A 72,089-nucleotide genomic window follows, 5' to 3' on the forward strand; every position below is an offset into this window, starting at 1 on the left:
TCCTACAAAGTTCAGGCCAGAAGGAAGACTTATTTGTTAGGTTTGTGTTCCTGTAGCTTCTTTTACTGCAACCGCGGAATCCTCTTTCTCTTTGTGGATAGAATTGCAGTTTGAACTCTTGGTGGTTGGCATTGTCTGAGCCTCTGAATCCTTGGTTTCTGACGTTCAGATGGCAAAGTGGCTTCTGTCTCTACTGGGCCCTGGCAAAAACACGTTGGGAGAATACTTTTTAAGGGATTTATGGGTCTTACCTAAAGAGGCAAAAGTAGTAACAGATTTACTTATTTCCTTGATAAAGGAATCTCCGAATATGAAACCTTCTGCCTACATAGCAGAATACATGGTTGTGAGGTTAGCAAGTTTGGGATCTAATTTCAAAAGTAGACCATATTTATGTTAATGGGTAATTACAGAGTTGGCATTCCCTAATAAACCGAAGGCTCTCTGTGTCCACATGAACAGTTCTTCAACTTCAATGGAGGCATTGTCCAGCCATGCAGTTTCGACTAAATCAAGAATGCGTGCAAGAGGACCTATTATATTCAACATCTATCCTGACATATTGATCAGGCTTTGCCCATGCTCTTTTGGGGTCTTTGCCAAATTTAGAGAAAAAAGTGAGCATATTGGGATCTATTGTGGGGGTAGTAGAAATCTGGCAAGCTAATGACGGACAAGGACATTCGGACTTTAGTTTGGTCCTGGTCTGGTTGTCTAGAGGCAAAAGGAGCCTGGAGTGTATATAAACCCCAACATGATGGAGTGGTGTGGCTCACTGGTTAGAGGCGGCAGACCCGGAAGCAGAGAACAGCCCGGGACCAGGATTCAATTCCCGACGCGGCAGGGTCGTGGACCAGGGTCAACGGACTCGATAATTCTCGCCTCGGTGCCTACTCTAACCAGAGATCACACTCGGCAACTCTGGGCATTAAGCTTGCCTATCTCTACAATGGCCCCCCACAAACGCCGGGGATGCCTGGTTTCACCTTGGAGATACCCAGAAGGGACCATCTCACAGGGAAAGCCAAGACTCCAGCGGTCTTCAGCGCCAGGACACTCCCGGGCAACAGTGCGCTTTACAAGTCCCACACATTTACATTTACATTTACATCAGCAAGGAGCCATTCCGTAGGGTATGAATGATGTATAAGCTTGGGATCAAACATAGGGAGACTTTCTGTATCCAAAACTGTGTTTGAATAATAGGGATCCATAGAAAAGGGTACTACTTTTCTCTTCGTATTTCCAGGACCAGAGAAGGTGTCTGAATCCCCTGTCATATATTTACCATCAACCGGATCAGGGTCACCCATGTCATCATCATTGTCATGCAGTCCTGAAATTATGATTTTAGAAGGTTTGTTTTCAAGATTTTTTTAATTTGTTTTTGTATTTAGAGAAGGAAGTATAATTACCCTCCTTAGAAGGAAGCCTTGGAGGAACGAACTCCTCGGTGTCGTGAGGAAACCTCACTAGTTGTTAGCACAACATTTGTTTTAAGAGTTGATGTTTGGACAGATTTAGTCGATAGAGGGTTCGCCATGGCTTTGCGCTTTCTCCGGCAGATTGGGCCAATAGAGTTTTTGACACTAAATTGATGATGGAGTTCTCAATATTTTTTGTTACTTTGTCCATAAAAGAAGCGCAGCTTGTTCAACTTAGAACTGAATAAACCTATTGAGGTTATTTCTGAAATCCTCCCCATAATCATAATTATCATCAAAATCTGAAAAATTATCCAACTCCATGACTGGAGAAAATCAGGCCAAGAATTAAAGTAGAATGTCTTGTGACTAATTTTGTTTAGTTAAATAATATTTTTTCTGCAAATAAGGGGTTAAATAATATTTCTTGTGAGGAAGGAGAAAATCTCCACCCACGGGTAGGAGATGGGCTACCAAGGAAAGCAGTTGAGGCAAATAGGGTCAGGGAGCAAGGCTACACCCCTGAGGCGTCTCTAAGAGCTTCGATGTCGGAGGACCCACCCGGATCTTAGCCATGCATGAGGATAGTAAAAGGACCCCTTGGGGGAGAAAAGCAAGACTCGGAAGGCAAGGAACGCTGGCCAGTGTGGAGAATTCAGAGATCTCTGTGCTGCGCCACACAGAAATGGCGAACGCGACGGAGGACAGGAAAGACACCTGAGCATGTGTAGCAGCCAGGAAAAGCGAATGGTCTACTAGCTCATTGCTAGGCAATAAACAGTAAGGACACAATGTGCACTATGTAATAGTTTAAGAAAGTACATAATGACAAAACACTGACACGTATGATATGAGAATGCTTATCTTGACTGCGAGCAGCAGGAAAACAGGACTTTTTCTCAGTCAAGATATAGGGGACACTGGACCCTGATTTATCATACCATACTTCTGTTGTCTTCCCATTAGCTTATTGTTGCATAGCCTCATGGGAACTGTAGTTGTTCATTGTTTCTTGACTGCTGCTGTTTAATAAATGCAATAATAGGATTCTCCCATCTTGCCATAACATTTGATAACACTTGCAGTTATCTTTCCCTTGTCATTTAACAAATATCTGTGGTTTGGTTGCCACATGACCTGATGGCAACAGCATGTAAGCCACAGACGTGACTCTTTACCTATCTCAAAACTCTTACTGAAACACAAACTGAAAATTATCCTCTCACAAGATTACAACAAGCATTGGCATAGCCAATAGGTCTCGCTTTTTAGACCTTATAAGTGTTTAGCCATGCAACAGTTGCACCAAGAATATTGTGCTGATCACTAAATACTTATAAGGTCCCAAAGGCGAGACCTATTGAAGTTTACAGTTTTTATTTGCAAATAACAGCCGCAAAGAAAGAGCAGTCTACTCGTTCTCCTCGCTGCGCAGTCTGGCGTTTGGATTTGTGAGTTTGATGGCAAGCTGGGCGACCCTCTCTACAATGGTCTTGCGGTTTTTGGATGAAACATTGTGGGCGATCTCAGCACAGAAAGACTTGTTACTCATCATTAGCACCGCCAGCTCCTTCACGTTGTGTACCAGAAACTTTCGGAAGCCTGAGGGTAACATGTGCTTGGTCCTTTTATCACTACCTTAACCAATGTTGGGCATCAGGATCTGGCCCTTAAACCTCCTGTGCACTCTGTTATCAATACCTCGTGGTTTGCGCCAGTTACGCTTAATCTTGACATAACGATCAGACTGGTGACGAATGAACTTTTTGGTCCTTTTCTTAAGAATCTTCGGTTTGACAAGAGGTCTTGGGCAGCCATGATTGCGGCTCAAAAATGTCCGCCTGCTCCGCTGAGAGGCTAAAGGAAGAGACCTATTGGCTATGCCAATGCTTGTTTCGAGAGGTGTGGGAGCTTAGTGGGCCTAGCAGCAAATGCAGAAATTTGAGCATAGTCTGCATGTGATGAGTACTTTGAGCAGTGACCCCAGCAAGACCATCTTAGCCTTTCACCCATCGGAGGCTGGCAAAAAGAGCAGCAAGTAGATAGGCAATAGGAACACCTTTTAATTAATAATCATGCATTTATCCATGCACCACATTGGTCACCCATTCAAAAAACAACTAACCTTTCATCCATCCGAGTATTCACCCATTGACTCATAAGTTCACTCATCCATCAGTTCATTAATGAATGAATTGATGGATGAGTGAACTTATGAATCAATGGCCTATTCTCAGAATTCTCGGAATCAAACTCTCACCATCACACTATGACATACAAAATAGCCAAATAATGTTTTTATTAAAAAAAGAGGCTGATTAATGCGTGCTGTACGCCTCTCTAAGCAAGCTACATGAAAAATACTGATGTAAAAGAATCGAGTAACCAATAACTAAATGCGCAAGGAGATTTTTTTTATTTTAACATACTGCCCGTGGTTTAAGAAGATACTGAGGACGGACTACATATCCTATGATGCCCAGAGTCGGGATTATAAGATACTGAGCAGCATATTGGCATCGAGGCTGCTTGGGCACATGCGCTCTCTGGTACATGAGGACCAGGCTGGATTCATTCCCAAGCGAAACACAACCATGAATATTCGCAGGCTGTTTCGTTTGTTGGGGGAACCGCACACGGAAGCCCCATGTCCGGTAGTCCTCTCAGTGGATTTGGAAAAGGCCTTTGATAGCCTGGAATGGGACTACCTGCGCAGTGTACTACTGCGGTTCGGTCTGGGAGAGGGCTTTGTCAGGTGGACTACGGTACTGTATGCCTCGGCGTCGGCCAGGGTGAGGGCAGGCCCGCTGATCTCCTCGCAATACCCGGTGGAGAGAGGCACGAGGCAAGGTTGCTCATTATCCCCGCTGCTTTTCGCGCTAGCTGTGGAACCACTGGCGCTATTGCTCCGGTCGGGGGTCCACTTTAGCGGTTTGCGGACGTCATCGGGCCCACATTATATATCGCTATACGCTGATGATCTGTTGCTCTTCTTTGAGGACCCGGTGGCTGCCTTGAATGGGGCTGCGTCGGCGCTCACGGCTTTTGGGGAAGTCTCAGGCCTTCGGGTGAATTGGGCCAAGACCTGCCTGTTCCCGGTTCGCAGGGGGACGCCCAGCTCCGACATCAGTAGGGAGATTAGATGGGAACCTGACTGCTTTAAGTACCTGGGGGTGTACATATACCATGACCCGACTGACCTCCTGGATGGGAACATAGCTCGCTGCACTCGCGCGTTGCGTGGCAGCATGGACTTCTGGGCTACCCTGCCGCTCTCGGTAGCAGGGCGGATCGCCCTGCTGAAAATGGTGGCACTCCCCCGGCTGCTATACTACTTCCGTGCGCTGCCGATTTGGATCCCGCCGGCCACCTTCCGTCTATTGCGTTCTATGGTGGTGGGATTCCTCTGGGGTTCGGGCCGCCGGAGAGTGGCCCTCAAGACCCTGATGAGGCCGAAAGCTGAGGGTGGTCTTGCGGTGCCGGATTTCGAGAAGTATTACTTGGCAGCGCAGCTACAGACCTTCACCCAGGAGGTCGCCAGGGAGTTCCGAGGCCCGGAGACCGAGAGGGGCACCGGGATGGCTAGGCATGTTATCTCCTTCATTGCGTTGCGACAACGTCTGGCCTTGCAGGACCTGACGCTCGAGGAAAAGACCATTCGTTTATGTTGGAACCGTGCCCACGCCCGGGGACCGTTGCAGTTGCCATATGCACCTGAGATACCACTGGGTATGCTGACGGCCCTGCCTCACGGAGGTGATTGGTCGCGCCTTTGGAACTGGGAGGACGCGGGACTGCAGCTGGTGGGAGACCTTTACGAGGACGGGGCGCTATTGCCCTTTCAAGAGCTCATAGACCGCTTTGACATTCCTCGTGGCGACTTCCTCTTGCATACGGCCCTGATCCGAGCGATTCAGGTGCACTGGAAAAACGGCCTGGAGGAACCGCCTATGTCCCCGGTGTGCCAGTATGTTATGATGTCCGCGGGAACGGTCAAGACGGTCACATGCCTGTATAGCAGACTGATTAATGAGGGGTTGACCCCCCTCACCACCTTAAGAACCCGCTGGGAGGCAGACATAGGGAAGGAGATTCCGGAGACGACCTGGTCACAACTCATGAGGCGGGCCTGGAAGGGCGCACGCCACGCCCGCTTCCAATTAGTCCACTTCTACGTACTCCACAGGGCCTATTTGACCCCGGCGAAGATCCAACAGTACTTTGCCACGGATTCGGCGAAATGCCCCAGGTGCCGGGCGCCTGGGGCGGACCTCCTCCACATGCTGTGGTCTTGCCCGGCGTTGTCCTCCTATTGGCTTGGAGTGGGAGACACCCTGAATAGGGTAACGGGGAGGTCCTTATCGGTTGACGCGGCGGTAGGGCTCCTACACTGGTTCCCGCACACCCCCAAAAATAAGATCTCTAGTAAATTTATCGATCTGGGGCTTCTCCTTGCTAAACGGGAGGTGACCAGGAATTGGAAGGCAAGGGTTGGTCCAACAGAGGTTCGGTGGCACGGCGAGCTTTTGAAATGGGCGGCGGGGGAGAGCACGTTGCGATACCAATTAGCTAGGAGGCAGCACAACGAGAAAGCGCAGGAGGCGGCATTAGAATGGGAGACGTTAGTGCAGGCCCTCAGGGATTATTGCGCTTCCAGCGATTCCGAAAGTGATGATGCAGCACAACCCGAATCCCGATAGCCAACTGTACTTTAAACATCTATAACATTCTCGGGGAAATCTCCCATGGGTCTTCCTACACGCATTTCCACACACTGATGGCAGGGTTGGGGGGGGGTTCTACCTAATTCACTGGGTTGTTGGGGGGGTTTCTTTTGCCCTTTTTTTGTAGGATGTTTTAGAAAAGCAGATGAAGATTTATGGATCATCCGGACCAGCTCCGACCTCCTATCGGATCCCCACTGGTATTCGCCGCCCGACCCTCGGGTTGTGGGCTGAATGGCTGTGTACACATATAGCTTGTCAAAGGGAGATGGGATGTGTTTTACTCTTCCTGATTGAGCCTATAATGCTGGTCCAATATGTAATTTTGACTAATTCCTGCAATAAAAATATATTTAACAAAAAAAAAATGATGCCCAGAGTCGGTTTCCATGCATGCACCATTCCTTACCTCAGTTTCAAACACCATACCCCTTGTAAGTGAACACTCTGAGCCTTTCCTCACCGTATGCATCTCGACCGGTATGCTCCTGCCCTCTGTTTATTGTGCAGGGGCGGGGGCTGTGGGGTGGCAGGAGTTGAAATGGCACGTGAAAGGGGGAGGGTACGGCCCTGTATAGAAATATTATACTACCCCAAATACATACACACATCACTACCACTACTTTCATGTTCACATGGTACACACTACCCACATCAGGTAACGATACAGCGCTCCTACAAAAATAGCTCATTTCTACATTTAAAAAAATAAATACAAGTCAATGACTTGTTCTTTTTTGCTTGCTTTCATTAAAGAAGAATTATTATGCAGTATTTAATAGGCATGCACGTTGCTTTATTACGTCTGGCTCTAACCAAAGCACCTCTCCGACCCGTGGGATAAGAAAGAGCCCTGCCCGCGGCTGCAGTCACGTTTATGATGCCCAATTAAGGGTAATTTACATGCAGATGATAAATTAACAGCGAAAGATTGGCACGTCTTCCCTGCCCATAGTCTCTCGGTGTCAACACAACTTACACAACCAGGAGGGCAGCTTTGCGCCCTCGAGGTCAAGTGATGTCTATAAATACCAGAAAACAAAGCGCTGTGAACGTTTGAATCACCCAAAAAGTGCCTGGTTGATGAAAAAGGGAGAGGGGGCAGAGCCTGTGCTTGTAAGTGTGTTTTAATGTGGAATTAAGGTGCCTGGAGACAGGGCCTGCCGGTGCAGCAGTGAAATACGCGGTTTAATAGGGAAAAGTAGCTGCTTATTCTGTGGGCCCCAGCTTTTTATACATGAAGCAGAGAGCTTGCATCAAGCGAGCCAGCTAGTGTATGTGACCTGTTATGGCTAGGGCTACATATATGTGGCGAGCCAAAGTGAGCAGCTGCATTTAAACAATTGAATAAAGATACGCTTGTGGATGCACATTAAAAAAAAACTGCTGGTGAACAAAGCTCCATGAGTCCAGTAAAATATTATTGCAGCACCGCAAAAAGCTCTGCACTGTCCAGTGGCACCTAAACAATACAAAAAAACATACACTCGTGTGTTCGCACCTAAAAAAAAAACGGAAATCAAAGGTCAAACGTACCGCAGAACAAAGCTCCGTAAAAAGCTCTGCATTGTCCTGTGGAAAATAAAGCTGACGAGGAGGGAGTGGGAGAAGGGAGGGAATTCACGCCCTGTAAGGCTTAATGAGCCATTACAGAAACCCAGATGGGAGCTGTGCACGTGAATGCTCTCATGAATGCAAGTTTCAGGCTGGCAAAAGCCTGCCTTTGGTAGCACGTTGAAAACCCCCTTACTAAAGTCGAGCATGCAGCGCATGAGCTGCTCTAGGCTTGACATAAAAAGGAACTTGATATACCTGGGAGAGTTAGAGCAGCTGAGCAAAGGCTTCCCTTGACCCAAGGCAGGAAGCGTTATGGAGTGAAATCAGAGATCAATGTTGTGGTAAAGATTACCGACCCTAATCCACCACTGTTCTATCTGAAGGGAGTGAGGATGCAGGAGAAGTGGTTCCACTGCAGACACTCTCACTCTAGGGGGTAATAGAGGGAGGGAGGGAAAGAGATAGAGAGAACGACTGGAAGGGGCCCCACCACACTTCAGGTTGCATAATTCATACAGTAGCTCCTCCCCAATATTCGTGCTAGTTGCAGGCAGGGTGTGTTCATCTTTGATCGTTTGTGCATCTCCCTTGCATGATTCACTTTGCTGGAGGCCGAGGACGTGAGAAGGACGGGGTGCTCAAGCAATGGCGCTCAACAAATGTGTTTCTGCCATTGCCTGATGCCTGGTGCCTGTGGCTGTTACAATTTGTGCCATAAATGTGTATATCCTTCTACTATTTTACAACCAATCTGGAACACCTCGAAATGTTGTTTGCACAATTATGTTTTATATGGTGTTTTTGTACAATTAATGTTACTAGCTGCCAAGGCGCTACATGTTATGTGGAAAACATTTGGCCAAATCCATTTAGGCAAATAGCATTTTGCATGCTGGGATTTTTGAATCAATTACTATAATAGTAACATTAAAGCTCATATCAGTGTAGAGGGGTTACAAGTGAGCAAGTTTGCAACCTCTGACCAATCTGTTAATGCATTTTAAAGAAAATAGGCTTTTAGCTTTTGCTTGTTGTTCGGGGGTGTTTTTCTGCCTCTTATAATTCTATGCATATTAGACATGTTGCATTTTAAATATGTAAATTTAAACTGGTTTCGGAATCCCATATGACTGTGACACTATTTCTGGAGATGTCCCTTCTAGAGGTATCACTGGGATCATAGGTCACCCCACCTTGGAAATTTAGAAGTTGACTCCCCTACGGTGATAATATAATTCCACTTTCTTGATTTCCTGTAATGTCACATCCCTTCGTCTCAAGCTCTTGACAGGACAAGTTCGGCAAGCCTTTCCCATTTTGCCTGACTTTGCACAAAGGAAAAATGTGGTTCCCTAGCCTAGGTAGAACCAGCAGTGATTTCCTGCTGCAGGTCGACTCTCTGTATAGTTCCACTAGCAGCCCGTCCCGACGTTGTCCGGGTTTGAATTGGTCCCGGCCAGTAGTATATTGTTTTGTAGGATTTCGTTTTGATAGCATTTCTTATCTGTGACAGGCCTGTGAAACGCTCATATTCACAGTGCACTGCTGATGCACTTAAGAGTGCGCGTTCAGTAGTGTGTGAACTCGAGTTTCCCTACTTTATTTTTCCTTGCAATATTATATAGCGCGAACTCGACAACATGGCATGAGCACAATTTACATTACAGAAGAACACATTCATTTGTGGTAGGCACGGGGAGACAAAGCGATTTGCCTGGAATCACAGTATGTTGAGCTGATGCCGAGATTTCAACGTAGCTCCCCAGCTCTAAAGTTCGTAATTCTAGAACTTGTGGCGGGAGGTGTGTCTAAAAGTGTATGTCGGTGATGGCCATCAAGGAGAGAGACCTGTGCATTTTTCAAATGGGTGGTCAAAAATATGAGTATGTTGCTGGAGATGTGGGCCGCTGTGCCACTAATGTACTTACCGGGGGAGGGTAAACACCCATTAATCTGCAACTTTCTTTCCGCATACCATCACTCCGCATACTTTCATTACAAAAGTACCATGACTCCGCAATGCCATTATAACGCATGGCATTACATTGATATGCTTTTACCACGCATACATTTACAACGAAATTCATTGTAAATGCATGAATGGTAAAAGCATGTTTTTTTTTAAATGTCTGGATAAGGTAAGTATGGGTATAGGGGTATATGTTTTGGGGTACTGAGGTATATGTTTTGGGGTGTTTGGGTATTTTAAGGGTTCAGATATAGTTTTGGGTTATGGGGTACCGGGGTAGTTTTAGGGTTTAGGGATAGGTATGGGTTTTGGGGTACAGGGGTATTTTTAGGGTTCAGGGCTAGGTTTTGGTTTTGGGGTATAGGGGTATTTTAGGGTTCAGGGGTAGGTTTTGGTTTTGGGGTACAGGGTTATTTTTAGGGTTCAGGGGTAGGTTGTGGGGTACAGGGGTGTTTTTAGGGTTCAGGGGTAGGTTTGGGTTTTGGGGTACAGGGGTATTTTTAGGGTTCAGGGCTAGGTTTGGGTTTTGGGGTACAGGGGTATTTTAGGGTTCAGGGGTAGGTTTTGGTTTTGGGGTACAGGGTTATTTTTAGGGTTCAGGGGTAGGTTGTGGGGTACAGGGGTGTTTTTAGGGTTCAGGGGTAGGTTTGGGTTTTGGGGTACAGGGGTACTTTAAGGGTTTAGGGCTAGGTTTGGGTTTTGGGGTACAGGGGTATTTTAGGGTTCAGGGGTGATTTTGGGGTACAGTGGTATTTTTAGGGTTCAGGGCTAGGTTTGGTTTTGGGGTACAGGGGTATTTTTAGGGTTCAGGGGTAGGTTTTGGTTTTGGGGTACAGGGTATATTTATAGGGTTAGGATGGGTTAGTGTTTAAGGGTGTTGGGGTATTTTAAGGAGTAAGGGTGGGTTATGATTATGGGGTGCAGGGGTATTTAAAGGGAGCAAGGTGGGATTAGCACACAATATGAGACATGACATGAAGGGTGGAACGTACCACACGCCCCCAACGTTTGTCACGCCCCCAGCACACGCCCACAGCACAACGCAGACACGCCCACAAGGGACTACTTTGCTGGCACGGTTCTTTTACCTTTTAAATGTATATGGTGGGTGTCTGCATAGCCTATGTCCTTCTGCTGCAACTGCCCTTTCCAACGCTGTACTGGGTGTTGTGATCGGTGCTGTGGTTCCTGAGATTACCCGCCTCAAAGGTTTGGGCTCTCTCTTTATTATATTAGCATAGATTAGTATAGATAACAAGCCATACCTGGAAGCCTCGGGTAAATAGCCAACCTTCACTAGTCTATGACAACCAAATCACTGGGCCATTCTTTGCAGACTACAGTAAGCAGCCTACCCTCTCTTACCTAAGCAAAACCAACAACTCATATTCTGGTGTCCTGGGACGAGTAGCCCACCCTAAAATAACATACTCCAAACCAACCATTAATATCCTGCTCCAATAGGACAAGAAATCTACCCTCAACCTTTTCCAAAGCAACCAATATTATCCAGCTCTCCTAAGGTAAGCAGTAAACCCTCAAATAATCTACTCCAAACCACCAATAATCCCCTGACATACAATTCGTGGATAAGTAATCCATCCTCAAATAATCTACTTTAAACCAACCATTAATATGCTGCTCCAATAGGACAACCCTCCCTCAAACAACCTACTCCAAATCCTGCTATCCTAGGACAAGCAGTCTACCCTCAACCTACTCCATACCAACCATTATTCTCCTGCTATCCTTTGACAAGCAATCCACCCTCAAATAACATACTTGAAACTAGCCATTAATACCCAGGTCTCCTATTATATTAAGCCCACCCTCAGAAGCTACACCAATCAAACTCCTGAACATCCTTCTGGCAGCCTATGACAGACAGTCCGTCTTTTCTAGCCTATGCCAAACCAACAATAAATATCCCGTTAACAGAGGGCGAGAGGTACATACGTATGTATATATGTAGCATTTAGGTAGCACATACCTGGCCAAAAGGCAGCAGAGCACTGTACATGGTCAAAGGCAAAGATTCAGTCAAGTGTGACAGGATGGGTATCTAGTTTGTGGACTGTTACTGCATTCTAATGTATTGTTCTTTAAAGAGGTGAATCTTCAGCTATTTAATAGATTAGAGCAGGGTTGGTGCAGTCCTGATAGATTCAGGGATATTGTTTCTTATGTTAGATGCACAGTCGGAGAAGGTCTTTTGCTTTGTTGTTTTCTTTTTTCAACTTCTCTGTCTCAAGTCTGATGGTCGCCTACCTGTGGTTGTGCTGAGAGCCACCTGAGATGGTGAACTTCTCAGGCAGGTAGACAAGTGTGCTTGTCTTTAAAGCTTTGTAGATGGTGCAGCTAGTTTTGAAGATGGTGCAGCCCACCAAGGGGAGCCGGTAGAATTCAATCAGGTTAGGGGTAATGTGGTCATATTTTATCAGACCCTTAGTGATGTATGCTGTAGCATGTAGGATGCCCTTAAGAGGGGCCAGTTTGCAGTCTAGGAAGAAGTGGAGCAGGGCATTGTCACCTTCCAGATGCAAGAGTATGAGAGTTTGAATTGTAATTCTGAATTCATGTTCTGGGAGCAGTGGTTTCCCTTTGTTAAACAGGTCACCTTGGTTTTGTTAGTGTGATGAAGAATCAGGTAGGCAATGGCATCCATGTTGGTAGCAGGTGCAGGCCGTGTTTGAGGCATTGGTATCTGGAGCAGAAAAGACTTTCACATATGGTTGAGTTTTGTGTGCTTATTGGTGATGAACTTATCTGGGGCTTGACAGTTTGGGCTGGACTGTTCTGATTTTAGCAAGGTCAAGGCTGATTTGCAAATAGCTGGATCCAAACTGAGACGGCATGGTGTGGAAAATAATGATGGATTAGGATGGGACCTGTAGTAATTACCAGTGGCTGAGATTAATTCAGGCATTCCAGCCATCACTTTTTTGTATACTTTAGTGTATCGCCCTAAGTGGGATGGGGATTTCTGACGTGGGTCCTGTGCACACTCTGTCACTGAAACCAAGGTGCACCAGGCTGATGAGGCCAGAATAACTAGGGGGAAACCTGTCATTGGTTGCTTGTGTGTAGGTTCAGGGAGGCCCTGGCTTGGCAGTTTGAGCTGTACCGATTGGGGCAGGGTCAAGACGGATTTGCATATATTTGGCTCAAACTGAGGTGACATGGTGTGCAAAAAACACTGGATTGTGATGCGTCCCCAAGTAATTACCAGTGGCTGATATTAATTCAAGCATTACATTGATCACTTTATTGTATACTTTAAGGCAAGGGTCTGCAACCTTTTCTGTACTGAGAGCTACTTATGTTCAACGAAATGCATTGAGAGCTACTAATATTATTAGTGTTGTATAACCTGCATTTTTTAATATGTACATTAATTCAACCAAGTAAAAGCTTTATAATTTAATAAGCTGGGCTGCACACAGGAGAGCTACTTAGAGGTAGCTGGAGAGCTACAGAAACTCACAAGCTACTGATTGGGGACCTCTGCTTAGAGTTATCTGTGAACAGAGCCTCAAGGGGTTCCAAGTAGACTTTGAAGACGATGTTGAGCAAGATAGAACCCTGGGGAGTGCCTCAGGTGATGAGGATCTTCTGGAATCTGGAGGTGCCCAAATGAATGAACTGGTGTTGGTCGGATAGATAGGAAGAGAACCAGTGAAGTATGCTTTTGATGAATGCCATTCAAGACTTCAGTTTGTGGATGAGGGTTCGATGATCAATGATGTAAAAGGCAGCCGAATGGTACAATTATATCAGGGTTCATCTTCATCTGTGATCAGGAGGGTGTCTTCTATGAATTCTATGGTAGCTGACTCTGTATCACGGTGATCAGAAGCTGGATTGATAAGAATGCAGGGGAGGGTTTTTGTTCATGCTTGAGTTGTCTGGGAGACTCAAGTCGCCATGGGTGGTGTTGTGGGTGTATTCAATTGATGAGATGGTGATGAGATCTGATATTTTGTTTATGAAGTCCTTGTCTAACCAGGATGTCTGTAGATAAGGTGTTGCAGAAAGTGGGAAGTAGAATGGGCAGAACTCCATGGAAATGAGTGTTGCGTCCTTTCCTATGGGGCAGAACCAGGACCTGTGTGGGTCAGGAGCTCCCTTCCCTTAGATGTGTACACATTCAAATTGAAACAAAATGTTTCTCCTCTTATTGCTAATCAAATGACTTCAATACCAATCTTCAATGCGTTTTATTGATTTTTCATCATTTTTTTATTCATAAATTTCTTTCTTTCCAGAAAACTTTTTCATGCATCTTATGTTCTCAGATGCAAAAACATTTTATTGCAGTGTCATTTACACCCAATGCATTTCGGGTGGTATTAGACCAGAGGTCTTCAAACTTTTTGATGCCGAGACCCCCTTGCAAAACCTTTTTAAGGGTAAGGACCCCCTTCGGACAAAAGTTTCTAGAAACTGGTACTCCTCATCATCATCTTTTGACAACCATAAATGCGCCTGTTAGACCTCATCACATCCATCCATCATTCATCCACCCACACTTTCACACATCCATCCATCCTTTCATCCTTCCATCCATCCATCCATCCACATGTTCATCTTTCCATCCATAAATCCATCCTTTACCCCTCCACCCTTCCATCCATCCACCATTCATCCACCCACCTTTTCACACATCCATCCATCCATCATTCATCCATGCAACCTTTTATCCATCATTCATCCATGCAACCTTTTATCCATCCATCCATCCATCCACCCTTTCATCCTCCCATCCATGCATCCATCCTTCATCCATCCACCCTTTCATCCATACATCCATCCACCCACCCTTTCATCCATCCATCCACCCATCATTCATCCCCCCCACCTTTTCACACATCCACCCATGTATCATTCATCCATCCATACAACCTCCTGGCGCTGACACTAGTTTTACCCTGGCTCTCACTGAAATACTTGCTCCTCACATCAAAGCTAGAGAACATTTCATTCTACTTGGCGACTTTAATTTCCATGTAGATACACCAGAGGATCCTGATACCAAGCTCCTACTGGAGGACCTTGCCCTACTAGGCCTACATCTACGAAATAGTGGTCCCACCCACAGAGGAGGCCATACCTTAGACCTTATTTTTTCTAATGACCCATCAATTTACTGTCAACCCCCCAAATCAGTACACTGGTCCGACCACAGCATGCTGGAATTTTCCTTCATGCAACTAACTAAACCTTCCGAACCCTCTGCTACCAGGAGCATTAAACGTAGACCATGGCACAAGATTTCCCCGGAAGCATTCGCTGAAACATGGAAAACACCAACCTTTTCCGACTCTGATAACCCTGATTCGGCCCTGGCCAAACTAAACAACACCCTCCTCGATACAATAAACCTCTTAGCTCCTCAAAAATTGGTCAAATTACCTACGACTAATAACAAAAAAGAAATCTGGTACACGGAAGCACTAAAAACTGAAAAACAAAAGTGCAGAAAGTTAGAAAAACGATGGAGGAAGAACCACTCCAGTGAGAGTAAAGAGCTCTACCAACAAGCTGCCTCCTCTTATTACAAAAATATAAAAAAGGCAAGGAAAACCAGCCTACAATCCCAAATAGATGAGGCAGACAATTCTACCAGAGAATTATATAAGATTCTAAGAAGTTTCACAAATCCTACAGCCTGCGAAAGTCCTGATATTTTTTCTCAAGATTTGTGTAACAAAATCTCATTATACTTCGAGGATAAAATTGATACCATCTACAATAAAATACTGGCCAAACACCCCAACAACACAGAGACGGTTGACGTTCTCTGCTCACAAACCAATTCTGAAACCTTCACTGACATCCCTGAAATTTCCAAGGATGATATAAAATCTCTATTGAATACTACAAAAACAGGGTCCCCCCTTGATCTCCTCCCCCCCAGAGTGATGAACATGCTTAGCACTGATCTCTGCCCCTTTATCCAAAAACTTTTGAACCTTTCTTTCACAGAACGTAAACTCCCCCAGGAATGGAAAGAGGCAGTGGTGAATCCTATTCGGAAAAATGCCATCTCCCCTTGGACAGAGCTCTCCAACCTCCGTCCCATCTCTCTGCTGCCGCTCCTGAGTAAACTGGCTGAGAAGCATGTTAATACCCATCTGTCCAGGTTCATAGAGGCGACAGGGGGCCTGGACCACTCTCAATCTGGGTTCAGGCCCAACTACAGCACCGAATCAGCTCTCCTCTCCGTGACCGATAACATCAAGATGTCACAGGATAGAGGAGGCTCAATGATTCTGGTGCTGTTAGACCTGTCGGCCGCATTTGATACTGTGTCCCATAAGATCCTCATGAGCCGTTTACAGGTAGTGGGCATAGGAGGACAAGCCCTCTCCTGGCTGGAGAGTTTTCTGTCCGGGCGCTCACAATCCGTCAGCCTGGGACCATACCGCTCCTCTTCCAGGATGCTCACGAAGGGGGTGCCACAGGGCTCATGCCTAAGCCCCACATTGTTCAATGTGTACGTGGCCCCCCTTGCTGAGATTGTGAGAAAATATGGATTCACCCCGGTGTCCTACGCTGACGACACCCAACTTCTATACCCTTTCCATTCCCTCAACTCCAATGTTAGGGATAACTTCGCGGAAGGCATGAGGGCCATCTCCAACTGGATGGCTGCCAATCGCCTCCAATGCAACGTTGGAAAAACGGAGCTAATGCTTTTTGGAAAAGCGTCCATACTATGGTCCCCCGACTGGTGGCCCTTAGACCTGGGACCAGTACCCACCCCAAAACTAACAGTAAAAAATCTGGGGGTGAAGCTGGATCAAAATCTCACCTTGAAGGAGCATGTGAACGCAGTCGCTGGGGCATGCTTTCACACAATTGGTCTGTTAAGAAGAGTCTTCCCTTACCTTTCAGACAACTATAGAAAGACCCTAGTGCAGACTATGGTGATAAGTAAAATTGACTACTGCAATGGACTCCTTATACAAGCCAACGAGAGCGCTATTAATCGCCTCCAGGTAGTCCAAAATACAGCAGCAAGACTGGTCTTGAATGCCCCCCCCAGAACCCCCTCTAAACCCCTGCTGCGAGAACTGCATTGGTTGCCAATACGACAACGCACCAAGTTCAAGATCTGTTGCATTGTTCACAAATGCCTGTTCGGGAAAGGCCCCAACTATCTGTCCCAAAAGCTACCCCTCTATAAACCTGACAGAGCCTTACGGTCAAGCAACCAATTGCTACTCAAAACTCCTCTGGTTAAAAAAAACCAGACAAGGTGGCAGAGCCTTTTCCCTGGTAGGGCCTAAACTCTGGAACAACCTTCCAATCGGCCTAAGACAAACCTCTAACCATTCCTCCTTCAGGAAGAAACTAAAAACCGTCTTATTCATGGAAGAATAAATAATCCAACATCAGTCGACAACCACAACTTCTGGTAACAACAGCCATTCCATCCTGCGAGCAAAGCGCGGAGATACCTCGTAAGGGGTCGATTCTTGCGCTATACAAGAATATAAATAAATAAATAAACCTTTTATCCATCCATACATCCATACATCCATCCATCCTTCATTCGTCCACCCTTTCATCCTTCCATCCATCCACCCTTTCATCCATCCATCCTTCATCCTTCAACCCTTTCATCCTTACATCATACTTCTAGCCTTCATCCATCTATCCTTCACCCATCCACCCTTCACCCATCCACCCTTTCATCCTTACTTCCATAAATCCATCCTTCATCCACCCACCCCTTCATCCTTCCATCCATACATCCATCCTTTACCCATCCACCCTTCCATCCATCCACCCATCATTCATCCACCCACCTTTTCACACATCCATGCATCATTCATTCATGCAACCTTTTATCCATCCATACATCCATCCACCCTTTCATCCATCCATCCACCCATCATTCATCCCCCCACCTTTTCACACATCAATCCAAGCATCATTCATCCATGCAACCTTTTATCCATCCATACATCCATCTACCCTTTCATCCTTCCATCCATCCATCCTTTATCCGTCCATCCTTGCATCCATCCATCCACCCATCAATCATCCCCCCACCTTTTCACACATCCATCATTCGTCCATGCAACCTTTTATCCATCCATATATCCATCCACCCTTCCATCCATCCATCCTTCATCATTCCACCCTTTCATCCTTCCATCCATCCACCCTTTCATCCATCCATCCACCCTTTAATCCATCCATCCATCCTTTCATCCTTCCATCCACCCTTTCATCCATCTATTCATCATTCATCCACCCACCTTTTCACACATCCATCTATCCTTCATCTTTACATCCATCCATCCACCCATCATTCATCCACCCACCTTTTCTGTGCCTCTCTCATGGGGGGGGGGGGGTCAGTATCTATCTGCCCTTCTTCCTTCTTTCCCGATCATGGGAGGGCATCTCTGTGCCTCCCTGCTGGGGGCGGGGGACGTGTCATGGGACTCACAGCTCCAGGCGCGCAATATGCATTGACCTCAAAGGGCTACACTACAGACTGCTCCCCCAGCCCCCTCCACCCCCCCCCCTCTCCTCCTCCCCCAGCTCGAAACAGCTTCAGGGACACACACACACAGCCACACCCGAGTACTTGACCGGTCTTTAGAAGACCTTTTACTTGTTAATGAGGCTTTGATGTTTTTCACACCTCGGTGAGGCCTTCGATCATCCCATCGCCAGGAACTGCGTGCTCTGGCAGAATCTGCGACCCCCTTCCAAGGACTCCACGACCCCCCTGGGGGTCGCGCCCCACAGATTGAAGACCTCTGTATTAGACCCTTCTTTGAGGGTTTCAAAGAACGCTGCAATTTTCGTGGGGAAAGCGCAAGGAACCTTTTGCGCTAACGGCTATTCTCACAGTATTCTGACGCGTAGCGTGAGTTACGTCTATGTAAATATTCAATCCAGAACCAGGACAACATATTGATAACTGCAAGGTCTTTTCCTTTCTTACGAGCACCTTCAGATTCCTTTATAATGTAGCCTATGGCAAGAAAGATGGCTAATTTGTGCAAGGTTGTGTGGGTGAGCCATGTTCCTGTGATGAAGAGTGCCTAAAGGTTTTCAATAGGTGATGAAATCTGCTATGTTTGGGGAATGAAGCACTGCAGAGTGTACATTGATGAGCATCAGAGGGAGCTTGTTTGTGGGTCTTCGGAGGTTAGTGTGCTAGGCATAATGTTGGGTCTATGTATTGTGAGGATGCCATGTACGTGTTTTGTGGTCTATGTCTGGGAGTGATTGTTGAGTTGGGCTGTACAGATAGGTAGGTGATGCACATGAATATGTTTAAATTGTAGCTTGCAGTGGAACAGAGATTCTGGCCCAATATCCTTCCTACAGGAGAAGTCTGTGTCTCTCTGCCCTTAGCAGGTCAAACAATAAAAAGCCTTGTTAGTGTCTGTCCTTTGCTGGGGATGATCTGGAAGTAGGACATCCTGGGGATTTGACTGAAGGGGAAGGAGGTAGGAAGTGATGTTACTTTGTTTACAGCTAGACGCTGGGAATTGTAAGGATATCACTTCTTGTGGAGTTGGATGAGTGGTCATGATGAGCACCCATCATCATCTCAGGAACTCTTCTAGGAGTATTTTGGCACTGTCACCCACTAGATGAAGGCAATCACCTAACGCTTACTGCAGAGGAGAAAGAGATTCCATACTACGGGGGAGGGGCCCCTCCCTTTAGTGAGTTAATTAGTGGCTTAAGCCCTCTGGGCACAGCGTCAGTTCCTGTCAACTAAATAAGAAACCTGGTCATTAATTTTGGCAGGAACCACTTTGAAGGCTTGAGCCTCAGGTCACAACATTCTCTACCTCATAACTCCTAAAACAATTTGTACTTTTCTTTCAGGAGACGTTAAGAAGACCCTCATACAGACTGTGATGTCTTCACTATGGTGATTCGATCTCCCTTGGCCTTTCTGAATATTTCGTTCACCAGGTGTAGGTCACCTGGAGCATGGCATCACCGTTCTAACCCTCACTGGCTTCCCATCAACAGTCGAATCATCCTAAGAGTCAGTGTATATGTCACGAGGCCATCCTCAACTCTGGCCCAATGTTTTTGTGAACATGACATAAAAGGCATATCCATTGCAGACTTATGTCACCATCTGCAGCCCATCTGCTGATCACTCCACAGATTCTGCATGTTAAAACCGGAGGCAGAGACCTTTCCTATGTCACAGTAAGCGCATGAAAAACTTTCCTCCCCGTTCATTTAACTTTCCTTTTAAATTATCTTCTCTTCTATAAGGCTTTGAAGACCTGGCTCTTCCCCCCATGAATCTCATACTAACACTATAGATCTGCTCAGCTTTTTACCATCTATCCTCACAAATATGTCCCATCTCCAACAGCACCAAGATAACGTTTTAGGCCCCTGATGCAGTATCCTAACTGCTTTCATTCATTTATCTATCTCAGGCAGACCCATCACAGGTGAGTACATACTGGGAGAGACCCATGTTGAAGATGAGCAGACCAATAGGAAGGGTGAGCAGTCCAATTGAATTACATTAGGATCTGTAAGACGGTCACAAAATGCTGCAGCCGAAGTGAAACAAAAGCAAGGGAGAAAAGATGGAAAAGAGGAGCATGTTACAGATGGAGAAACATTGACAAAGGAAGACATGAGGGATGAAAAAGAACCGATAAGAGGGAGGTAAAGAAAAAAGGAAGAGTAGGGTGGTGGGAGAGATAGACCAATGGTGGAATCAAGACTAGGCTGCCTTGGAATTCAACAACTCCATATTTTATACGTGGCCTGCAAGAAAACATTGGATCCTGTATTTATTTTTTTGTTAGTCAAGCACTGTCAGATAAGCTGCCATCATTCAAAGTCCAGATGTGCTACACTGCATCAGAGGGGATGTAGTTAGCAAGTCCCAGTGTGTGCTGCAATGGATGAGATTCACTGCACTTAACCTAAAGCTTGTTAAAGGACTTGCCTTGTTTGGATGCCATGGGGAGACAAAATGCACGAGAGGAACTGTACTTGTCAGAACATGTACATTTCTATCATAGAATCTGCACTCGTCAGCTAAGAGGCCATGCTAGAGTGTATCAGAGAAGCTGCACTCGTCAGTTGAGAGCGCTAGAGTGAGTCATAGAATCTGCACTCATCGGATGCCAGATGTACTACAGTGTATCAGAGGAGCTGCACTCCTTCAGATTCTACACCTTGCTACAGTGCATCAGAGAAGCTTCACTCCTACAGATTCCAGGCCATGAATAGGGTATCAGGGGAGTCACACTCCTTCAGATTCCAGGCCATGAATAGGGTACCAGGGGAGTCACACTCCTTCAGATTCCAGGCCATGAATAGGGTACCAGGGGAGTCACACTCCTTCAGATTCCAGGCCATGAATAGGGTACCAAGGGAGTGACACTCCTTCAGATTCCAGGCCATGAATAGGGTACCAGGGGAGTCACACTCCTCCAGATTCCAGGCCATGAATAGGGTACCAGGGGAGTGACACTCCTTCAGATTCCAGGCCATGAATAGGGTACCAGGGGAGTGACACTCCTTCAGATTCCAGGCCATGAATAGGGTACCAGGGGAGTCACACTCCTTCATATTCCAGGCCATGAATTGGGTACCAGGGGAGTCACACTCCTTCAGATTCCAGACCATGAATAGGGTACCAGGGGAGTCACACTCTGTCAGGGCTTTCGTGGTTGCTCCTCAGGATTGGATTGATGCTATAAAGGGGGCCCTCCTCTAGATCATCCTAAGTCTGGCTATTAAGTTCGCAGACTATTAAGGTGATCAAGCGGGGGAAAAAATAGGTCCGGAGGGGAACAGCTGGGCAACCGGAACTGGAAACCTGAAATATATAAAGCAGGGAATGAATGGAATTGTAACCCTCAACGGGAAACTTATCGACACAATAAGCTACGCTTTTCCTCACCTGAAATATCCTACAGGTATACTGAAGCAAAGGGTAATAGAAAGGGCCTCTTCTAAATCCCCTGGTTCTCCTACTTAAAGACACAACAAATGAAAACATTAATTAGCCACTGTCTTTTCCTCTTCGTGTGACAGTATTCAAATGAAAAGAGGATATGCAGGTACACCTACCCAATAGGACATGAAGAAGACCTTAAAGCCCAGGAAGTACCTATTACTCTTTCCAGTAATTACCATACAGAGTATGAAAAGGAATTCCCCTCCGAGGTAATTATATGAACAGCACAAGTCAAGGGTAAGCGCAGGAAGCGTTAGAGTCAAACCCCTACACTATTCATATATCACCTGAATGGAGTTCACCCAGTATGTTCCTGGTAATCAACCAGTAAAAGAAACAAAAAGATGCCCAGCACAAAACAAAAACGCAGAAAACACAGCGTCTATGCAGATACGTCTCTGCAAGCACAAACAGAGATGGAACTCCCAGTAGCAACAAGCGGCACCAGAGACTAGGTGTCCGGCCAGGATAGGAGGTTCACACTCCTAATCGGTAGTTTATAGCAGGAGAGAATAAGCAGTTTTTTTACTGGGAATGTACGTAATACAAGCACCCCCCAGATCAAAGGAAAACCTGAAACAACGTTCTCCACACTCGATCTGGGCGCTTCCTAAGCCCCTCCAAGATAATCCACAAGTCCGGGGAGACACCGGTGATGATGACACGATCTCTCCACTCATGATATGGGCGCTTCCTAAGCCCCTCCAAGTAAATCCACAGGTCCAGGGAACCAAAGATGTGAGCGGCTCTAGCCCACTGCGACCAACGCCGACTGGAAAACAGGAAACACAAGCAACTCTCTTGCTCGCCAGGAGGAATAATCGGCAGCGTTTCTTTCCGAACATGCCAGGATATTCCCTTCCGGGCGCATAGCGTCATTGCAGCGCGCCACGCTAAGGATCATGGGGATTGTAGTTCTTTCAAGCCCATACAGAACTCGGACTGCAGGCAGTGATCTACCAGCGGCCGGGGAATCCTGACACACTCCTTCAGATTCCAGGCCATGAATAGGGTATCAGGGGAGACACACTCATTCAGATTCCAGGCCATGAATAGGTTATCACGGGAGCTGCACTTGTCACATGTAAGGCTCTGCTATATGTGCACCAGAGGAGGTCCACTGAGCTCCTCAGATGCTAGGCCATGTTAAACTGTATAGTAGGAGCTACAGTGAGCTGATGGCAGGCAGTGCTCTAGCCAGGTCATGCTACATTGTATCAGAGACGCTGCACTAATTTAACGCAGAGTGGTGCAACATTGCATCAGAGGAGCGGCACTAATTCAGATGCCAGCCTGTGCTACAGTGTACTAGAGCTGCACTCACCAGGTTCAAGGCTGCGCTTCAGAGTATGTGCATTAATCAGATGCTAGGCCTTGCCACATTGTTTAGAGAGACACTCCTCATATGCCAGCCATGTGACAGTGTATCAGAGCCTCAGACGGTCATGGGCACCATGCTGGTCGGTTCTACTGATACCACTCTCCTGACAACTAAAAGTGACAGTGCAATGGAGGCCTGGCATGAACCCGGAATGAGGACAGAAACAGGCAGTGACCCGGGAATGGATGACTGTGTAAAGGACAGGGCTGGCTGCCAAGTCGAGGGTGAACCAGCCTCTTACTTGTTCTGATAACATATCACTGCGCGTGGAATGGAAATGCCCTTCAGAGTCGCACGCCTCACTGGAGCTGAGGGCAGGACGGGGGTTTGGACAATGGCAGCATGTGATTTGACTTTTAATGGCGCATTCAGCAGGGCTCTAGTGGCTGACAGCAAGAGCTTTAGGTGGGAGGGTCCCCCTGATCTCAGACGTGGCGGTAATGGACAAACATTGGCAATGCCAATAGGTCTCACATTTGCGAGATTTAGAGCTATTGGCGTTGTAAATGACAATATCGTTTACCCATGTGTTATGGAGTGGAGTGAAATTATGTGGGTTGGATTGGAATTGTTAATTGTGGAATTGTGATGCGAAGAATTGTATGGTGTGGAGTGGGTGTGTGTGTGTGCAGTGGAATTATGTGGATAGTAATTATGCTTTTTGAGTGTACTGGAATTATGTGGAATGGAATTGTGTGTCATGGAGTGGAATTATGTGTAATGGTATTTTGTGTTAAGTTTAATTGTGTGTTGAATTTTGTGGCAAAGGGCCAGATGTACGACCCTTACATTTTGCAATTCACAAATTGCGAGTTGCAAAATACAATTTACAACAGAGTCTCAGACACTTATAGCGATTTCTAATGGGGTCGCAAATTGCCTGCCTCATTATTTATTTTTAAACTTTATTTAGCGTTTTCTTAACAGACAAAGGCAATGCACTGAGATCATTCACATTTTGACACATACATGAGTACATAGTTAAGCTGACATGTTTTCCTCACAAGCACAGATAAGGTCGTGAAATAGAACATACATCAAAACAATAATTCTTGCTCGGTCCGACTCAAGCATCTCACCACTTTCCATGGTTATCAGCACATCATTGATAGCCCAATTAACCCTTTATGTTGCCGCAGAAGAACCCCTGAACCAGGGAGACTGCAGAACATATTGGTTCCTGAAGGGGTGTGTTTCCCACGCCCGTCTACCCTACTCCTGTCGGGACAATACCTTGCTCTTGTTGTGTGGAGGGATCTGTCTGCTGTGAGGCTAGGAAGGTTCTGAAGGGACCCCAGATATCTTTAGGTCTCGAGGAGGGAGGGATAGTATTGGCATATAGTTCACTCTTCATAGAGCATGATGCCAAGCTATGGAGCCAACTCTTAATCTTAGGTGAATGCCTGCTTTCCCAGTGTATAGCGACTTCTCTTTTAGCCATCAATAAGCAGATAGCAACAAACCTACGGATTTTCTGAGGAAATTGGGTTACATAACCTAATTAGGCAATTTCTGGTAGAGGTATTATCGACCTTTTAATCATACTGCTTAGTGTCTTGTGTATGCCTGTCCAGAAGGCATATATGTCTGGGCACGTCCATGCGAGGTGGGCAAAGTCGGCGTGTGGGGAGTTACATCACTGACAACAGTGTGATCTAGCGGGGTCCATCCTGTGTGCTTTAGTTGGGGTGATGTACATTCTGCGTAGGAACTTGAAATGGATCAGTTTGTGGAGACATTGTTCGTTACTGCACAACAGGCCGCCCATTGTTCGTCTCTTATGGAGTTGCCCAGATCTGTCTGCCAGGCGCTCCGTATCTTGTCGTCGTTTACTGGAATAATGTCAGCACACGCCTTGTAGAGCTGGGATAAGAGAAAGAAAAGAAAAATTTCTGTCAAACAAGGCATACCGCGGAACTGATTGGCCTTGGAAGTGTGTTCACCCACGACTGGCCCATCCAGCCCGGCTCGTGGTAATTACCCAATTCTTACCGGGCTCCCAATTTCACTCCCATGACCCCAGGCTCCAATCACCACGATAACCCTTCACCAAAACACTATATTCCCCGCCACTAAGCACCACTGCCACATAAATGAACGCGGTATGCCTTGTTTGACCCGGTCTTTTGCACCCCAAACACGAGCACATTGAGATCCGTGCCCTTTGGGAACACACAACTGCATGTGCACACGTTGCATTTTGCATGACAAGAACGGTTGTTGACGAGCACTTTAGCCTTTTAGCACTCACTCTGTAAAGATTTGGTACAGAAATTTTTCTTTTCTTTCTCTTCCTGTTTATACCCTACAGGCTCACTCGACAAATCAGGCAAAGTCAATTTTAGTCCTGAAGATGATCCCACTATATTATTGGAGATAGGGATCGAAACGTTCGTCGACTGTTTTGCAGTACTGCTCGTTGTATGATTTTTAACTTTCTCGGCAGTTACTGTGGGTTTGTGCTTATTCAAGAACTTCTTGCATTGTATTATAAGCCACCCTGTTCTCCCTGTTTGCCTGTGAATTCTTTGTCCTTTTCTTTTGTATTGTCTCCCCTTGACTTGGTACAGGCTTGTGCCCAGTTATCAATGTGCGAATTGTTTTCGCTTTATTCTGTTTATCTTTACTATTTTGAAAATAAATACTTCTAGGTCCGGTTGGACACTGTAGAAAAAAAACACAGTCTTTATCTTTAGCCTGTGAAAATCAATCCTCTAGATATCATAAAAAACCTAGGACCTTTGTAATATAAAAACAAGTAGCTTAACCCATGGTCCTTGGCCATTATTTTGGGTTCCCTTGTATACTAAACCTACAGTAAATAAAAATGGCACAGTAAATAATATTGCACGGTCTGATAGTACAGCGCTACAATGACTTATAATTCTGCAGTGCGAGCAAGTCTGGAAAAAAGCGCTACGCTGACTAATAGCTTCTAGGAGTGCGAGCAATGCATGGAATTCCGATCGCTACGATACCAGGTTAAAGATCAGGGAGCAGCGAGGGGAGCGACCGCTTCTGAGAAGCTCAGGACGGTCACAGCGCTATTGCCGGACGAGTAGGGCTTACACTCACTGTGGGAGGGAGGAGCAGCTGGGAGGCGGGAGCGGGGTTGCCACGCGATAAGGAAAAAGGCACGACACAGTACCGTTTAGCCGGAGCCTAGCAGTGGGTTGACTGTACAACAGGGCTGTAGTCGCGATAAACCCATTGGGCATCCCCATTCGTTGCATTATGGACAAAAAGAAGGGCCATTCTAAAGAATCAAAAGCCTCTGTGTCTAGAAGGATCGCCGCTGCCGAGGTATCTGGGTTTATTCTGTGAAGGGTATTAAATAATGTACGTAAGTTGAGGGCAGTGAAGCGGTGGGGCACAAAGCCAGATTGTGCAGGTGATATTATAGACTCCGTTAATAAGGAGAGACGGCAGGCGAGAGCCTTGGCCAAGATCTTGTAGTCGAGATTTAAAAGCGGCAAAGGTCGATATGAGCCGCACAGTAGGGGATCTTTTCTGGGTTTAGGAAGTAGCATTATGACAGCTTCACGGAGAGTGGGTGGTAAAACCTGCCTCTCCATCGCTTCAGCATAGACCTCCAATAAACGGGGAATCAATAGATCCTTGTACGCCTTGTAGAATTCAACCATAAATCCGTCAAGGCCAGGGGCAGTGGAGGGGTTAAGGGCAGAGATGGCCTCATCAATGCTGTTCTCTGACATGGAATCCGCTAGGAAGTCTTGCATGAACTTTTCAAAGTACACCAATGCAATCTCTGACAGGTAAGTTTCCTGATCTGTACGATCCTGCCCTATTCTGGAGGTGTACAATGTTTTAAAATAGGAAAGTAATTCCTTCTGAATTTCTAGTGGGTCAGTGGTTTGTTGTCCAGATGCAGTTTGTAGCTTGGTAATGTATGCCTTCGCGTACGGGGTCTAATCATTTGGGCTAAGACCCGTTCCGGGCGGTCTCCTTCTTCATAGACCTTGGCATTGTGGTACTTCCCCATAAAGAGGATTTCCCTTTTGGCGGTATCTCTATATTCCAAGAGTAAAGTTGCAGTCCAGGTTCAATGCCTGCAGCTGTCTCGAGTCTAGAGCCCCAAGTTCCTTCTCCAGGCGGGCTAGGGATCCACAAAGGTCCCGCAGCACTCCGGCGCTCTTGGAGATGCACACACCTCGCATGTAGGCCTTAAAACCCCCCCATAGCCCTGACTTGGAGTCAACTGAACCTGTGTTTATGGTAAAATAGTCTTCTATTGCTTCCCATATTTCCTACCTGAAAATCTCATCCTCTAACGCGCGATTGGGGAAGCGTCACTGTCTCTCGAACCCCTCCGGGTGGGGAACCCTTAGGGATAGCAGAACTGGGGAATGGTCATAATAAGTTCTGGGGAGTGTCTGAAAACTATGAAGCCAGTTGGAAATCTCAGGGGTAGCGAGCCAGTAGTCAATCCTTGTCCATGTGTTGTGGGGACTAGTGTAATGGGTATATGTAGTATGTCCTGGGTCACATAAAGATTTCAAGGCCTTGGGCGCTCAGGGCTTGGGGTCTGGTGCATTAGAAGTGCTGTCTATAGGTAAGTTAAGAGCGATGTTGAAATCGTCCCCTATCAACAGAGGCACAGGGCCGAGCTGCATCAGTTTACAGAGCAACAAGTAATAAAAATCTAGGGAGTCTGTATTGGGATCATAGACACAAATCAATGCCATCCTGTGGCTCATTAGTGTACCCACCACTATCACAAATCTGCCCTCGGGATCACATGCTAGAGAATGGAAATGAAAAGGGTTGCGTTTATGAATGAGAATGGTCGTGCCCCTGGCATAATTACTGTAATTTGCGAAATACCTATGTGGTCCACAGCTTGCGGCAAAGCGGGCCGGGTCACCAGGGGAAAGGTGGGTCTCCTGCAAAAAGGCCACATCAACCCAGTGCCTGAGTAAATAATGGATTACTTCTCGTCTTTTGCGGGTGTCATTCAAACCCCGGACATTCCACATTGCAAATGTGACGCTAGAGGGGTCCGAGTTATGACCTATCTGTGCCATGATGTAAGTTTTGGATGGAATCTGATGAACAGCAAACGTGTGTGTCTGCAAGGTGCATACATGTGCATATCTGCTTTGGTCTCAGTGCAAAGCAACAAAAAACAATCCCCTCCCACCTACCCCCACCCAGACTGCCCGCCCAACCGGAAAGGTAATACCAACTTTAACCAACCATCACATTGTACCATGAATAAACTTAACAAGGTGAAGAACCAATAATTAGGGTATATCCTGTTACCTCCAAAATTATTACGAGGTGAACACCAATAGGGGGGCGATAACTCTCCATCGGCATACTGACATATGAAATATACAATACACAATAAACCAATTCTTAATATAAACAATGAGCGCTCAAATGTGCGGCCTATATCCACAAAGAACGAGTCAAGTCAGTCAGCCGGGACACTAGCCACAGAACAAATCCATGCTCGTGTCTGATCCGCTGCGTGGAGGGGAAAGTCTGTCCTTTTCAGAGGATTGTTTGTTGTTGTGTATATCAGTACGACAAAACTCCTGCACCTCTGTGGAATTCTCGAAGACCCGTGCTCGACCATTGTTCTCCACCCGCAGTCTGGCCGGGTATAGCATACCTTATTTCAGCCCTAGGTTCCTAAGTGGTGCCTTCACTCCTAGATATTTCCTCCAGGCTTCTTGCATAACTGTAAAGTCGGGGTATGACACTTTGGAGCCCTGCCAAATTGTTTTGCCACGCTCACATGCCAGTCGCAGCGCAGTGTCTGTGTCTCTGAAGTTCATTATTCGAGCGATGATGGGCCTAGGCGAGCATCCTGGGTTGTGTCTAGGGCCTAGCCATCTTTGGGCGCGTTCAACCACAAATCCCGGAGTGAAGGCTTCTCATCCGAATATATCAATCAGGATTGTCTCTACTAGGGTGTCCATACGACCCCAGCTGTAGATTCAGGCATCCCCAAAATGCAAACGTTATTGAGGCGACTGCACACCTCCAAATCCTCATTCTTTATTGCGACCTCCTTGAGAATACGGTCCATGCGATCGAGTCTTTTTAAAGACTGCACCATCCCGTCCTCTAGATCCGAAGTGTGGGATTCCACAACATCAAGGCATCTGTCATGCACCGTGATCTTTGAGCCAAGGTCTGCAATATGCTTATCTAGAGTGTCAAAGTGCACATCTAGCGCCTTGAAACCCGCCCTCATTTCCTGTAGTAGCGGGCCCAGCTGAACATAGGTGTCCTCAGGGTTAGTAGAGGATTGCCCGCCTTCCGCCATGTCGCTAGTGGGGTCAGTGACGGCCTCTGTGACTTTCTCAAAAGGGAGTCATCGCTGTTTGGGGTCTTTGCGGCCCATGACGCAGTAGCACAGGAGAAGAAATAGCAGGACTGTAGAAAAGGCCACTGGCTGCAATCCAGGGAGGGTGTTAGGGTTGGGACATTGATGAGTCAAATACGCAATGGGTTAGCTGGCCTGGTTTTGTCTGGACGTCCGCCAGGCGGAAGGTGTCAGGGTTCACCTTGCCGTGCCTGCCTAACAGTTAAACTACAACACCCTTGAGCCTTTGCTGCAGGAAGTATATTGCTGGCTGTAACTGGGGGAAGGTGCGCGTAATTCTGGTTCCTGTTCCTGAGAGGATGTGCCTCTCATTTGTTTCCATTGTCGGGGAAGTTGCGGAGGTCGAAGGAAGCGCTGCTAGTCGGGAGATTGATTTCCCATATCACCAGGTACTTTTGTTGCGAGGCGCTGGGAGTTACGTACTCGCGCATTCGCTTACTCTTAGTTTACTGAGTACGAACCGGAGGCATCGCAACGAACTTCTGTGCGTGCCGGTTCTTGTTTTCCCAGCTAATCGGATTTCGTATAATAGCAACGGAGCGTTGTAGTAACTGCTACACGTTGCCGGGTGCGAACTGGATTGGTATTGAGGAACTGTTATCTGTCTAGGCAGCGGAGCGTTGTGGGGGCTCCTACACGTTTCCGTGTGCTGCATATTTGTGCGTATTGTTTTACCAGAGCGGCTGTGGTGGTCGAAACTACCCGCTTCCGGTGTTCATTCTATTTTCGTTCGCATTGGTGAAGCGGAGCATAGAGGTGTTCGCAACCCGTTTACCGTCCTTCCTTCTATTATTGTTTTCCATTCGGCTCCTTCTTCATTTAGGATGGTGTACTTTTTCTTTCTGCTCACATGTCCTTGGTAGAAGTGTCTTAAGGCTGGTCCTTTATAACTTTGCCACAGAATTCATTCTTTCCGGAGATTGGAACTTATTAGGGCGTTTACAGCAGGGATTATTAGTAGTCCTCTCCACATAGGAGGTGTGTGTATGAACAACAGCATTCTGGGTTATGCAAGGTGCCTAGTCCATGGTTGTAATCAATGTGCTTGTTTACAGGAGAGCTATACAGAGAGGTACCTAACGGAACGCTGGAAGACGTATTACAGCTTTTCTAGGTATTTATGGTTTAGTGAGAATTTATGAGTGTAGACTTTGTGTTGCCATTTGTTTTATGCATGTTCTTTGTTCTGTCGTTTCAGGTCCTTTGTCCCTGCTGACCCTTCCCCTTCCCAGTCCCTTTTTCTTTATTATCCCTCGCCTGATGGTTCGAACACCCTGTGTTTTATCTTCAGGGTGTTGGGAACGTCTGGAGGTGGACCCATATATTCTTCATCCGGATCCTGCGAAGCGGGCCTTGACAGAATTGCGCGCCCACGTTATTTGCTTTGCCAGATCCGGTTGTTTAATATCATGGCTACTTTGGAGAATGTTATGCAGGCTCTTGTAGTAGTAAAGCAGGAACTGATAGCATCCAGAGCAGAAACTACGACCCTTCGTGACAGGGTAGACAAGTTGGGCAGAAACCCTTTTGATGCTGCTGTGCAGAATCCTCAGATACAGGTTACGGTACCTCCTCCCATACCCTTGGCTAGTCCCGAAAGGTATTCAGGAGATCCCTCCAAGACGCAGGTTTTTCTCACGCAGATTATGCTGCATTTTTCGTGTAAGCCTGCCTCCTTTCCCAATAACCATTCCAGAGTGGCGTTCGCCATTTCTTATATGATAGGTGATGCTGCCAATTGGGCAGTTCCCTTACTGTGGAACAATGACGCCATTTTGTCTGATTGGTCGGCTTTTAAGGCCGAGTTCGAGAGAGTGTTTGATAGAAGAGCAACTTTGTTCAGTGCAGATAAGGAGCTTCTGGAGTTGAGACAGGGCAAGAGTGATCTAGTCACGTATTTGACAACCTTTAATAGGTTGGTGGCTGAATCGTCATGGCCAGAGGAGAAGCAGATGTCTATTTATTACCAAGGACTACGAGAAAGTTTAAAAGATATCATAGCCTAGATCGACCCACAACCCACTACATGTACTGGCATGATTAACCTCTCCTTACGATTAGATAGTAGACTGCTTGAGAGGAGTGGGGAAAGAAGGAAATGGGATAGAGGTTACACTAGACAGGAGTATCCCGCCAGGAAAGGGCTACCCGCTTCGGCAGAAGGAAGTGAACCAATGGAAATAGGAGCAGTGAGGGCTCCATTGACCAGAGAGGAGAGGGAAACGCACAGAACACAGGGATTGTGTATGTACTGCGGAAAAAGTGGCACTACGTACGAGAGTGTCCCTCTAAACCCAAAAACACCGGAGGGTGGGTCAGGAAGAAATTAGCGGTATCCATTACAGGTTCTAGTTGTGAGTCATCAGGAGAAAGTAGGGAGGAAGTAGGCGAGAAAACCCAGTTGCAGCTCCCATCGTTGTCTAGTGATACGGTTCAGGACTCTGTGTCTCATATCGTGCTATCTATGTGTCTGGAGAGCCACCAAATATTACATCAGGTTTTGGTAATGATTGACTCGGGTGCCACTGGCAATTTCATTGACAGTGGGTTGGTGTCTTCGGTCTCTTTGACCCGCATACCAAGGGAACGTCCAGAGGAGGTGTGGGCAGTAGATGGGAAACCCCTGAAGTCAGGATTGATCACAGAACAAACAGAGGAAGTGTTATTGACTGTTGAAGTAAAGGAGGGTGAACATAAAGACAGAATGACATTAAACATTATTGAGGCTCCTCAGTATGAAGTAATCTTGGGCATGAAAGGAAGAGAGGGTGGGATCAGGAGCCAATATTCAAACAGGTCCTGCACTCATGACTCCAAGAAGGGTAAGCATGGGCGGAAAATCCGTTCCGCTCGCGGATTTTGCGGATTTTCGGTAAATTCGCGATCCGCAAACGCTCGCGAATTTACCGAAAATCCGCAAATTCGCATACAGCGGATTTTTTTTTCTTGGTGATACAATTTTGCGCAGTGCGGCGTAAGTTCGCAATCGCGAACATGTAGGTGCGGTGGGCAGCAACAATCTCGTACTTGCGAAATTACAAAATTTGCAATTCTGCACAAGAAATCCACTAGCAAGCAGCATAGACCTTCTGAAAATGATGATTTTTATCAGAATAACTCCTCAGGTTGACATTTGCCTGCCCTTTTTTGGATTTGAGGCCTTTTGACTTTCTTTGGATCACTTTTGGATTAGAAATCAACTTTCACAAGTAAGTTTGTTTGGGGCATTACATTTTCTGTTCTGCAGAAAAACGAGTTTTGCTAAACTGAAAGCACTCAGCAGGTGCAAAAGTTCAAATTCATCATTAGTAACCATTCCCTGTAGTGCTTCCTGACTGGGGCCCCTCCAGATTTCAGTTGCTAGTTGCAACAATTGCATGACCCTGCTCTGACCCTCACAGCCGGATCATAGAATAGCTACAAGTAGGCCACAAAGGTCCTGGAAAAAAAATTGCACTGCAACAGAAAGCAAATTACAGATAAAGAAGCAGGTGCCAGACTGGAATTTTAAAACAGTGACACATTAATAAATCAACCCCAAATTAATTCATGTCAGTTGAAGCAGGGCAGGTGTGCTTGCTTTTTCCCCCCATAATCTGCAGTGATGATGATGAACCAGAGGGTGGCATTGATGTACCAGAGGGTGGCATGGGTGAAACAGAGGGTGGCAGTGTTGAAACAGAGGGTGCTGTGAACCTGTGATGATGAACCAGACGTAGAAACAACATAGTCGCGACCGTTGCGTGCCGACAAGTAAGTTCGCAATTGCGAACTGGTACAAAATCCTCGCAAACTGGCAGAAACCCTTGCGAACACTGTAAAAACAAAAAAAATCCGCAAATTCGCGAGAATTCACAGATTTTGCGGATTGCGAGTTCGCAAATACGCAAATTCGCGAACGCCAGATTCGCAAAATTCGCCCATGCTTAAAGAAGGGCATGTACAACAAGGGAGAGCAGTTCCCAGGGAAGGGATGGGAAAGACAATTCTTTTGTCTTGTTGCCCTCACACACCCCGAGAGGTGTCATGCTTCATCATTGGGCCTTGCTCCTCGTCGGGCCGGCGCTGCAATGCTCGACGGGCTCACCGTTTCCGGGGCACTTTATCGGAGATCTTTTTTTAGGGAAGCCGTTTGGTGCATGAGGGTAAAGGGCCAGAGTGGGAGATAGTGCACGTGAAAAAGGTGGTACAAAAAGGTCAGGGTCAGTCCCAGGAGCAATCTATTTTAATTGATTCGGTAGAACCTGCCTGGTTAAAAATATACAGGAAGCCCTAGTGGATTACAATGATCTGGCAGGGCTATCACTGGTGTGGGGTCGACATGTTTCATGCCCAATGTTCCTAGGGAATCAGATGGCACTTCTTCAGGACCTATAAGTGAATTAATATAATAAAGTGCACAATATGGAAGGAAACCACATTAAAGGCAGGTAATAGAATCAGTCTGGATATAACCTGCAATGTAGCCTAGTAGTCCTGTACCGGGCTAGATTCAACCCGTGGTTACAGGAACTACAGCCTGACGGGGGTTGCGTAAGAGCACAATGTTGCTCCGTTTTACTTTCAGGCTCGCAGCAACTCGCCGGCTCGCCTACCCGTGCTCATTGGGCACGAAACATGTCGACCCCACACCAGTGATGAAGCATGACACCTCTCGGGGTGTGTGAGGGCAACAAGACAAAAGAATTGTCTTTCCCATCCCTTCCCTAGGAACTGCTCTCCCTTGTTGTACGTAATCTTGGGCATGCCATGGTTATCGTATCATAATCCTCACATCAACTGGAAAGAGAAGACAATACAGTTCCAGTCAGAGGAATGTCAGGCCCATATGGTGTCACTTTCATCTACTCAAGCGGCTGCTTTATCCTTCGCTTATCTTATAGCCACTGCTGCAGAAAAAGAGGTGTCATTACCCTCAGCGTATCGAATGTATGTGGATGTTTTCAGTGAAAAACTGGCGGAGGAGTTGCCTCCTCATAGGGAGTACGATTGTTGCATAGATTTGGTGGATGGAGCATCTATACCATCCTGTCGGGTGTATGCTTTGTCTGTACCTGAAACTAAACATCTGAAGGAGTACCTAGACCACTACCAATCAATAGGTTTCATTAGGCCTTCCAAATCCCCTGCTGCCTCCCCTTTGTTTTTTAAAGCAAAAGCCAATGGTGATTTGAGGGCATGTGTGGATTATAAAATGTTGAATAAGAACACCATACGTAACAGATACCCTCTTCCCCTCATTTCGGTCCTGTTAGACCAAGTCCAGAATGCACGAATTTACACTAGATTGGATCTTCGCGGGGCTTATCATTTGGTGCGCATCCGAGAGGGGGACGAGTGGAAGACTGCCTTCAAGACCCGCTATGGGTTGTTTGAATACACAGTAATGCAGTTCGGGCTGTGTAATGCCCCTGCGGCGTTTCAGTTCTTTTTGAATGATGTGTTGAGAGATCTAGTGGATATCAGTGTTGTTGTATACATAGACGACATTTTGATCTACTCGGAGGAGGTGGGCATGCATAAGGAACATGTCCTACAGAAACAGAGAGACAATAGCCTTTTCTGTAAGTTGAGTAAATGCAAGTTTGATGTGGAGACTGTGGAATTCTTGGGAGTGATGCTTTGCCCAGAAGGGTTGCAGATGGCGGAACGGAAAGTGCAGGCAGTCCAGTTCTGGCCTGTACCTAAGACAGTGAGAGAGGTACAGTGCTTCTTGGGTTTTGCCAATTACTATAGACGTTTCATCCTCCATTTTTCACAAATAGCCGCTCCTTTCTCACGTCTTCTCAGAAAAGGGGTGGCGCTTCTTTGGTCACAAGAAGCCGAAAATGCCTTTTGTTATCTCAAACAAGCATTCATCTCCGCTCCTATATTGGCTTATCCCAAACCCGATCTGCCATTCATAGTAGAAGCCGATGCTTCAGATGAAGCTATAGGGGCTATATTGTCACAGAGGGACCAACATACCGGACAATTGCACCCTGTGGCATACCTGTCGAAAAAGTTGAATCAGGCGGTGAAAAACTACACTATAGCAGAGAAAGAGCTTCTGTCTATAAAAAGAGACTTCCAAGAGTGGAGGCAGCACTTGTGGGTGGCAGCATACCCTGTTACGGTGTATTCGGACCACCGCAATCTGCAGTACATGAGAACAGCCAGACATTTGTCACAGAGGCAGATGAGGTGGATGTTGTTTTTTGCCGGATACAACTTTATAATCACTTTTCGTCCGGGCATTGATAACAAAAAAGCTGGCACTCTATCCCGTCTGGAAGACTCAGAGGCGGTAAGTCAAGACCCACCGTTAGAGGCTATAGTAGAACCAACCAAGGTCATATGTGTGTTGAGAGCCGGTACATTCCTTAAGGAACTCATAAGTCCAGAGAACAGACATCGCTTGGCTCTCTTGGAGCAAGAAGGGCAACAACCGTTCAATAAGACAAGGGTTACCTTTGGTGAAAAACAAACTGTATCTACCCACATTGGAATGTATGAAAAATGCGTTTGAATGGTGTCACAATTCTCCTGTGTCTGGTCACCAAGGAGTGAAGAAAACTGTGCAACTACTGATGAGACATTTCTGGTGGGAGGCTATGAATGGAGACGTTACCACTTGGGTGGGCAGGTGCGAGGATTGTGCTCGAGCTAAGAATGAAAACAGTCGGAGTAGAGGGAAAGTCATGACCATGCCCACTCCTAAGAGACCTTGGCAAAGCATAAGCATGGATTTCATCACGGGGTTGCCTTTGGATCAGGGATGCACAGCGGTGTTGGTGGTGGTGGACAGTCTCACAAAGATGGGACATTTTATTCCGTGCCGTAATCTCCCCACAGCAGGTCAGACAGCCGAACTCTTGTTAACCAACGTCTTTCGCCACCATGGGATACCGGAGGTTATCATTTCTGATAGGGGTCCACAGTTCATCGCCAGATTCTGGAAAACATGGTGTCAGGCTTTACATATCGAGTCCACTCTGTCAACCAGTTTCCATCCCCAAACGGATGGTCAAACAGAACGTTTGAATCAAACCCTCAAAAACTACTTACGTTGCTATGCTGTGGATGCCCATGACTCCTGGGTGTCATTGTTGTGGCTTGCTGAACTGGCCTATAACAATGCATGGCATAGTTCAGTGGGTTTGACACCTTTTTTTGCCAACTACGGGTTTGATGCTCGGGTTCTGCCGATTAACATCCCGGGGGAGGTGGGAAATCAGCCTTCTATGATGTGATGAGCCAGATCCGTCATTTACATGTTGTCCAAAAAAGAGTGACCCGGCATTTGATCAAGGCCAAGGTGGATTACAAAAGATGGGCGGACAAGCATCGTACGGATGGTCCAACGTATCAGGCGGGGGACAGAGTCTGGTTGTCCACCCGGAACATACGATTCAAGCTGCGCTCAGTGTTTCACCCTAGGTACATCGGGCCGTATGTGGTCCTCAAGCAAATTAACCCTGTGGTCTACAAATTGAAGCTCCCTGCTTCGCTTCGCATACATCCTGTTTTCCACTGTAGCTTGTTGAAATTTGCTCTGACTGCCAGGCGGCGGCCCCGCCTCCGGTTTTGTGTGATGGGGGCTTGGAGTATGTGGTTCGTAGCATTAAAGACTCCAAATGGAGTAGGGGTTCGCTTTGGTACTTGGTGGCCTGGAAAGGGTACACCGCTGAGGATGATTCTTGGGAGCCGTCTACGAATGTCCATGCCCCTGTTGCTGTGCGAACTTTTCACCGGTGGTCTCCTGCGAAACCTGGGCCTAGGAGGCACTAGGGAGGAGGGCATACTGTCTGGGTTCACTTTGCAGTGCCTGCCTAACAGTTCAACTACAACACCCTTGAGCCTTTGCTGCTGGAAGTATTTTGCTGGCTGTGACTGGGGGAAGGTGCGCGTAATTCTGGTTCCTGTTCCTGAGAGGATGTGCCTCTCATTTGTTTCCATTGTCGGGGAAGTTGCCGAGGTCGCTAGTCCGGAGATTGATTTCCCGCATCACCAGGTACTTTTGTTGCGAGGCGCTGAGAGTAACGTACTCGCGCATTCGCTTACTCTTAGTTTACTTAGTACGAACCGGAGGCAGCGCAACGAACTTCCGTGCGTGCTGGTTCTTGTTTTCCCAGCTGATCGGATTTAGAATAATAGCAACGGAGCATTGTAGTAAATGCTACACGTTTCCGGGTGCGTACTGGATTGGTATTGAGGAACTGTTATCTGTCTAGGCAGCGGAGCTTTGTGGGGGCTCCTACACGTTTCCGTGTGCTGCATATTTGTGCGTATTGTTTTACCGGAGCGGCTGTGGTGGTCGAAACTACACGCTTCCGGTGTTCATTCTATTTTCGTTCGCATTGGTGAAGCGGAGCATAGAGGTGTTCGCAACCCCATGCTACCGTTTTGAATATCCATTGGTTTCCTTACTTCAACGGAGCTCAGTGGTGGTCGCAACTACGAGTTACCGTTTACCGTCCTTCCTTCTATTATTGTTTTCCATTCGGCTCCTTCTTCATAGGATGGTGTACTTTTTCTTTCTGCTCACATGTCCTTGGTAGAATTGCCTTATGGCTGGTCCTTTATAGTTTTGCTACAGAATTCCTTCTTTCCGGGAATTGGAACTTATTAGGGCGTTTACAGCAGGGATTATTAGTAGTCCTCTCCACATAGGAGGTGTGTATGAACAACAGCATTCTGGGTTATGCAAGGTGCCTAGTCCATGGTTGTAATCAATGTGCTTGTTTACAGGAGAGCTATACAGAGAGGTACCTAACGGAACGCTGGAAGACGTATTACAGCTTTTCTAGGTATTCATGGTTTAGTGAGAATTTATGAGTGTAGACTTTCTGTTGCCATTTGTTTTATGCATGTTCTTTGTTCTGTCGTTTCAGGTCCTTTGTCCCTGCTGACCCTTCCCCTTCCCGGTCCCTTTTTCTTTATTATCCCACGCCTCATGGTTCGAACACCCTGTGTTTTATCTTCAGGGTGTTGGGAACGTCTGGAGGTGGACCCATATATTCTTCATCCGGATCCTGCGAAGCAGGCCTTGACAGAAGGGACCGGGCTGTGTCTGGTGAAGGATGCGAGGTGATACAGACCCAGGTGACAGCACTGGCGTATCTGCGGGTGGGCAGTCAGGGAGATGTAGGACCCGGGTCTTAGCCGGGCGCGGGTGATGTGGGCTGTTTCCTCTGCGATCAGGGCGGCTATGACTGCCCGCAAGCTGCGGTTGAGTTGGGCCCACACTTGCGTCTTCACGGCAGAGAGGAGGGTTTATAAATAAATTTCACGCCGAAGAATGGGGGGGGCGCACTGGTCAGCCCCGGTAGCCAACACACAGTGTATATGGTGCCCTAAGGATCGCTGGCTCTTAGGGGACAGCAAGGGTCTGGAGCAAGGCCCAAACTGGGGCGTGCAAGCAGGCCCTGTCCCCGCTCGCACTGGGCTACCGTCAGGGCTCGCTGTGCAGCGCCCCGCGGGCGGCCAAACGGACCTACCGCACGAGGGCGCTTGCTGGTCAAGCGTGCAGCCTTGGAGCGACCTATGGCTCAACCCGCGACTTATCGCACCGAGCTGAGCTCGTCATCAGCATCGAAGGGGTTAAAGTAAATTACACACATAACAACATAATGTCAGGAGAGGTGGAGACCGCCTGACACAAGACTCTTTTAAACCCCGGGTAAGTGATTTTACTTCACCTGGCATGACGTCACGCCGTAAATTCTCCAGTGGTGAGAAGTGAGCAGTGTGAGCATGCGCACATCTTCTTAACACCACTGTGTATTGCTGAGCTCAGCCACAACTCAAAAACTGGGACATTTATTCAGTTTGAACTTTGAAGGAAAGTGTCGGAACACTTCGCAAAAAAATACGGGACCGTCCGGGGAAACCCGGGACGTCTGGTCACCCTATACCACATGCTCGACCACTCCAGCGGCACGAAGCATCGCCCACCCTGCCTGGCACGCAACATCAGAGCTCCTGCTGTCTCGGAACCTCCTGCCACCATGCACGCCCTGGCACTGGTGGGGCTGCTGGCACTCAGTGCCACCGGCTTTGCTTTCCCTGCAGTGGTAAGTCTTGCTTGGGGGGGGGGGGGTGGCGGCTGTTCAAATGCTCTTCACATCCATCACTCATACATTTGGCTACTGCTTGGTGTTTTGATCTAGTTGGGGAAAAGATCATATTTGTAAGGGGGCTTTGGACTGGTAATGCAGTGGGTATTTCTTATTGGTGTAATTCCTCATCTCAGTTGTCACTGGTCAATGGAACATGGTTCTGCCTTAGTTTGGATCACAGGTAAATTTGCGGGCTTCCACGGGTGCTATTTCTAGTTTTTCTTGTTGCTTTTAGGTGGCATGGTGTTAATCTGGCCGGCATGAAGATGTATCATTCTTAAGTGTTATTTATTGCTGCCAGATGGGCTGAGGTTTAAACATAGCCCTAAACAGGTCATGCCAGGGTTTAGAAGGTGCAGCCCAGTGGTTTCACGTGAAGGAATCAAAGGACACGCGTCATATCGTTTACAAATGTAATATCTGTATGATAGTCAGGGCGGCCATTTTGTTTTACTAGTCCCAATAATCCAGCTCTTCTGGTGTTTAGTCTTAGGCCGCTGCCTTTCAAGAGAGAATGGAAAGCAACGGCTGCTTATAGCAGAAGGGTGCGTGTGAGTGTGTGCCGCATATTGATGGAGCCCCGTCCCCTGGGCCTGTGAGCTCACCAAGTGACTTCATTGACAAGCAAAAAACAAGTGTGGGAAAAACCCGTATCCTTGGGGGTGCTGCAATGAGTCAAGGCAGGAGGTGATGAGCAGAGCGGTCCTCTCTCATCCCTTTGCCCTTCAACGAGAGACAATTGTAAGTACGCCCTTACATACATGAAACATGCCTGGAAAGTGTTTAGCTACACTTTCAAACAAACGTTATGAAGCAAACACCAACTATAAATAAAGTAAATGTCTGAAATTCCAATTAAATAACTATATATGTACATGCGTTGCTCCTCAAGAGGTAGGGAACTGTGTTTGGCAATCAGGGCATTAATAATAACTAGTAAGCAACGTGGTGGAACTAGTGTCTTGTTTCAGACAGAGAATACGTGCATTCAACCTGTTAAAAAAAGCTATTTGACAGGTTTAAGCACAAGTAGACACGTAGCCATGCTATTTTAACCTTCTTCTATTTTTACACAAAACTATAACAAAATGTCAACTCCAATAAGGCGTACATTTGCTGCAGGATTACAGACCATGTTCTTGATGGTGTTCTTGTTAAACAGCTGCATGCTTATCTTATGGAAATTTTGGGAAACATATAGAAAACACCATAATAAATGTGCTCAGAAGTCTTCCAGTCTGTGTGTGTGTGTTGGGCTCTGTGTGTGTGTTGGGCTCTGTGTGTGTGTGGCTCTGTCTGTGTGTGTGTGGCTCTGTCTGTGTGTGTGGCTCTGTGTGTGTGTGGCTCTGTGCGTGTGTGGCTCTGTCTGTGTGTGTGGCTCTGTCTGTGTGTGTCTGTGTGTGGTTCTGTCTGTGTGTGCGTGGCTCTCTCTCTCTCTGTGTGGCTCTGTCTGTGTGGCTCTGTCTGTGTGTGTGTGTGTGGCTCTGTCTGTGTGTGTGTGTGGTCTGTCTGTGTGTGGCTCTGTCTGTGTGTGTGTGTCGCTCTGCCTGTGTGTGTGGCTCTGTGTGTGTGGCTCTGTGTGTGTGACTGAAGCTCTGTGTGTGTGTGTGGTTCTGTGTGTGTGTGTGTGTGGCTCTGTGGGGGTGCAAATGCAATAGGTCTTGCATTTGCGAGAGATTAAGCTATTGGCATTGTAAATGACAATGCCATTTATTTATCTGTTTTCAAAACCAACACATAAATAACAATTTTGTCATTTACAATGCCAATAGCTCTAACTTTTGCAAAGGCGAGACCGGGTAGTGATTTCCCATAACAATTGGTCAGAGGTCTTGATGGAGAGAGGAAAGAAAAAAGGGGAAGGATTTGAGGCGATAATATTCTTGTCTCTTTTTGGAGGACGTTATTATTTATCACCAGGCATGGCATTTTACCAACCCTCCTCAAGACGTTAGCCCGGAATCCCTCAAGACTGGGCGTTTTTTGAAGGAGGGCATCTCTACCGTTGTCTTCTGGGGTGAAGCGGGAAGAGAGTAGTGACGTGGGCTCTGTGTGTGTGGCTCTCTGTGTCTGTGTGTGTGGCTCTGTGTGTCTGTGGCTCGGTGTGTGTGTGGCTTGGTGTGTGTGTGGCTCGGTGTGTGTGTGGCTCTGTGTGTGTGGCTCTGTGTGTGGGGCTCTGTGTGTGTGGCTCTGTGTGTGCATGGCTCTGTCTGTGTGTGTGGCTCGGTGTGTGTGTGGCTTGGTGTGTGTGTGGCTCTGTGTGTGTGTGTGTGGCTCTGTGTGTGGCTCTGTGTGTGAGGTTCTGTGTGTGTGGCTCTGTGTGTGTGTGGCTCTGTGTGTGTGTGTGTGTGTGGGGCTGTGTGTGTGGCTCTGTGTGTGTGTGTGTGTGTGTGTGTGTGTGTGTGTGGCTCTGTGTGTGTGGCTGTGTGTGTGTGTGTGTGGCTCTGTGTGTGTGTGGCTCTGTGTGTGTGGCTGTGTGTGTGTGTGTGGCTCTGTGTGTGAGTGTGTGTGGCTCGGTGTGTGCGGCTCTGTGTGTGTGTGGCTCTGTGTGTGTGGCTCTGTGTGTGTGTGTGTGTGGCTGTGTGTGTGTAGGTGGCTCTGTGTTGGTGGCTATGTATGTGTGGGTGGCTCTATGTGAATGACTCTGTGTGGGTGGCACTGTGTGGGTGGCTCTGTATGTGTGTGTGGGTGGCTCTGTGTGGGTGCAAATGCAATAGGTCTCGCATTTGCGAGCAATTAAGCTATTGGCATTGTAAATGACAATGCCATTTATTTATATGTTTTAAAAAACAAAACATAAATAAAAGTAATGTCCTGAGCGATGCCAATAGCTCTAACTTTAACAATGCCGAGACCATTGCATTGTAAATGCTTGTTTATTCTAGAATTACAATGTGTGACATGCAGCCCAGTGCTTCAGCTAACCCTTAATGTGAAAAAGGTAATTCGTGGGCAGGGAGTGTCGTGCTCGCACAACGCACTTGGCCTGTGCATTGGGATGTTAATTAGAGAGTCAACAGCCTCCAATAAGCATGCCTAGGATATAATAGTATATTGCCCCAATCTCACATTTTGTCTGGATAATGAAGAGATGAACGTGCAACAAATCTTCTGAGATAGGAACTTGAGCACTTCCTTTTTGCATACAATGCATCATTAATTGGGTGTTATTGTCTGCCATGATGCCTCTAAATGGGTTCTCCACAATCGTGAACGAAAACGACATGTGAACCAGCAAGAGGCTGCTTCCATTTGTGACGATGGTCGGCACATGGTCATGGCCAAAACAATGTGAAATTGTAATGTTTTCTTTGTTTTAAATTTAAGAATGATGTTTCTTTGTCCACACTGTAGTCAAGATGCATGTGTCGTTGCAAATGTAACATTCTTCTACGGTGCAATGCGGAGCCACCTGCAACAGAGGAGAAACCTGGGACGAGGTGGAGAAGAAAAGGTAGGACATGTGGTGGGGAGAAAGCAAAAAACCTGGTAGAAAAGAGACAGACGCAAGAGGAAAGAAAGAGGCCGTCATCGAAAAACAAAACATCGGCTTGATTTGGAAGTGAGCAAGGTGTGATAGTGAGAAAGGGACTGGCATAGATAGGTGGGAAGACATAAGAGTATGAAGGAGAAGAAGGAAAGTAATTGGGTGGAAAAAAGAGAAAAACGTGTGAAGAATATGAAGCAAAGAAAGGATGCTGAGGGAGAAATAAGACGGACTGGAAAATAATTATGTATAGTGGTATAAAAATAATATTAGGAAAGGATAGGATAAGGAAAGGCATGTAGGAGAAAAAAGTTGACATGAGTGAGTAGAAGTCAAAGAATACAATAAACTAGGCCTTATACGGGAAGGCTCGTGAGGCATGCCATGACGGTTTGGTGGCAGGTTTTGGTCAGAGTTATAGTCTAGTGTGACCCGAACTATTCAGAGCTGGAATACAGCATCTCGGCCAAGCTTCAACGCGCCTTCAGTCAATACAGGTGTCAGCTGCCGCTGAGCACAAATAATGCAGCAATAGAAAGAGGCATTTTCTGGGAGAGGGGTGGGCTTCATCGCATACAGCAAAAAGAACATGCGCATGAAGCGGCGACTATTAAAAACAAGTAATGGGAAGGCTCGTAGCCCACTAATACCAAACAAAATGTCTCAAAGAGACAGCGGATGCACTGTCTAAGCAAGACCTAAAAAGGACGTTTTCAGGCTTGGCAGGTTTTTATCATGTCAAGTCGCCATGATAGTTTCAAAATGACATTGCAGGCTGCAGGAGTGCAAGCCTGAGGCATAGGTTTAGAGCTACAGTAGTGGGTAGCAGAATCAGTGCTGCAGCCCCTATTAGCATTTAATGTATAGACCCTTGGTACCACAGTACCACTCACCAGGGACTTACCAGTAAATTAAATGTTCCAAACAAGTATATACCAATTGCATCATGTTTAGGGGAGAAAGCACAAGCACTTTATCAATGGTTAGCAGTGAAAAAGTGTGCATAGTTGTAAACCAACAAAATCGAACTCAGCAACAATTGGACCATAAGGCATAAAGTCTGGCGAGTGACTCTCAAATGGTTTTCGGTCTAACATATAGGAATATTTGAAACCTGGGAACCAAAGTGCACACTTTTCTGAAGTGTATTTTTCATGTTTGGAGTTAAAATTTACAATAATGGAAATATTTCTAACATAGAATGTATTTTTAACAGTTGTTTTATGATGTTTTTATTCAAGGTAGAATTTTATCAATGTTATTGTTTGTATGGCCTAAATTGATATACGAGCAGAGCTAACTATCACTTGCGCCCCCGCCTTGCACTGCTTATATCCTCACATATTACATCCCCCTTAACATGTTCTATTGCATCATTTATGACATCACTCATGACATCCTAAATGACATCAGTGATGACATTGACATCTTAACTGACCTCATTGAAGACATTATCCAATGAGTGTGTTCGTTTGACTTATAGTCTACATAGTGGCACATAACTACCATACCAAAATACTTCTTTTTCTAATTTTTTACAGCCTGTATCCAGCTAATGGATGTAAGTGTTTAGATACATCGCAGATGTGTACAGGCATTGAATATGTTATAAATGTTTGCATTGAAGTGTAACCCTGTGTGCAGGTGACAGTTGACAAATTGTGTCTAGCATGTTCCACACAGTTCTAGGCTCTGTAGAAAAAGTTTGCAACAGGGTAAACATTCTACATACAACATACTAAGTATTGTAAGCAGCCTTGAGTTATTAGGCAGAATCATCTCAGCATGACAATTTTTATGTAACATAGAAGATTGTGTGCTGCAGGTACTAAGCTATGCAATGTGCTTGTTTTGCTTTCAGAAGATTGTCTATCTGTAAAACTTTCACTACAGTAAGAAGGCTGCAGGTAGTATAATCTTTAGCACCTTCAGACGTTGCTTATTTTAAGTAAATACTATATTTTAGGCAAGTGTTGAATAGAGTGTACACTGTTTTTCGTAGAAACTTTTTAATAGTCTCTAGTGTATTTCTCTTGAGCTTTTCACTGTCTGCAGTGTGGTACAGAGTATACTCTCTCCATTGAGTAAACACTGCTTCTAGTATCTACTTTTCTACTCATATCAACTTCATTTCTCAATGTAGGTTCATGACTGTTACAGGTTTGATACAGATAAAAGCTGTGCATAGTAGGGCATTTGTTTTGGAACAGGTGTTCAGTATTTTTAGCAACTTGGCGTTTTCTGATCAGTTGTATACAGATTTTGCCATGAGGGATTTTGTAATGAGGGTTTTTCAATATATCTGTGGTTGTTTGTTAATGTGAACTACGCTACCTGCGAAGTGTGTAGTATTGGGTCAATGTTTCACATAACCCATGCTTTCTACACCTAAGGGAGTTGTATCCGTGACGGCATTAATAATGCCTCATATTCCTCTGAGCTATATTGTACTTACTTTCGGGCCTCTGATGCGATATTAATTTATAGAGCAATATGTTCAAAAACGAAGCTTTGATGGTGTTGTCAGTGATGTCATCAATGATTTAATTTGAGATATACTCAGTTAGATCATAAAGAATCTCATGGAACACAATGGCCCCCTCCCCAAGCCGTTATTGGTTGACCAGACCACATCCTCTGGGGCCCACTTTATTAAAGGTGGGTGCCCTAGTACCCATCCAGGGTACCCAACATCTACTCGTTGGGGGGCGCTGGGATAGGCCCCTGCAGCCTCAGCTGCCTCCTGCATGCAGAGGGAGCCGGCATTGCTCCAGCCCGCAGGGAGCAGCTGCTATGCTGCTCCCTCTGGGTGCGAGCAGCTACTTACGCCTCTCCCTCTGAGCGGGAGCAATCTTTTGATCTGTTTCCCTGCCCACATCTGTGCAGGCAGGCAAACATATCAAAAGTCACCTCCCAGCCGGCAGGAGCATTTTGAAAGCTTCTGCCCGCTGGGAGAAGAATTTGTGTTTGCTTCCGCTTGGCAGAAGATTAAAAAATGCTCCGCCAAGCAGGAACAAACACAGTTTTCCCTGCCTGTGCTGGTGTGGGCAGGAATACCGCTATGTCCCAGGGGTGGGCTCCCTGGGACATAGCTAGTGAGCTGGTCCCGTGGGATGGGGTCCCAAAGCCATTTATGGCACAGGGAAGGGGGAGGCACCACCCTCTCCCTTTTAATTAGTTTAGCGACCACAGGGGATGGGGTCTCTGGGACTTTTAGAGCTTGAGGAAGGGGCCACGTGGCCTCCACCTGTTTTTCACAAATTGTACCCCAGGAATGGGATCCACACAGCCAGTGGAGGCTTGAGGAGGAGGGGCCATTCCCCCCCTTTTGTTTGTTAATTTTGGCTGCAGGCTGAGCTCCTGGGGCCTGTGATGGCTCGAGAAGGAGGGGAGGAGGCCCCCTCCCATTAATAAAAGAAAGTGACCCTGGCCACCATCTTGTTTTTGTTGCTTTTTTCCAATCCTGCAGGAGCCCTGCGGAGCAATTTTTCCTGATTTTGTTTTTGTTTTTTTGCCACAGGGGTATTCCTCTGAAGTCACTCTAGGAGAGTTAGGGGGTAAAGGTCGTGCACAGCAGGGGTTAGCCACAGAGCCTGGCCTTGCAACAGCCTCTCACAAACAGTCAACCCCATACTGTGCACAGCCTTCAGCCTTGTACAGCAGGGGGTTTGCCACAAGGCCTGTGTCCAACCCACCCAGAGGCAGCCTACACCCCCCCCCACACACAGGTAGGCAACCCCACTTTGTGCACGATCTTCGATCCTGCATATCTAACTTCCCACTGGCAATCAACCCCGGGCCACACACGGCCAAAGGCGTGCGTGGCATGGCTTTGTGTTGGCTGCAAGGCCTGGCGCCCAAACCCACTGCAGACCGGACCCTGCGCCCAGCCCAGACATCATTCTTCAGTTCACATATTGACATCCTTCTAAAAAGAAAGGTCTTCATTGCCAGGTCTGGTAGGCCAATAATTTACTTTGACAATGTTTTTTATTCCATTCTTTATCCTTTTAGATATTAAAACATTTTAGACACCATGTGTGTTTAATTATATCTTCTAGTTATAGTAATACAAAGCTGATAGTGTATTTTCTTTAGACAAAAACAAATAATATTTTCCAGTGATATGGTGGATACTGAAAAAGGGTTTTTATACCTGCTCCATGCATATCTGCCGGGTAATAAGCAATTGCACTGTTCCATTAAAAGTAAATGCTATGGTGAATATTTTCAAAATGTTATAATTTTATTGAGAGTTTATGGCTACCGGGTATAGGGGGAGGCATTTTTTCAAATTTGTTGTGTTTGTACTTTTGTTGTGCATGCTATTTTTAATTAATTTATAAAGAAGAGGATGTAATCATCGTGCTAGCCTGCCAAGACCAGACCAAAAGGTGTTGCTAATGCTTGCATTAAATAAAAGAACACCGAATAATCTGAATGAACTCGAGAGACCGAAATGTCAGAATAAATGAAAGGAGACACAATCCTTAGGACCTCACTTGAGGCTTTATATGAGAAACAAGAGAATGTTGAAGACAAAATTAGCCACTTAGAAGGAAGATAGATTTTAGGATCTCATATGTGGAGGCTAAGATAAATTATTTGAAGGAAGAAATATGGAGGTGAATGATAGAATCAGCATTCTTGAGGATGGCTAGGAGCAAGGAGGTAAATTACAGATCTCGTTGGTAGGGTTAATAAACCAGGCTGACGGCTGCTTGAAAGAATGGAGAATTTGAACCAAGCACCTAACCTGAGGCTTGGGGGACTTTTACTATGCAAGGTGGTTGGCCCGGGACCTACATGGAGACACTTCTGTTTTTAGATTGTGAATCCACATGAGTTTGAACCACATATTTCCATAAGGGGGAAGGGGTGGTGTAAGCTATCCACAAAAGGGAGGGCGGAGGGTACGTCACAGGAGGTCCGTGTCTATGTGCCATCAAAGACGTATGACAGAGAGGACATCCTGAGGGGGTCTACCATACAGAAGTTTGATGTGCAGGGAAATGGAAAGGAGTGCCCAGTTTTAGACCTTAATGAAGGATTTAACCAACATGTGGTCCAAGTCCCAGTCTTGCAACTAGTCAAGATGGGGACAGTGTGGAAAGACAGTAATGCGAATGATGCAATGGTAGTCCCTTACTGAATGAGATGAAATTAGATTTTCTGGGCCTTTTTACCCACAGTATAACTTGCCAGGTTTGATCTGCTAATACTTATCTGTCCCTCTCATAATTGCGACACCAGGACAAACATGGATTTGCATGGGTGCTGCGTTCTTACCAGGCAGAATTGCAATTCAAGAGTGAATCGAGTAGGGCTGTGATGATTTTGGAGAAAGTAAGCAAACTATTTACTGTGTCTCACTGTATATGAATAGAGACCATTCACATGAGTACTTGATGATTGCACAGAAGGCCCTTCTCTGCTGGGCCTTGCCCTCTGCCTCCAGTGGGCAGAGGTGTGTGTTAGGGAGAAAATCCTTCCAGATGGCTTTAGTCTGGAAGGGCCTCTTCGTAATATGGGACAGGAACAATAGGAACCCAGGAAATGGATGAAGCAGCAATGAACTGATTCGAGCTACATGAGGACAGATTCCCCTGGACATCACTGGTCTTGCACTGTCTCTGCAACTACTGACCTGGTTGAATACGGTTGGGAGCTATCAGAACCCAGACTTCTTAGTCTTCTGGAATGGCAGTAAATGAGCAATGTAGAGCGAGTAACTACTACAGTACTATCAACCCTTCATGCATAGACTTAAATCTATGCATGAGGGCTGCCTTAGAACAGGTAGACCACTAGGAATGCACCACAGCTCCTGGACAACAAGTTTGCCTGTGAGTGTACCTATGGGAGGCCCAGCTCACACCCTAGCTCAATAGACGCATAACCATTATTTACTACTTTCTGTTTGTTCCCTAGAGTATGCGAGAGGGCCCCTTAAATTTCACTAGGCAAAGTAAGAGAGCACCCAGAATCACAGGGCAGAGATGCAGACCCCAATTTAGATGAAAACCAGACTAAGGTCTTAGCAAGAACCTCACCATAAAGAGAGGCCACTAGGGCTTTGTGTTGGATCCATGTGGGAGCACTTCTGTGTTTCTTAAAGTCTGGCTACCCAGAGGGCTAAAGTAGTGTTGATGTAGGTCTGTTTGATTCCCTATAATCACTTATAGTTGCCATATAGGGCCCTCTCTGTATCAATAATCACTTCCGTAACAAAGAGCGGAAGCTGGTACCCAGCTATACAGGTGCGGGGCTTTATTGTTTCAGTTATGTGCAATTCCTGAAGGGAGGCAGGTGGCAGTATCAGGTATTTCATTGCGATGTTATCAGGTTCAGGTACAAAGTCTCCATTCGCCACACACAGAATTCCTTGTACGTGCTATGTTCAGGTAAATGAGGCATCTCCTGCTGCAGCACAAGGGTTGATGCTACATGATTCTATCATGCAAGATAGGCAGCACATTGGAGGGGGTGTAAGGCACGGTGAACAAGAGACTACATGTGAGCCTTTATCTAAATGGTAACTAGAATAAATATAATTTGAAGATACCAACCTGGGCCCAATCATCAATCATTCACTGATCACTCTTTGTTACAATAAGATCAATTTACAGATATAGAGCACCCAACGGACTTTGTTGAGAAATGTAAGACTGAGAACCATTGGATCTCATCTCTGGAACCAATAGACTTGTTGGTCTAAATGGAGGACTCCCACCATTTGGTCTGATGTTGCTTCGGGGCCTAATTGAGAGTGGGACAGTAGCAGACTCTGTGTTGTGTTCTTCTGTTATTTTTGCAGTGCGTATCACCACCAAGGCCATCTGAATTAGTTCACAGTTTTGCACATAGGACCATACTGGGGTCTTGGATATTTTCCTGTGAAGGCTCTCTGTCATCCTGCCAAAAACACTGAACCATCAGTCTCGTCCTTGCTCGCACCCATCTAACCTCACTCCTGGACTCTGCATACGCGCACAATTGAACCTTCGTTTACCAAATGATAAGGTGTAGTTATTGATCCTGTTAAAAGCTCAACCTCAACTTGGGGAAGAAAGCTACAATGCTCTGATTTTAGGATGAGGCTGTGAAATGCAGTGATTACCAACACACAATCGTGATCAGTCTTAAACAAAAGAGAGACCATGAAAATGTATTACTTCGTACAAATGGAGTTTCATAAACTGACTAAATTACCTGGGAAAACGATTAATTTCTCATCAACTGGCGAGAAGCCTTAGGTCATCCAACTGGTCTTTACTGTTGACCGGGCTGCTCAGGAACATGCGATGAGGCGGTCAATCTTCCCACATTCAGGCTGCTCCCTTTGTAATTATTTATCTTCGTAACTGGAGACAGGGAAATGGCTCAAATTCATAAGATCCTTAAAGAATTACTTATTTTGCATCATGGATACATGCCATTGTTTTCAAGCAACAACCTATTATCTCCAAACAATTACCAAGCTAACCATAACATAAATGTGCGGTGCTTTTGGGAAGGGAATTGAATGGACCAATGATGACCTACACTGGTGTAAATGGTAGGTGGGGCGGGAAGGGGTGTGGAGGCCCCCCTGTGCCAAGTGCAAGATTTGTACAGTTAGTAAACAAATACATACGTGTAGGGGCCCAAAGTTTTTCATCCGAGCTCAGCGCACGCACTGCCAAACTCTAGAATTGCAGAATAACAAAGCTTCCTCGTTCTTATTCCATTTTATGTCTCTTTCTTCTACCACTTTCCACTTCCTGTCTCTTAACTTCACATTTGCAGGTTCTTTTTCATCCCTACATCCTCCCTCATTTACTATTCTCATATCTTTCTCGTCCTCCCTCTTTGCCCCTTTTCTACTTTCCCCTCTCTTGTTCCCGGTCAATGTCTGATGATGAACAAGAAGACCTAGTTCCATAAATGGATGTCTGTTCCCAGCACCTGAAACCCCCTGCACCAATTAAGCCCTGCCTGCCCTGCAGAAATAAAAGGTGCAATGGTTATAAACAAAATTAAAAGATGCGATCATTTTTTCTAGGTTTTGGAGCTTTGGCAATATGTTCATTTAGGATCACATAAATCCACGATACACTGCTGAGGGCCTTTTACTCTATATGGCACAGGCGTCTGAGACAGATGGCATCATACCATTAAGACATTTGTAAGGGTTAGTGTCTGAGGGTTTCACAATCCCAAAGATTTTCAGGCAGTGCAATTACTTGTACACAGTCCATTCTGTGTTCTGTTTATGTGGAGCAGAGTTGAGCACTCTCTTAGGACGAATGTCGGTGTAGATGTAACAATGTGCGTGAAGAATGCAGAGTAACACAACAAATATATAAATGTCGACAGCATTGGGGATGATATACATGATGTCCTTACCAAAGGAGGCAATGAAGGAAGTTTATATTGTCTCGTGACGTAGGGCCAGGTGTACAAAGATTCCATTCGAAAAAGTAGTAGAAAATTGAGCACTGATTTTTGCAAATGGAATCTAATTTTGTGAACCGATCTATGTCCTAAAGTGTTGTTTCACAAAATACAGAATTGTAGTGGGTCGCTGACAGAACTACATAATACTATTTTTTAGGCAGTTTGCTATTTGTGAACCCACTGTGATTGGCTATCACAGGGGTGGTGGCCTTCATGGGTCAGTAGACCCCCCACCCTGTGTTTGCTTTTCAGAACTCAAATATAATCCAGTCTGATTTACCTAAAGAAATAGGGCTGCTTAAAAAAAAAAAATGATTCAGAAAAGGGTGGTGGTGATGAACTGAGTGTCTGAATTAAGCAGACCACTCTTACCCAGTCCAAAGATCAGGGCTTGATACATCACCGTTATTTAGCTCACTGCACCATCCTAGCTCAGAACCTGGCTATATGCAAATTAGTCTGTCCCTGGCCCAGTGCATCATGGGAACAGGGCAGACCAAACTACCAAGCCAATTCTTCACCAGAAAGGAGACAAGCTTCCGGGGACCGGTTTCTGGCATTTCAGCCGTCGTCGGCCCGGCTTGCTTGAATCCTGAGGGTGCAGTGAGCAAGGGACTCATGTCTGAGTATACCCTGCCACACCTATAGTGGCCAAAAACGATTCAGAAAAGAGGGGTGGTGATGAACAGAGTGTCTGAATTAAGCAGACCACTCTTACCCAGTCCAAAGATCAGGGCTTGATCCATCACCGTTATTTCAAAAAAATAATTGCAGTTTTGAAAAGAGTTTGCAGTGGCACCCTAGACCACTTAGAAAACCTCGAGTGCCCATGGGTCTAGGGTGCAAGTTGAAACAACCTAGAAATGACATGAACCAATAGCTAGAATACAAGGAGTGCAGTTACTGGGAACGGATATCCCTTAGTGAATAAGGATACCCATCAGTGGCTGTCCTGTACCGCCCTGGTCATCATTTGGGCTGGCTCATACCGTGTAACTTCCACGTCCAACCATCTAGACTAGATGGAAAATGTCTGATGGTCAAAGTGAACAAGGAAGACTAAGACCAGGGTGTCAGGTGATGTGAAGCCACTGATTTGCAGTGCAAAAGTAGAAAAGTGGAAAAAATGTGTGTGACTAAAATTGGAGGAAATGAGAGCAAAAACGTTTAACCCTTTCTATGCTGATGACGGAACCGCTCCGTCATCAGCTGCGGTGGCGCTGTGCTGATGACGGAGCGGTTCCGTCATGGCCCTGCCGCTGCGCCTGCGCGGCGCGCTCTATTGAGCAGGCGGCGCCATGACGGAACCGGTCCGTCATGAGCACAGCCCATCCGCGGCTGATGACGGAGCGGTTCCGACATCAGCATGCGGCCGCCAAGCGGCCGCCCCGCCCACTTAGCGCTGCGGCGGAATAGCCGCCGCAGCGATGTGGTTAATAATATCCCTCAGTTCTCCAAGATTAAAAACAGTGCAAAGAATAGCAGTTTGAGCAAATATCTGCTATTAAGAGCTATCTGGTCAACATGTTTCAGCAGAATTGTGGACACCAGTGTCCTCTGCCTTCGTCAGGACCTGGATCTTAATATCTGCTACTGCATCGGGTGTGAAAAAATAATATGTAAAGTGAACAACTAATCATAAACCATTACACCTGGAATTCCATGGCCTGTGCAGGTGCCCCAATGACTCCCTGGTAGACTGTGGCTGGCACCTGCTTAATCTAAGAAAGGATCTAAGAAAGGATTCAATAAAGGCCAACTTGGACGCAAAAACTTTGGCCAGTCTTTAACCCGTCCTTCTTCTCATTGCTCTATGTAAAATTTATTTTCAGAAACAGCTATTCAACAATCACAGTCTGTGTGGTTACTCTACTTGACTCTTTGTAGACTCTCTCCAACAGAAAATCGGGAAATCTAATTTGGCCGTCCGAGACGTCCTTTGCCGTCGAAACATCAGACTTCAGGTAAGAAGACCATAAGACGAAGTCGACACCAACGCGTTGGCGGTCCAAGTCTGGCTCGCCTACGACGTCAAGAGGCCTGGGCTCCATGTCAATACATCAACATCGAAGCCCGCTGTCGAGAGACACTGGCGATGTTGAGATCACCGCCGACGCCGAGAGGTCCGATTGCATCGACGTCGAGCCAAACACCGATGGCTTCGATGAAGGCGAGACAAAGGCATTTGACGTCGAGACTCATGACGTTGACGCATCCGTCGCCGAGGAGGTCGACGTCGAGGAGGCTGCCGTCAAGGAGATCGACGTCGAGATCTCGAAAACCGCCCTCTGTGTCTAGAAGAAGATCACGATCTAGGTCGACACCGAGGAGATTACACTCAAATCATGGGTCTCCTCTTTCAAAGAAACCTAGGGCGATGTCGAGAGATCACCGTCTAGGTCTCAAAAAACGCCCTCTCTGTCTAGAAGATCACGATCTAGGTCAACGTCGAGGAGGTCGACATCGAGGAGCTCACACTCAAATCATGGGTCTGCTCCTTCAAAGGGACCTAGGGCGACGTCGAGAGATCGCTCGACGCGGGACGCCCAGGTGGTGACGTCAAGGAGTGCCTCTTCCTCTCCAGGACTTCAGATAGTGCAAGTCACTCCTGAACCCTCACCAGTACCGTCTTCAGCCCCTCCAACTAATATCTCCCCGAGATGGCTAGGGGACATAAGAGAGTGGAAGATCCACAGGATTACAAGGCTGCCACGCTCCTCTACAAGATCCAGATAGCCTATAATTCAGTCAGTACACTCATCTGAAAGACATGAGCGGTATGCCACTCCACAAAGATCCCCATCTTTAGGAAAGCGCTCATCACGTTCTCCTAGGAATCGGGCATCCAGATCTCAACACCGCTCTCCTAGAAGACGGAGCCATAGATCTTCTTCATGGTCTTCAGACTCCAAGGCTGGTTATTCGCCTACTCTTTCTTCCTCTCCTCCATGCAGAATATCGCCTATTGATGATATCCTGACCATCAATGAGGTTCTCTGTCGAGGGGCTGTGAAGCCTCAGACTGAAATGCCTGTTTCCACCACCAAGACATCAGTCATCTTTGAAACACTACACCACATGTCTTCCACTGGACCATTACTTCCCATAGTGCTTGGCTTGCTGGACCTGCTCTGAAAAAATTCCTTACTCCAGCATCGGTCGGGACGGCCCCATCTCGGATCACTAAAAAGTATAAGGCTCCTGAGAAAGACCCCCCTCTTTTTGAGAGCTGACCCTCAACCGGACTCTGCTATTGTTTCAGAGGCACAGAAGAATCAGACGGGGCAGCATCTTCTGCGGTACCCCCAGATAAAGGCAGTAAGGCCATGGATTCTGTCGGCAAGAGAATGTGCACTACCTCAGCCTCTTACATGAAGATAGCCATCACCTCGGCCTTACTGGTTCGGTATGACCGTTCTTTGTGGGACTCTCTTTCACGCTTCACTGAGAAGCTCCCAAAAGAAGACAAGCAAGATTTCCTGGAAATCCTGCATGAAGGTGGCTTGGTAGCCAATCGAGTCATCAGTACAGTGGCGGATGCCTCTGATCTCGCTGCCCATGGTTATGCACATGGGATTTGTGCACGTTGCTCTGCCTGGCTGAGATGGACAGGTTTGAAACCAGAGGCAAAACATTGTATTCTCAATATCCCCTTCAATGACACATCGCTCTTCGGATCCCATGCTGATGACGAAATATCCAGTATGAAGACCGGACTGTATACAGTGAAGGCGGTTAGGCTTGAGAAGAGGAAGGTCTTCAAGCGACACTACCACCCTTACGATCGGCGACAATACCAGCAGAGGGTTCAAATCCCTCTGTGGTCCTCACAGCAAAATCAAGGAAGATCACAATCCTACCAGCGTTGTCCTGGTAGAGGACGAGGAGGGAACTCCAGACAGTCCACACCTGCTGCCAAGCAACAACAGAAGCAGTGAGTGCTTGCTGCCCCTAACTCCGTTACCCAGTCCGGTGGGGGGAAGTGTCTGTTTCTACCTGGAAGAGTGGACCGAAATCACACTAGACAAGTGGGTGCTAAATATTGTGAGGAATGGGTATTCCATCAGGTTCAAGCCCCCTCCACCTTCTATTCCTCCTCAATAAATTGTCATCCCTCGCATAAATCTTCTGAGAGCAGAGGTGTCAGCTCTACTCCTAAAGGAGGCCATTGAGGAGGTCCTATAACATCAACGTCGGCAGTGGATCTACTCCTGATATTTTTTGGTCCCAAAGAAAGGTCCAAACAAGGGGTTCAGGCCTATACTAGATCCCAGGCTTCTCAACAAGTTCATTCTGAGAGAGAGAGGTTCAGAATGCTAGCATTACATCAAATAATCCCGTATCTACATCAAGGGGACTGGATGTGTTCCATAGATCTTCAAGATGCTTATTTCCACATCCCAATCTCTTCAAAGCATCAGAAGTTTCTAAGGTTTCACATCCAGTCAGACCACTTCAAGTTCACTGTCCTGGCCTTCGGTCCGAAGTCGGCTCCTCGCACATTCTAAAAGTGCATGGCAGTAGTAGCTGCTTTCTTGAGGAAAAAGCAAATTTAGGCCTACCCTTACCTAGACGACTGGTTTCTCAAGAGTGCGTCTCCAACTCCTCTACAGCAGCACCTCGCGTACTGCATTCAACAACTACATCAGCTCGGTCTACACCTACATTTCAAAAAATACATCCTCAATCCAATACAGAGGATACACTACCTGCGCGCAACTTTGGACGCAGTAAAGGTAAGAGCGTATCCTTTGGAGGAGAGGCTATCATCCATTCTCCACAAGTGTCAAACTCTCCTGAAGATACCTCAGCCCACGGCCAGGCAGATCTCATCTCTGCTGGGTTCGATGGCCTTGTGTATTTTTCTAGTTCCAAACGCCAAACTTCACATGAGACCTCTACAGCAGACTCTAGAGGATCAGTGCTCCCAAGTCTCCAATCGATGGGAGGACACTTTAACTTTACCTCTGTCTGTCCTGCTCGCCATCAGATGGTGGATGCGACGGACTCATCTCATTGTGGGAGTCCCCTTTATTCAATTAAAAAAAACTTTATTTCGGTCATTGAGGCCATAAAAGATACAAGGTACCCATACGTTACTTTGCTTTATAGAAAGGGCGCTCCCCTCCACTATCTTCAAAGAGCCTTGCCGATTCATTCGGGTAAGACTTCCCGATTATTTGCTCAATAATGATGTATTCAAAGGCCAAAAAGACAGAAAACTGATATATTTTTTCCTTGAATTATTTCCCGTTTTAGGCAGGGAGATCTTTTAATCAAAAACCACCTCATATCTTAGGTGTTTTACAAACCTCTGCACATGCGAGAATAATTCCTGTTATACCACAAAGAGCCTTGCCGAATCATTCGGGTAAGACTTCCCAATCATTGTTCAACATTGATGTATTAAAATGCCAACAGGACAGAAAACTGATATATCTTCCTTGAATCATTTCCCGTTTTAGGCAGGGAGATCTTTTAATCAAAAACCACCTCATATCTAAGGTGTTTTACAAAATTCTGAACATGCGGGAATAATTCTTGTTATACTACAAGGTAAGCCACTTTAGGATTAAAATAATAGTATGCGCTATTCATAATCCGTTAAACCATTTAAATATTTATACTGGATAATGATTTATATTGACAGGAAGATCCTCCTCTCTAAACAAACATATCCTCAATTTTAAAGAGCTCTGCCGAAACAGTTCGGGTAAGATGTGAAACCTTGTTTTTACATTTAAATCAACACGATTGAGATCAATTGTGTAGATTGGCTAATTGTTCTAATTTCTCTCTTCTTTTCATAATATTGAACAGGCAGGGAGATCTTTTAATTAACTCGACAATTGGAACATACTAGATTTTAGAAACACATCCTTAATACCTATCCGGCAGGCGGGAGTAAAAGATTCTGGTCAACTTATACAAGGTAATTTTAATAATAGTTTCCTATCAGACTCAATTTATTGATAATGGCTAAATAAATTAAAAAAGAATGCTATCTTTGTCTTTTCCTTTTACAAATAAAAGCATCAAGAACAGATCAACTAGTCAGAAAATATCCAAACCATCAGCTGTACGTCTCATTGACCATTGATGTAAAATCTGTAAAATCTGAAAATTACCTGTGAGTACCACCTATCTATGGTCAACCTATTGAATACCCAGTATATAACATCTTTTGAAAAATGAAGTAGAGATGAACTATGATTAACTATCGGCTAGTATGTGGATTTACCAACAAAAATGTTTTTCTAAGACAAATAATCATCTATGACAAATATAAATCCTTTTATCCTAACATACAACAATGATCATCATATAGCTATAAATCTGAATTATACTGGCTATATCAAAAATGGAACAGGAACAATATGAATCATCATAATTAGGTGTCCTCTGATAATAAAGTTGATTGGTTAAAATACTAATAATATCCAAGTGACTTTCCAGTTTGAAACTCTTTTTACCAGTTAGTATTGTGAAAGTACTATCTTCCGCAAATATTTCAATGTCCATATACTAATCCATCTCGGAACATATCATTAGTTGGCTCTATTTGGTACTGCTCATAATAAAGATCTGTGTCTGACTGGACTCATGAAATACTATAGGAAATGAAAAGATATAAATTAAATTATCCACATATAAGACTTATTGGCTACAATGTTAAGATATAAATTGTTATGTGTTTTTATACATATTGCTTCAAGGATGTATTATTAATGCAATGTTTTTTTAAAAATATTTTGTTTTAGAGCTTTGTGTGGCTACTCCAGAAGAAGGCGCTGGTTCGCCGAAACGCGCGTAGAGATCCTATCGGCCACTTTCTATGTTCTCTTTTTTAACTCAATTTTCGTGTATTTTGTTATCAATATATAAACTTGTTTAATTTTCACTTATGTGATATTAAATTTTTATTCATGTCCATTGTCAATTGTATTATATGTTATGCTTTTTTTGAATATAACTTGAGAATAAAACAACATATATTTTCTTAACCTTTTGTAGCCATTTGTCTGTGAATACATTGTATAGGTTGCCTAGGTTGTTTTTTGTCAATTGGAGTCCCCTTTATTCAATTAAAAAAAACTTTATTTCGGTCATTGAGGCCATAAAAGATACAAGGTAAACATTGATAATAAAGATACAATATAGAGTTCATTCGTATAAACACCATAGAATTCATTATACACATGTTAAGCATAGTACAGTAAAAAGAAACATGCGAATTCCAAGTGCCTTAAACCTTAGGATTTAATATCAATTAATTGGGATCGTTTAAGCCGCATAGCTAGCAAGTACTTAGAAAGTGCATATACGGTGGAACTCGCTTTGTCCGTCTTAAGAATTCTAAAATCATGTAAACATTTTTGAAACCTAAGTTTCTGCAAAGTGGTATCAGCCAGTACTTCCTGGATTTAGTGTAGGCTGGGCAGAAGAAAAGTACATGAAGTTCATCCTCTCTGTCACAGCTACATCCAGGACAAGACTTATTAGTAGAGGCTGACCATTTGCTAGTAAAATCTTTGAGTGGTAGGGTCCCATATCTCCATTGAATAAAAAGTGTCCTTGCTGAAATCGGGAAAACAACACCCATAAAATCCTCAAACAGGTAAGAATTTTTGAAAGCTAAAAAAGAATTAGTCAGAGTGCCAAGGTTAGTGGAGCAAACAACAGAGTTCAGTTTTTTTTCCCTGAAAATCCTGGTAAAAGCTTTACGTGATACGTCTGAACAGCCCCTTTCCAGATTGTTCCACATATCAGGCAAACCTAGACTTAAAAATTCACGTTTTACAAACAACAGCTAGGGAATTTTGCATGCACCACTGTAGCTTAATATCTGCTTCAGCTCTTGTCTATAATTAAGCAGGTCTGTCGTTACCCATAGTCTACGCCAAAACCTGAGTGGCTTTAATGCTAGCTCTTCTTGAATGGGGGACAGACCCAGATCTAGCCTTAAGGGTAGTAGCGGGGGGCTTTGGGGAAGTGTCAGTAACCTTCTAATGAATTTTGCTTCTTTCTTGGCGATATCTGACCCAGATGAGTGGCCCCAAAGCTCACCGCCATAGAGAGCTGCAGCCCTTGCTTGAGTCTTATAAATCTCCAGGGCTGGGCTTACTGACTTGAACGTCGATGAATTTGAGATTTTGGAAATACCCCCCACCAACTGTGATAGTTTCAATTCAGATTTGACTTGTTGGGGTCGCCAGGATACATTTTCATGGAGCGTAACCCCAAGGTACTGGAATGTCGTAACCCTTTCCAGCCTCACACTACCCAGAGTCAGATTAGGTCTAGTAGATGCCGGAGGATTAAAAATCATAAATTTTGTTTTGTCGGCGTTTATCTCAAGGCCACGGCACCGGCAAAAGTCCCCAAAGCCGTCCAATATTCGTTGGATCCCCATCGGGGACTTGGAGAGCAGGAGGGTGTCATCGGCGAACATAATCGCTGGCACCCTCCTGCCAGCCAACCTGGGCGCGTCAATATTGGGGACACTATCCAGATGTGAAATTACTCCATTAACTTAGAGACAAAAGAGGGTCGGTGCCAGAACACAGCCCTGTCTCACCCCTCTGGCGACTGGGAACCTTGGTGACAGTGCCCCATTTCTCCCACATCTGACCTGGGCAAAATTCCCCATGTGTAGCCTAATCAGCACGTTCAATATTTGAGGCGGAACGCCCAAATCCTGGAGAACCCCCCACAATTTCCCCCGTGGCACTAGGTCGAACGCGGACCGCAGGTCCACGAACACCATGTAGAGGCTGCCACCCTCGATCTTTACCGTTTTCCAGTACAGATGGATCAGGCGAAAGATCTGATCCATGGTGGACGTATTCCTCCGAAAGCCCGCCTGTTAGGGACTTAACACTTCATGTTCCTCCATCCAAGCCAGCAGATGATCCAAGACAAGCCGCGCAAAGATTTTTTGCGGGACGTCAATCAGACTGATGGGCCTGTAGTTGGCTGGGAGCAGAGGAGAACCCTTCTTATAGATCGGGACTATCTCCGCTCCCAGCCAAGTACAGGGAACCTCCATTCCTCTCAAGACTGCATTAAACATAATAAGCAAGTAGGGTCCCCAAATCCCTGGTTGATGCCTAAAAAGGTCCCCGGGGAGTTTATCGAGACCCGGAGCCTTGCCGACTGCGAGTTTCCTTATTGTATTAGATACCTCCCCCAAGGTGAACTCTAGGGGCTCCACATGAGCATTTAAAAATATGGGTCCCGCCATGCTGTCCTCAGCCGGTTCATGTGAATACAACGCTTTAAAATGTGATTCCCACACTGATTCGTCAATATTAGGCTCAATTGCTGATTTTGGTTCCCCCGAGCCTATGCTAACTAGTGACCAAAATCTGCGTTGATCCCTTGCGTCCAGCTCAGAGGTTAGATTGGACCACCTATCCAGGTCCCAATCACTCTTTGCTTGGGCTATTACTTCCTTATAGAGCCGTCTTATATCACGAATTTTAAGCTTATTAGTACCGATCTTTACCGCCATAATCAGCTCAGACTTAGCCTTCCTACAGGCTGAGTTGTACCAAGAAGAAACTGGTGTTCTATTCTTCCTTATCGCAACCTCAGGATTGAAAACCTCTGCCAGGTCAGAGACCAAGTCCAGATGGACATTACGTAATTCCCCATTAAAATCTGGGGGTGTCTGCTGGGTAATTAGAGTTTCAACCTGTAGAAATCGGGGGAGGGCTAAATTGTACAGTTTAGCAAGTTCATCTTGAGAATCCACTATTTTACCCCACTTTACCCTACGTCTATTACTTGAGAGTGTCATCCCTTCACTCAGATCCTGCTTTTCTGGGATTAAGGAATCTTTTGGCCCTGGGAAGGCCATCTCCGGCCATAACGCATTATAGTCGCTGTCGACCCTAGGTATTACTCTAAAATCGATGACCTTGGGCCACATCCTTGTTTCGACCATGATATAATCAAGGCGAGATTCATGGCCCCTTTTATTAAAAGTGCACATTGATGGGGTATCGGACAGTGTACATCCATTACAAGCCCTTAGGGAGTTATTTAAGGTAAGGGCTGTGATCTGCAATGCTAAGGGAGACCATGACCTAGGGCGTGGAGATTGACAAGGTGGAATAGCCCAAAAATCATTCTCGCCCATAAGAGCACCCTCACTCGTTCCTAAAAGAGGCTCATAGTGGCAGTTAACATCCCCAGCCACCAAAAGATGGCAATCATTGGGCACTGGGCTCAGAAAATAAGATATATTCTCAATTGTGGCTGATTCAGAAACAAGACTAACTGGACGCGAATATACATCCACAATAGCCAGTTTGAAGGAGTTTGGCCATTTCAGGAGTGTTCACTGGACATCTTCAGAGTGTGTGGCCACATTCTCTGCCGTACAGCCCAAGTGAGTGGCGACCCAGATGGTGAGGCCACCTGACGGTCGTCCCTTCCCTCCCCACCTGGCGGGTACATGGAATGTGGCAAAACCTACTCTAGATTGTTCTTCCCTAACCCAAGTCTCATGAAAGAGACAGATATCAATTTTGTCCACCAAGGAACCCCACTCTGTGCAGTTTAATTTATGCGATAAACCGGCCACATTCCACGATAAGACTGTCATCGTCTTTGCTGTACTGACAGCATTCAAAGAGGCAACACTTACAAGTGGCACTCCAACCCCTGGGGTTGCGTGAGAGGAAAGAGCTATATGAGGCAACAGTGTACCCCCTGATCCATCCCTGCCCATTTCCGTAGTAGGCCCCTGTGTGTTTGTATTAAAATTTACAGAATGACTTGATGGACCGCTATTGCACCGCTCCACAACTCCGCCTAATTTAACGGAGTTCCTACATTGGGTAGTGCACATGGTAACCTTCTTGCTATGCTTTAGTCAGTCCACCATTTCCAAACTGCTGAACCTATTATGGGTAGGTAAAGAACTCTGGGGGATCGGTCGCCCGTACCCACCCCTCTCAACCCTTCTCCTGTGGCGATGCGATACTGTGGACCAGTCACCTGCACGATCCAGCAATTCTGTTGGAGGATAAAAAAATGACAAGGGATGGGATTGGATAGATGTCCCAGAGTCAATATGGCTCCAATCACAAATACAAATGTGCTCGACAGTACGGGGTCCCTAAAATTTACCAGGAAACAATCTCTTGCAGTAGTTTTAGTGCTGTGACCCACCCAAGAAACCCTGCGTACCATCAGAATTTCACTGGTAATATGGGAGGGTAACGGTCTATTATGATTGAGCCAATGGGTCACTTTGTTTTTTAGGGACATGAACGATTCCTGACCAGGGCTACTTATTTCAGGAATTCCTGTCAATACTACCAGGTATGGACTAGTTTCTGGGGGTAAATCAATTCTAGGGGCCCGTTGCGATGGTGCTAACGATGAAATATGACCACTCTCTTTTGACTTTACTGAGTTAGCATAAGTACTCCTTCTCAGACTATCTGAACATACAGACAAGACAGGCTGAACACCTGCATTGTTCGGCTGGTCTAGATTAGTAATGACTGGAGTAGATAGGACAGCAGAAGAGAGGGGGTTAGATGTTACTTTACCATCACTGAATTAATGTGTGCATTACCCTGACATGAGTTATTTGGCTTTGACTTGTCCACAGTACCCCATGTAGCTAGGTCCAACTGGGAAAGCTGCTGTTCAATGCGACCGAGTCTCTCTTCTATCGGTCCAAGTGAGGATTTCAGTAGGTCTCCCAGTTTTTTGAGCAAGGATTCTTCAGCTGTTGTTAGACCGCCAAAAAAGTGAGCCACGTCCACAGTGGCTATCCCTGTCCCCAAGCTGGTGGAAGACTGTGATCCCTGATTAGACAGGCCTTAGTCCTTCTCGATCTTTCCACCGCTTTCGACACGGTCGACCATTCCATCCTTCTCGACCGTGTCGGGGGCGCCTGTCTGCGGGGGCCGGCCCTGAGCTGGCTTTCCTCTTTTTTAGCAGCCCGTACGCAGGCTGTCAGGCTGGAGGGTTTCCTAGCCCCGTCCCGTTCTGTCTCCTGTGGGGTACCCCAGGGTTCTTCTTCCTCCCCTCTTCTGTTTAACCTTTACATACACTCCCTTATTGTTGCTTTACAGGACATGGAGGTCACGGCATTTAATGATGCTGATGACCTCCAGCTTATCTTTAACCTCTCTTCTTCTCCTGATTCAATTTCTACAGTTCATTCCACCCTTACTTTCATCTATAAATGGATGAATTTTAATCAATTGAAGTTGAACCCTGATAAGACGGAGCTGGTTCTCATTGGTGGTCCCTCTAATCCCTGGTCCTCTGTTTTCTGGCCCCTATCCTTGGTTCTCCCCCGTCTCCCTCTGCCTCTGTGAAAACCCTGGGCATCAAAATCAGTCAAGACCTCTCTATGCGGCCCAAGGTCAGCTTGGTGGTCTCCTCTTGCTTCCTATCCCTAAGAACTATACTCAAAATCTTGCGGTATTTCTCAGTTGAAGCCCTTAAGCTCATTGTCCTGGCGATGATCTTATCCCGCCTGGACTATGGCAACGCCCTGTATGCTGGCATTCCAGCCTACGAACACTGTCGCTTGCAGCTCATCCAGAATCAAGCAGCTCGCCTTATCTATAGGCTTCCAAAATCAAGTCACATCACCCCACTGCTAAAGTCTCTCCATTGGCTCCCCATGAGGGAACATTCGCTTTTTAAGATGGGCTGCCTGACCTTCATGTCCTTAGCCGGCACTGCCCCCGCCTTTGTTAGATCTATGATCAACGCATACGTTCCTGGCAGAAATCTCTGCTCATCCTCCAAGTTCCTCCTCAATGTTCCTCGATTCCGAAAAAAGAAATTTGGTGGCTCCAGATTTTCGACCCTTGCTCCCTCCTTCTGGAATGCACTTCCCTTTGCGATTAGATCCACTCCCTCCTACGTAGACTTTCGCGCAGCCTTAAAACCCCACCTCTTTTCTCTAGCATACTCATCTTAAGCTCTTCCCTCTCTTCCTCAGTTCCAGTCTTTTTCCATAGCACCAAGAAACCGCTTGGTAGTAGAGCGCTTTACAAAATCCTTTCGACTTTCAACTTTATCATAAGGAACGGGGCCCCCCTGTCTTTTGATGCAATGTCACTATCACCAGACCCTTTGGCAAATTTAGACTTTCTTCCCCCATGGTTAATCATAGAAGCGCGCTTTCTCTTCGGTATAGCACCCTTTTGTCTTCCCCCAGGGTGTTGAGTGGATAATTTCTCTGGGGATTTAGCTGAATTAGGAGCAGCAGCAATTGGTGAAGCCTCAGGTGTTTGTGAGCAGGAAAAAGGTGGAGTGTGCTCATCCTCATGAGAAGCGGATGGAGTGTGTATGGTTACAGGGTCGACTATCGCGCTCGGGTGACCGAGTGTTGGCAAAATGACCCACAGAGGAGCGTCTAGCCAGTGCAAGATCTTGCGACACCCTGCGCACCATCAGAGTTATCCCTTGGTCGATAACTGAATTTGCCCTTGTTATGAAATTATCCAGAGTTCCTGTTAGGTTACCCCTAGCGGCCAAGGTTTTGCTCCTCATTTCACGTGCCCTTTAAACAGGAGGTACCCATGCAGATTCTGGTGACGGATGCGTCCCTTCAGGGATGGGGCGCTCATATGGGACCACTACATATCCAAGGAATGTGGTCAGAGAAAGAGCAACTATACCACATAATTATGCTGGAACTCAGAGCGGTACATCTGGCTCTCGAGGCATTTTTTTCCTTTCATCAAATTGACTACTCTGCTTGTACAGACGGACAATACAACAATGATGTACTACCTGAACAAGCAGGGGGGCACCAGGTCCAGACCCCTGTCGCTGGAAGCACAGTCGATTTGGAAGTGGCTTATGGCACGATACATGAAAATCTCTGCAATTCACTTACCAGGCATCCTCAACGTCCAAGCAGACGGCCTAAGCAGGCATTTCGCAGAAGCACACGACTGGGTGCTAAAACAAGAAGTGGCGCAACACATCTTCCACAACTGGGGAACAACAGACATCGATTTCTTCGCGGACGCAGAAAACGCAAAATGCTGCATCTTTGCCTGCAGGTACCCGCAACCAGGATCCAAGGGGAATGCTCTGTTGATAGACGGGTCAGAGACATTACTCTACGTCTTTCAACTAATTCCCCTCATTCCCTCAGTGATCAGGAAACTGTACAATTCAAAGACAGATGTGATCCTGGTTGCTCCAGAGTGGCCTCGCCAGTGTTGGTATCTGGACCTTCTTCATCTGTTCAAAGTACCACACAGGAGGTTGCCATGTCATCCGGATCTGCTGACCAGCGCGGACGGCAAGGTGTTCCATCCCAACCTGCCGTCCCTGAGGTTAGCAGAATGGCTCCTGAGTTCATCAAATATGGATATTTGGGTCCCTCTCAAGACTGCATGCAGATCTTGAAGGAGGCTAGGAGACCTTCTACGAGGAAGTCATACGCTTCTATGTTGAAGCGTTTTTACATGTGGTGTACTGCTGAAGGTCATGACCCTATTCAGGTACTGTAACAATACTTATTGTATTTGGCCAAAGCAGGTTTGCAATACTCTTCCATAAAGGTTCACCTGGCAGCGATAACAGCATATAGAAGGTCTCCCACTCAGGCTTACTTCTTTCAAATGTCAGTTGTTAAAGATTTCCTGGAGGGTCTAAAGAAGGTCTATCATCCCGTTAGGTCTCCATCTTCTCCCTGGGAGCTTAATGTGGTCCTCTCTAAACTAATAGGTCCCCCATTCGAACCCATTCACAAAGCTTCCCTTCAACATCTTTCATGGAAGACTGCTTTTCTCGTGGCAATCGCATCTGCCCGCAGGGTAAGCGAGATGCAAGCCTTATGCTCTACAGAGCCTTATCTCGAGTGGTGTTACGTACTCACCCGAGGTTTCTTCCTAAGGGGGTCTCGGATTTTCACTTCAACCATTCAGTTACTCTTCCTACTTTCTTTGCAAACCCTGTCACTCCTGCTGAGAGAGCTCTGTACTCTCTAGATCTAAAGAGAGTGTTAAAATTCTATCTTGATAAAAACAAAAAGTGTACGAAAGTCTGACCAACTGTTTGGTAATTATGATCTGTTAAACACTGGTTTTCCTGCCTCTAAAAGGTCCATGAATAGTGTCATGTATCATGTTATCTTATCAACTGGCACATAAGCAGCTCCTGGGCAAGCCGAGAGCGCATTCTACAAGAGGCAAAGCAGCTTGTCGGAGGGACGTTGGAAAAAGAAGCGAGGAGGCCGTAGGGGTTGAATATTGTAGGGTTTTTATTGATATACAACAACCCTGTAGCAGGATAAAAGAATAGAGTCTTTGAAAAAAAAATAGTCTTGGAGCGTAGGAATGATGGTTGTCCTTGGGTGGTATTTCTCTACAAGGGGTTGTCAGGTATTCCGTAGATCGCCTCGTCCTCTCGTGGATAGTGGCTTCCCCCGGGGTTCAGCTCAAAATGAAAAGAAAACAGGGGTCACTGCCCATATCCTGCTTTTCTTATGTTATTACCGTCACCACACCGTGTGAAGTTGTGAGTGAAGGAAAGAGAAGGGGGGGGGTGCTTTTATTTTGGTATATAGACACTTGCTAGGGCCGGTGAAAAGGTGTTTGGGGTTGGTAGAAAGAAGTTGGGGTAGGCGAGTGCAGCCTTCGCTATAGGCGTTTTTCAAGGCTGAACATGCAGCGGAACAAATTAAACTACAGGGGTGTGAGAAGACCGTAAACATAAAACAAATTCAAACGGTGCTCCCTTTAGTTCTATAACCTCCTCCCCCTCCCACACTGTTCCCTCGGTACCCGTTCACGTACGAGTGTCAGCCACAACTCTCCCGAGTTCTGGCGGCTCCTGCGTGTCCCCTGGGCTCCACCAGTCTTCTGTCCAGATGTCGGGATCCTCAGGGCTCTCAGGTGTAGTCTCCTCCTGCGGCTCACCACGTGTCGCGGCGTCCTGGTCTCTGTCCGCGTCTTCCACGTTGCTTCTTCCAGCTGGCGCACTGAGGGTTCCTGCTTCCAGCTTTTTCCTGCCACTCGTGACCTGCTATGCTGCTTCCTGATTGGTCCGGGCTTGGCGTGTTGATTCTCCCGGGATGATCTGCTTCCGGGTCACTGTGATCGCGCTGTGGAGCGGGGAAAAGAGTCTCTTTTACCGGACTACCAGGGACCCTGTCTTCGTCTTCATGCGGCAGGTAAGGGATCCACTCGATTGGGCTCGTATTGTGTACCACCTCACATCTCCCTACCCTATCTTTCTTGTTTACAAGAAAAGGACTCTGAGGGTACCTAGAGAGAAAGTCGGCATTGACTTGATCTTTACCTTTCCTATGGTGAACAGTGTATTGAAAAGGTTGAAGAGCTAGAAACCATCTTAGGATTCTGGGGTTATGACCTTTATTCTGGGACATCCATTCGAGAGGAGCGTGATCGGTGTAGAGGAGGAAGTTCCTACCATTCAGGTAGTATCGGAGGGCTTCCATTGCCCATTTAATGGCCAGTGCCTCTTTTTCAAACACCGCATATCGGGTTTCTCTGGGGTAGAGCTAGCGGCTGATAAAAAGAATGGGCCGTTCTTGATGTTGGTCATCAGTTTGGGACAAAACGGCACCAATACCCTGGTCAGACGCGTCTGTTTGGAGGATAAAAGGTTTCTCATAATCTGGATTCAAAAGAAAGGGTTGGGAGGTGATAAGTTCTTTGAGGTTTTGGATTGCAGCATGTTCAACAGGAGAAGGATTTTTCAGGCTTTTTTCTGTTTGTATGTCTTTTTTTACCAGATCTTTTAGGGGGCTAGCGACTTGTGAAAAATGGGGGATAAATCTTCTATAATAACCTAACAAGCCTAAAAACGCTCTCAGATCTTTTTTTGTTTTGGGAAACGGAACCTGGGATATGGCAGCTACCTTCTCTTCCTGAGGTCTTATACATCCTTCACCTAAGAGGAACCCCAGATACTTAACAGATCGGGCAGCTAATAGGCTCTTGGTAGGGTTGATGGTCAAGCCGCCGTTGCCCAAAGTTTGAACCACTGTGGTTAGGTGCTGAAGATGTTCTTCCCAGGAATTGTTGTGGATAATGATATCATCTAAATATGCGGCTGCATATTGGCTATGATCCCGTAGCATGGCGGTCATGAGCCTTTGAAAAGTTGCTGGGGCTCCATGTAGCCCGAACGGCAACACTTTAAAGTGATATAGTCCCGTAGGGGTACAAAAGGCTGTTTTTTCTCTATCATGAGGTTTTAGGGGCACCTGCCAGTATCCTTTACAGAGATCTAAGGTGCTAACATACTGAGCCTTCCCGAGCCTCTATATCATCTCATCGACTCTAGGAAGGGGATATGCATCAAACTGGGATATTTTGTTCACCTCCCTAAAGTCGATACAAAAGCAGATAGACCCGTTGGGCTTCGGGACGAGCACTATAGGAGAACTCCACTCACTTTTGGAAGGCTCAATGATGTCTAGTTTTAGCATTTGTAATACTTCCTGCTCTATAGCTTCTCTTCTAACCTCAGGGATTCGGTATGGGCGCAGGCGGACAATCTTCCCGGGTATTGTGTGTATCTCATGCTCCATCAAAGTAGTTCTACCTGGAACTAGGGAGAATATGTTTTGTACTGGTTGTAGTACCTCTGTTAGCTCTTGTCTGAGGTTGGCGGCCAGGTCTATGTCAATACTCTGTTTAACTAAAGAGGAGGATGGTTCGACAACCAACACTGGTGTGGAGCCTTCCCATTTTTTAAATAAATTGATATGGTAGATTTGAGTGGGACTCCTGGAAGGACCCATTTCTATTTTGTAGGTGACAGGTGTTACCTGGTCAACCACGGTAAAGGGTCCTTGCCAATGACTTAATCATTTATGCTCTGACGTTGGGCATAGCAATAGGACCCGATCTCCTATTTGTAGGGAGCGGTCCTTGGCTAACTTATCATACTGGACCTTTTGGGAGTCATGAGCTTGTTCCAGGTTTGTTCTTGCAATTTTTCTAATTTGATTTAAATGTGTTTTAAGGTTCGTTACATACTCCAATAGAGGTTTGGAGGTATCCGCCTCTTCTTCCCACTCTTCATGGGCCATATCCATAAGGGTACGTGGTGGCCTTCCATATAGTAACTTGAAGGGGGAATACCCTAGACTCTTTTGTTGTACACAGCGTATGGCAAACAAAGCTAATGGTAGCATATCCTCCCATTTACGTGCCTCTAGATTTAGCATTTTTTGTAGTGTGGTTTTTAGGGTAGCATTGTAGCGTTCTACTAATCCGTCTGTTTGAGGATAATAGGCAGCAGTACGGATCTGTTTAATATTTAACTGTTGACAGACCTGCTTCATCAGTTTGGAGGTGAAAGGGGTGCCCTGATCGGTGATTATTTCTTTAGGAAAGCCCACCTGGGAGAAGATGTTAATCATAGCTTTGGCTATCTGTGTGGTATTGGGTTGTCGGAGGGCAATGGCTCCTGGGAATCTAGTGGCATAATCCACAAGGACCAAAACGTAGCGATAACCACTACGTGAGGGCAAGAGGGGTCCAATGATGTCCATCCCCACCCTGGAAAATAGTATGTCAATAATAGGTAGTGGTTTCAGGGGTACCCGGGGTGGAAGATGATGGCTAGTTTTTTGACAGACTGCACATTCCCTACAATACTTCCTAACTTGGGGATATATACCCGGCCAAATGAACCTTTCCAGAATGGCCTTCTCAGTTTTCTTCCCACCAAAATGTCCTCCAAGTACATGACTGTGGGCTAGAAATAAGACTTTTTCCCTATAGGGAAGAGGTACAAGTAATTGAAGGGGCGGGGTTTTGCCCCCTTTCTATATAACAACCCTCTCTTTTTAAAGAACTGGGGACCTACTTGACGTGGGTCTTCCTGTTCAGCTGCTTGTCTCCAGGCTTCCTGTAAAGTGTTATATTCTCTCTGAGCTGTATGGAAATTCTGATCATGATTCCATAAAGGATTGTCTGACTGAGTCAAAAGGACGGGTTTCCCATTTTTTTTCTTCTTTAATTCGTTGTTGTTTACTTTTCATGTCTTTCCCTGGTTCGCATCCACGGCCTGTCTCATTAAAGAACGGGGCCTTCTCTCTCCAATCGGCCTGTTCTGTCTGTCGGTTAGGTAGTAAATGGTGAAGGTCAGGGTAATCTGTACCTAAGAGCACAGGTTCTGGAAGGTGGGGGAGAAGACCTACTTTCATATACACTGGACCTTTGGTGGGGGTATGTTGTATATTCACATTGGTCATGGGATACGTTTTACAGTCTCCGTGAATGCACTGGATATTAACAACGCCTGTGGTAGGTGCTGGACTTCCTGGGGTGATCTGGGGTCTCATTAGGGTTTGTTTACTCCCTATAGCAATGTCTCCATTGACTGCGATTTGTCTTTGGAAGGGGAATGGGTCTGTCCCTGTTTGACTATATAGAGCTCGCACATATCCAATCTCCATAGGCTCCTCTTTTTGAGGACATACTCTGGCTATGTGTCCAAAGGCACCACACTGGAAACATTGGGGTCCCACTGGAGGGGAAGGTCTAGGTACAGGGAGTACCGGGTTAGGGACTATTGTTACAACTCGGGTTTCCGGGGAATATGAGGTGGTCGGGGGTTTCTTACTGAATGACTGACAGGGGACTTGTTATCCTCTTTTCCCTTCTGTAGTTCTTCGGCTCGAAAATAGGAGGCTGCTACTTCTACCGCTCTTTCCAGATTCAAATTAGTATGTTAACGTAGCCATCTCTGGATGGGGGGATGTAAGGAACCAAGAAGCTGTTCTAGATAGATCTTTTCCAATATAATCTCTTTGGTGGAACTCAAGGGTTTTAGCCATCTGTCAGTCGCATCCTATATGCGATAACATAAAGCTCTAGGATTCTCCTGGGGACCTTCTTTTATTTGGCGAAGCCGCATCCTATAAGTCTCACCGTCAATACCCATACGTTCTAGTATACACCATTTGATGTCAGGATAAGGAGTGTTCCCAAGGGGGTTTGCGGCCTGATTTGCGGTTTGTAGGTCACCAGTAAGGAGCGGTTCTAAATATTGCCCCCACCTATCTTCAGGCCACAGAGTGGCACGGGCAAGTCTCTCAAAATTAGATTTTTTTAAAAATCAGGGTCTTCACCCACGACATACTTCTGTACTACCACTGAGGGAGGGGCGGTATACCCTCGGGGTTGCCCTAAGACTTCGGCAAGTTTGCCTATGGTGGTCTCCTGGGTTTGGCTTTGTCCAGTGAGGGTTTTGTGTAATGCTTCCCTCTCAGTTTCTGCAGTTTCTAGAAATCTGGCCATAATCTTCTCTAAACGGTCTTGGCCTTCCAACATTTTTTTGACTACGGCCTCCATTTCCTCCGATCCCACTTCTGACACCAAATGTCGGAGGGACGGTCGGAAACAGAAGCGAGGAGGCCGTATGGGTTGAATATTGTAGGGTTTTTATTGACATAAAACAACCCTGTAGCAGGATAAAAGAATAGAGTCTTTGAAAAAAAAATAGTCTTGATGCCTAGGAATGATGGTTGTCCTTGGGTGGTATTTCTTCACAAGGGGTTGTCAGGTATTCTGTAGATCGCCTCGTCCTCTTGTGGATTGCGGATTCCCCCGGGGTTCCGCTCAAAATGAAAAGGAAACAGGGGTCACTGCCCATATCCTGTTTTTCTTAGGTTATTACCGT

At 46.1% G+C, this 72,089-nt stretch overlaps 1 pseudogene; it reads right to left on the reverse strand.

Moving 5' to 3' along the window:
• Positions 1-2,784: 2,784 nt before the first annotated feature.
• LOC147689947 (large ribosomal subunit protein eL32 pseudogene) lies at positions 2,785-28,845 on the reverse strand (annotated as a pseudogene).
• Positions 28,846-72,089: the final 43,244 nt, after the last annotated feature.

This window comes from Lissotriton vulgaris, chromosome 9, assembly GCF_964263255.1.
Source record: "Lissotriton vulgaris chromosome 9, aLisVul1.2, whole genome shotgun sequence".
In the NCBI taxonomy this organism is placed as follows: domain Eukaryota; kingdom Metazoa; phylum Chordata; class Amphibia; order Caudata; family Salamandridae; genus Lissotriton; species Lissotriton vulgaris.